Below are 71686 nucleotides of genomic sequence, written 5' to 3' on the forward strand. Positions count from 1 at the left end.
TCTTTGCAAATGTTTCTATAGATGAGCTCCCCAAACTTTGTGGCTATGTGTCCTCTTGTGTCATGGTGTCGTTGTTCCACCAGGTGGTCCAAGAGGCCCTAGACCAGGCCAGCCAGGGAAGGACCTGCATCGTGGTGGCCCACCGCCTGTCCACCATCCAGAACGCTGACCGCATTGTGGTGTTCCAGGACGGCGTGGTGGTGGAACAGGGCACGCATCAGCAGCTGCTGGCCCAGAAGGGCTTCTACCACACACTGGTGACCAAGCAGATGGGTCACAGCCACTGAGGGCTGCACGGGCTTACCTGGGCTGAAGCCCCAGGGCCTACGACGATCAGGGGGCCTATCATGAGCTGCAGTAAATGTTTTGTTTTTCTTAGATTTTTTTAATGCTGGCTCATGATAGGCCCCCCAATCGTTGTAGGCCCAAGACAATGCGATTTTTTTTAAGGCCGTACAAAGATCAGAGGCCTATCACAAGCCAAGAAAAAAGGGGGCCACTATGGCTGAGGTCTCAAGCGGCCAATGGGCCCAGCTACCACTAGGGGGTGCCCTCCCCCTAGTGGTAGCTGGGCCCAGTGGCCACTTGAGGCCTCAGCCACAGTCGTGGCTAATAATTTACGCATCTTCATTGTAAGTTCCCCTCAGGGGGCCTACGAAACCTCTCACCCCCAGGGCCCAATTGCAGGTTAATGCAGGCCTGACTGAGGGGAGAGCAGGAGGAGGACAGAACACAGCTGCTGGATACATGCTCTCCGCAGTGTATTTAATAAGGCATATCAGTCTGGTTCCCTGGACCATCTCGGGGGATAGATACTTATGGGTGCCTTGCCAATGTCAGTTAATAGGGAAGGTAAAATTTAATACCAGTTCATATCTCTCATCAGCACTCAAGATCATACATAGGCGCTATACTGATTGCAGTCGTACATATGGCCTTAGGCCGGTGCAGAAGATAATCACAGCCGATAATCTTATTTTTTTATACAACAGTTCTACGTCAGTTTTTGTATTGAATCCTTTATTTGTCTCCGCCAACACAAATAGCTCCACACTTGGACTGTTGCCAAATAACTTATATATATTTTCCTGCATACTGTGTAACTGAGTGTGGGTCTACATGTTATCATGTGCTTTCCAGTTTATTTCCATTTATTGTGAAACCTATGAAATAACAGCCCGTTGACATCCCTTGGGTGGCCTGTGTAATTGTGTTCAGTTAAAGTTCTGATCAGAAATGATGCTACTCGAAAATTAAAAAGGGCACATTATGAAAACAACACTTTTCCACCACTTCTTTCAGCTGCCCACCCCCTCTTCTCCAGCAAAAAATAATTACAGAAAACGGCCAATAAAACGCTTGAGTTGGCGCTTTTTAAAGAGAAAACTTACATTTTTTTAGTACATGGTATAAAGATAATTATGAGCCTTTGATTGATATCCAGGAATTATTTGCCGAGACACATTCCTTCTCCCAACTTGTATTGGAGTGAACGAGGATATCTACTTCTGGGCCCCTTGAATTGAGGGACCCGTCCACAGCCCTCTAAAACGACTGCAATACCAAGCTTGGCCGCTGAGCACTGGTTGATTGCGGAAGTATGCACTGTTCCTGGGGGCTCATGGGGCTTGGTGCTGCCTAGCGTTTGTAACGTTCGGACTTTAATATATATCTATGGTTGGAACGACTTGCTAGTGTGGAAGCGCTTCCGCCTCCGCTTTTTAATACTGCGTTCCCGCTTGTAAACACATGTGCGCTTATGAATAAAACATGTGAGCAATCAAGCTGATCGATATTTATTTGACTTTTGTCTGTTATGAATGCGGTCATGTCTCCTTCGCATGGAGCCTCTTTGAGGAAGTCACAAAAGCCTTGTTAAGTCTTCATTAAAAAAATTCCATTCATTTTTTATGAAACTAAGTGAGTAATTGTCTGAGAACTTAATTTATGCATCAGATTTACAGTATTGTCGATTACTATTATGCAGGGGAAAAAAGACAAAGAAAGTGTTGATAAACATATATTTATTTGGATATATTATTTAACTGATCTAATTCATTCATTCCTACCATCTACCAGTGTAATGAATATAACCCCCCCCCCCCCCCCCCAAAAAAAAAGAATTGGTTTCTGCCATTTTAACATTTTATTAAAACGCAAAAGTTGAATCTACTTTGTAAACACAGTTCACAGAACAGCCCTTTTAAATTAAATAGTTATCCATAAATACAAACTTAAAACCAGAAGTATACAAGTAAGACCGCTTTACTTTGTAAACAGAGACAGCCTATTTTCTTTTTTTTTGGGGCCGCCCTCAGGACTTGAGGCCCTACGCGCAGCGCGTAGTGCGCGTTATGGGAGCGGCGGCACTGCCAGGCAATCGAATAATGCCTGCATGCACACACACACACACACGCACGCACGCACGCACGCACACACACACACACACACACACACACACACACACACACACACACACACACACACACACACACACACACACACACACACACACACACACACACACACACACACACACACACACACACACACACACACACACACACACACACACACACACACACACACACACACACACACACACACACACACACACACACACACTTTTAAGGAGTTTTTCACCCGCTCCGTATCCAGCTTGTTCCACGGCCGATTCACACCTCCGGATCCGGAAGAAATTCATCCGTCCACCCCAAACGCCTCCTCCGACTACAAGTTACGCCTCCTCCTACTACAAGTTACGCCTCCTCCGACTACAAGTTACGCCTCTTCCTACTACAAGTTACGCCTCCTCCGACTACAAGTTACGCCTCCTCCTACTACAAGTTACGCCTCCTCCGAAAAGCAGGTCAAGGACGAAATAGCACAATACAGATAACGGATCGCTATTTCGCGTCGGGTACAAATTTGCGCCCGGTACAAATTTGGCAGCCGGTACAGATTTAGTGTGACAGCACCTCTGGGACCGGACGAAACGGTCCGGATCCGTATTTACCGTAGGGTGTGAATGGGCCTTTATGCTTCGTAGCCACAAGAGGATTACTATAGGACTATTTCAGTGTTACATTGATATTACAGCCAGATAGTGATTGAAGCCTTTGTTAAAACATTGTGTGTGGGAGAAGAAGTCTGCATTTACAATGATTGTACGATATAAAAATTGGTGTCCGTGTTGCTTTCCAGCTTCAGCTCACTGGATTAGTACTTTTATCTGCAATAAAAAAGCATTCTTTAAGCAGCACGTTAGTTTATTTAAAGAAGGATCAGGTTTACATTAGTAATTTTAGTTCTCTAAACAGTTTAACTATTTCACATAAAATAAAAACATTGCAGATTAGTGACTCATATTTCAATGTTCAATACAGAATTCCTATTTCACATTCAATAATCACTTCATTGGGTAGGTATTCAAACAAAGTCAACCAAAGCCTGAAATTCATTCAACATATAGGATCATTTTTGCTTTGCTTTTTAAAACATTCAGGGTTAGTCTAAAATGACTAGAGTATGAATGGTCACTCATGGACATTATAGTGAACACACATCTCATCAGCAATATACTGTAAGTTTGTTCTTTAATAAAGTTTACTCATTGAACCTCATTGGACGGAGAACAAAATATAAGGGAAACATATTTTGTTTCACTGGCTTCAGACTTTCAGCAGTTCATAACAATTATCAGGCTAGTAAAATAAAAAATCATGAATGAACAAGGACAAGTTAATATACCCCTATACCTTTTTGGCAAAATCTAAAGCCTTTTAATACGGAGAACAGAATATCCAGTTGAAAGTAATCAAAAGTATCAAGATTGAATTATCAATTATTTGTCACAAAATGCATTTCACTATGTTAGGAATATACCTCAAATTAAAAGGTACATAAATGTAATTGTAATGTCCATTAATGTAGACCAGGGGTCGGCAACCCTAGGCACGCGTGCCAACGCTGGCACGGGGCAGCATAATCATTGACACACTTCAAAAATAAATAAAAAGCCCTTTTTTATTTTTTCTTAAATGCACTTTATTCTGTTTTTGGCATTTCCTACCAGTGCAAATATGCTTAAATTAGTAACAGAAAGCAGTGCTCTGAAATGGGATCAATTAATAGTTTTTAATGTTGTGGGTAATAGAGAAGAAAAAATTTAAAACATTGTTGCAAGTGGCCTGTATGCATCGCCTTCACATGGTCATGCAAAGCTGTACATGTCTTAAAGATATTGATGTGGATGGTTCCAACATTCTCATATATTCTCGTTTTTTACATTTCTCACAGTTCAATGTGTTTTTGAATGAGTTTCTGAAAATGGTGTTTTAAGATGGGACATATGTAATTATAATTTGCAAGCCCATGTTGCAAATATAACAACCACAAAAACATTTAAAATGTTGATGCATGATTGTGGATGGACTATATGGAAATAGTACAATTCCAGGTCTTCTGGAAATGTTTTTGGTTGCTGTGTCATAATTCAGCGTAATTTTTAATATATTGTTGCATAAGGCACGCTCATTAACGAAGAATGTCGAAAAGGTTGCTGAACCCTGATGTAGACTACCCAATGCCCACAACTACTTGACTAGCTATTGTTCATTGTCAATAATTATGATTAAACAAGTTAAAAAAATTAACAAAATTGGATATGTGCCTGAATTAAACAGGCCACCATAAGAGGTCGGCAGGAAGCTGAATGGGGAAAAGAGCAAGTGCTTAAGTGTTCATTATGTTATCATTAGGAAGACAAAAATATCATATGAAAAAATATCATATGTATAATATAATGAGCAGGTTTTCTATCTGTGTGAAACGGTCACACCTTGATGAGCTTTGAGCCTCTGTGTTGCCAGTGTATTCCTTTGGAGTGGCGTGTGAAGCCTGTCCTAGGGCTGCTCTGCCCCGGGCGTAGAGGGCAGCTCAGACTCCCTACAGTCACGCTGCACTCAAAGTTCAAACTGTTTCAACTTTAGCCCAGTTCACATTGACCTCACCATGAGGAATCAGATTACAGCTCTGTTTGATGTTTTAAAACCAGCTGCATCTAAGCAACTTTCTTCATTTTTAAACCTAAACCTACATGTCGTATCACTTAGAAGGGTTGACCTAAAGGCAGTCGACAAGTTATGTCAAGCCGGTCGCTTTCCTGTGAGACTGAACCAACGGAAGCAGCGGCCTCTTAACATGGAGCATTCATGACAGTCATCTCACCTTTATTTTCAATGCCGAACCTGGGTTTCCATTTCTTTTCCTAGACGCTCATAGTGTGTGGACTACTTCAGTTATGGGTAGTTAGAGCTGAGATGTTGTGGCTAAGTGGAGAATATCATGCAGAGAGGAACACAGGGTCTTGAAGAGTGACTCTGCGTCTGTCTCTGGGTCAGACTTCCAAGCAGTGATGGACATCACAATCCTGCCGGTAGAGATTATCACATAAGATATACATTCCATGAAGTCAATGCACAAGGTAGCCATGATCAAAATAGATCATAGTTAATGCAACAAACAAAGGTATCCATTACTTATAATGCCGTGCATCACCCAAGTGGGTGCTACACACTGGTGGTGGTGAGTAAGGTCCCCCCCTTCACTGTAAGCGTCTTTGGGTCATTGAAAAGCGCTAAATAAATATAATGAATATTATTATTATTATTATTATTATTATTATTATTATTATTATTATTATTATTATAATAATACAACCAAACTAGCTGTCCATTAACAGATTCAACCATGCTAGCTGTCAACTTGCTAATACAACCAAACTAGTTGTCTGTTGACTTACAACCAAACTAGCTGTCCATTATCTAAAACAGTGGTTCTCAAACTATGGTACGCGTACCACCGGTGGTACACGATTCACTATTTAGTGGTATGTAAAATAATAAAAAATAATAATCATTTAAAAAAATAATAATATCAAAATACTAGTACGAATGGAAATATATTAACCATCATATGATATCATTAAAAATGGGGTTTAAAAAAAGAAGTGCCTTTCCTCTCACATTTCTGTTTCAATATCAGCCTGTTCCGTAGACATCCAAGATTACAAGCTAAACTGACGGCAAGATATAAGTGCTACAATTATGAACACTGCGGGAACTATTTGGAAGTGAAGTGCAGACAGGAAGAGAATATTTTGAGCAGAACTATAAAGAACTGTGACAGGAAACCGAGCCCAGGCGTTAAGTGGTGGTATGTGTTGATGTCCTTAGAAATTAATCCATGAAACCATCGCATCTCAAACGTCATCTCACAACCGAATACGCAGCCTTCTCATTAGTCTTATCATTTTGTAATAATAATTAGGCTTTTACAAAAATGTTGTTGGTTGCCTCCTGCGTGAGCTGTGCGTAGATGAATAGGGCCGCGGCGCAGGCCAACGCAACTGGATTTTGTTTTATTTTATAACAACGGTCATAATGGTGGTACTTGGGGAGACAAATATTTTCTGAGATAGTACACGGTATAAAAAGTTTGAGAAACACTGATCTAAAACAAACCACCGATGTCCAATATAATAGCATTATAATGTGATGGTAGCTTGCATATGACATATCTACAGAATCTATACAGACTAAGCAACATAAATAGTTCTCACCGGTCGTCTCTGATTCGATAAAAGAATCCATAGCCATGCTGCACCATCGGAGCTACAGCACCCAGGACCGTAGTGTACCCGACCAGACTGGACGACAGCGTGAAGTTACCGCCACCACCACTGTAGACACAGAGACACTTTACACAGACACACTCTAACCAGCCGGTATCCGGTGCTTCCAAAAAGCAAATGCACAATGTAACACACCCACGCACGCACTCACGCACGCACGCACGCACGTCGCACGCACACACACACACACACACACACACACACACACACACACACACACACACACACACACACACACACACACACACACACACTTCTTAATGAGTGTTTTCAATTCATCAAGCAGGTTTGAGTTTTCACTGTACCTCTTGGCATAAAGTGGATCCATGAAGAGATGTGGAGTAGGAAGTCCCTCCTCCTTAGAGACCAGATACAGGCCCAGCAGATGCCTGTCAAACCCTGCAAGCAAGAATTGCGAAATATTGTGATACATATAATATTTTTTATAGTTTAATATAGTTTAACACGTATGCAATCAAAAAGTTACTCCAAGATGTCCACAGCTATTTTAGGAATGTCTTCAATACAATACAAAGATGGGGAATACGCACACAAATAAATCTCATGTCACAGAAAGAGGAAACCCACCTTCTCCGTTCTGGGCCAGAGCCATGAGTTTGTTGTGCTTGTTGACCGCCTTCAGCAGAGCTCTCCTCTTCACATCCTCCTGAGAGTTAAGATGGAGAATAATGAAGGACGTATACATATACTCACATCCTTATCCTTCTGTCACACACACACACACACACACACACACACACACACACACACACACACACACACACACACACACACACACACACACACACACACACACACACACCACACACACAAACAGACTCACACACACACACAGACTGACACCCACTCACACCAACACACACACACACACCGACACACACACACACACACACACACACACACACACACTCACAGTGCACGTGGGGTCGGTCATGGCCTGACACCAGAGGACGGCCTCCTGGGTGCAGGGTCTCATGGTCTCCGTCCGGCCGTGGTAGAACCTGCGAGTCATTGCGGTCTCATAACAACTTCCTGGTCTGAAACAAGGAGAGAAGAGTTGAGTCCAACAGGCCAGAGGATGTGTGTTGATGATGATGCAAGAAGGGCCTGTTCTAGGCTCAGTACCTTCCATGCTTTCGGTAGTAGGCTAACTGCATTGCCAGCTGAACAAAGGTATCAGGATGGAGTTTCCTCTGTTTAATGGCTTCTTTTCCAAAGGCGGTGAATGCATAACAAACAAGCTGCAGGTTTTGTGCCTGGGAAATCAAACAGAATATTAGTAAGTGAAAATAACCTTCAGATCTGGATCCAACCCCTAATGTTTGCTCCTTGCTCACCGTGTTCCGGTAGTGATGTTTTGCCCGGTTGATGTCACTTCTGACTTTGGCATCCACTGTGAAAACCAGTTCTTCAGGGAAAGGCATGGCTCTCACAGCATCAGAGCCCTGGTTATAAAGGACAGATTTCGAGGACAGATGAGACTTCTAAATGCAAAAAGCACACAATAGTTGTAGACAATTAACCTATATTAATGTATGCCTACGCTAGAATCCTCTCTAGCAGAGTGAGTCCAGAATACAGTTAGACAGAGCTATTAAAACAGTTTCACATCCTCCCCACAATACAGATGTCAATGATCAAACCCGGTAACGTTTACCCAAGATACATAGTTGCCTGTGTTTTTATCAAGTAGAAGAGTGCTTAAGGGGATGCCTCTCCCTTGTGACCGGTTTACCCCAAGCACAAAGATTGACGTTAAGATGACACTGAGGAAAGGTACTGGCTAGACAATACAAGGAGCAGGAACAAAGCTTTAGATGATTAAAAGGAGACAACATATGGATTTTTACATCACATCCCCTAATCTCTTCAGCCAGCCTGCAGAACGAGAAGCTCTACTCCTACATGCTCCTCAATGTCCAAAACGGCTTGTAACGGCTAATCACACCACACCTGGTGGCATGTTGTGGGACCTCTAACAGACAGCCGGGTCACACGACTTAGCCCCGGTCCTGTGTAATGCTATGACGGGTGTGGAAGTTCCAGACGTTGGGGCGTAAACAAACAGGAACTAGATTTCACTGGCCTCCATGCTGCTTTCTGCTGTTTACTAACCCTATTTTCCAGTGGCTTCATTACTTTGAAAATGACACATCAGATAAATAGAAAGGCATACTTTCCAGCTGGGAATGGGAAATGGGTCAATCACAAATTTGAGCGGGTTTATAACAAAGACCTTGTTATCCATTATGGCCCGCATAATAAAATGAGCTGGAGTCTCTTTGGATCTACAGTAGGCCCACAATTTGAATGTGATGCTTACCGTCCACTCCCCACCTGTGGCTTCAAGTCTCTGGTCTATGTAGTAACACAGAGACACCAGAATCATTGCATCGTAGGGTGCGTGCTGGAACAGACAGTGAAGAGTTCACATTGAAGTTAAGGCAGTAAAAAGGTTGTGTTGTCCTCCTGTGCGAAGGGGTGCAGGAGGAGGATCAGAGATTGGAACTTACATCACAGTTGGATCCAAACGTGCCATCTGCGTATGAAATGGAGTTGTACGATTTGTCTCCCCAGCGAATGGTGGGGTCACCCGTTAGAGTTTCCAACGTCAGCTGGGATGTGGGTAAGAAAAATAAAGGCCAAAAAACGTTTCTTGTTGGAACACTATCAGTCAACATCACAATACACTGGAAGTGTTCTAGTAATCTGGATCTGAAGTTCATACCGGGGTGTAGTCTTCTGCGGTGGCATAGGGTTTAGCTTCGTCCAGAGAGACAACAAACAGACTGCTTTGGATGGTCTCCAGGATGCTGGTGTTGACGGGGTCAAGGCTGATCAGATGCTCTCTGGCCTGGGGAGGTGGACAGAGAGGTGCTGATAACTGAGGTATGGTGGGAGGTTTGTGGCTACACAGTTGGGTTTAACAAACGCCTCTAATGCGGTACATGACAGCCTCACCTTGGCCCAAGTGGTTCTCTCTTCTGAGGTGAGGGCAGCGACACCATCTCCATCTGCCCTCCTTCACAACACTCGGTCACGTACTGCAGCTGCCTAGAAGCATGACATGCATATCAGGGAAAGCCTCAAAATGTAAAAAGATCAAGGGAAAACAATTAATATAACATTTTGACACCAACATTTAAAACTTTAAAAGTGCTCCAAATCCGATGCTGTATGTGCAAAACAACAAGCAGCAGGACTTATTACTGTTGCTATAATTGCAAACAATAGTGATACAGCAAACATAATAGTTTATAATGACCTGTAAGATAAAGGGTGATTCTACAGAGCTCCGTTTGTACGCATGCCCAGAGATTTATAAAACAACAAAACAAGAAGGTTGTTGAACTACCACCCACATAGTGATAACGTCTCACATGACCTCCCCTCCCTCGAACTGAGCAAGCATTCACCTTTGGTACACTGTGTGTGTGTGTGTGTGTGTGTGTGTGTGTGTGTGTGTGTGTGTGTGTGTGTGTGTGTGGTGTGTGTGTGTGTGTGTGTGTGTGTGTGTGTGTGTGTGTGTGTGTGTGTGTGTGTGTGTGCATCAATGATACCTCAGCAGCTCTGGAGGACTTAGAATCTTTCCATCATGAAGAGCATCAAAGGTAAAGATTCTCCCACGACGCATCACCACAACATGGGAGGGACAGGGGCCCTCACTCTCTGGGAGAATCACCAAATAAAATCACACATTTCGTTGCCTCATCTTAATGTCAACGAAGGAGAGGGATGGGGGCAAATACTTTTGTGATGAGGAAAATACAATACCTGTTTTAAAGTAGTTGAGGATGGTATCCTTGGTGACTCCAGGTACCTTACAGGTGCAGAACAGCATGCGGTACTGGTCCATGTCCAGCCCTGATCGGCCAGCCTTATGAGGAGTCATCCTCTCCCTAACCACAAACATGAAGACCATCCATCTCATTCAGCCCCTGCACCATCAGGCACAGAGCAAACACCACTTTGATCCGCGATATCTGTGTTCTTACGTGCGGATCAGGTCCCAGTATTGCAGCATGTGCCACAGGCCAACACTGGTCCTCTTTAGCTGAGTTCCCTCAGCGGGGGGCCAGCAGTGCTCCAGGTAGGGGGGCCGGTCCTCCAAAGTTGATGTTGAGCTGAGAGGGGGGTCCGGACCTCCAGGTAGGCCGTGTTCAACCACCACTCCTCCAGCTGGGGGACAGAAAAACATAGATAAATGATTGCTCAGAACGCAAATCTGAGCTAATCTGCTAAAGCAGAAACTGTAACAAAAAATACTCATAGGAATTTATAGGAAACTTGAGGATAAATCAACACTCCCACGCGACATGTTCTCTGCTGATATACAGTGTATAAATGTATAATCAAGTGGCAATCTTTAACATAATCGGTTCACAACTAAACTCAATGTCCCATTAGTGGGATTTCGTACTAATGAGCCTATAACGATCTACGTCGCAAGCCAAACAACTCTTGAGTATATCAATGCTTGATTTCCTCTCGCTTCTGCATTGGATCATTTGTCTGGGTATTAAAAGGTGCTGAAGGTGAGATTTGAGAGTTGTACAGAGAGAGACGTCAGGAGAGTGGCGCCAGGGGCAAGCCCTCACCCAGTTCCTCCTGGTGCTCGCTCTGTGGAGTAGTTTCTGCTGCAGGACTTGAACCAACGCCCTCTTGGAAGCTCCTGACATTCTCCACTGTAGCCTCGTACTCCTGCTCGGTGCAAATGGACGCACTGAGGAGAAAACAAACCTCCAGAATGAGTGCTCCCGGCGGTTTATTGGTTATGTACCAGGGCCTGGTGTATGACGGCCATCACAACTATTTAAATCACAACTTTGACCAAATACGGGAATACAGTGAAATCTATTTGGTGATCACAAATCTGTTTAGTCATCGTCTACCTGCATCCAGGTACTTGGACAGGCTCCCCTCCAGCGAGGGGACGGGAAGAGGAGGAAGGCTGTCCTGGTACTGAAAGGTCCGCTCTGGCAGAGTCCCTGACATTTGATGTGCCATGATGTTTCGTCTTAAAGCGGAAAACAAAACAACTAGTTCAATCTTAAGGTAAATACTATTTGAATATATTAGAAACTTAATATGTACTTACTTATGTTTACTTAAATATATGTATGATATAGATATATATATATATATATATATATATATATATATATATATATATATATATATATATATATATATATATATATATATATATATATATATATATATATAAATATTAAAAAATACATATATATATACATTTACTATTATGTTATATGAATAATGGTATATTAATCAGATGATAGATTGGGTATTATTTGACGTGCGTCTCTGTCTGTAGTTAATAGTAACGGGCTGCTCTTTTGTGTGTCTAACGATTCACAGTAACGTCCTCCTAGTGGCCCTTAATGACACTTGGACTTCTTTGGACACTTAATAATGTTTGAGTAATCAAATCAAATATGATTTGCAAACTGAAAGTGAATGGTTTAGTGTTAATAAACGGTTATGAACGGGGGGGTTAGGCTACGTTTTGAAAAAAAGAAAGACGATCGTGTTCTATACAATGTTAATATCTAATCATGTTAACGGGGTTTTGGGGATCAGAGAGGCATCGGCGGCTGCATGTCAAACCGATTACATTACGACAACAGCAATAAAGTGAAGACCAAAACTCACCGGTTATTCTGTTTTGGACATTTGTGCTCAGTACGACTTTCGCAGGCAGCTTCTGAACCCCTTCCTCCGGGCGGACTGTGGTGGATGTACGCTCTTCTGTGCTCATTAAAGGAGGAGTAGACGGGTTCATTAAAGGAGCAGTACCCGGGCTTTCACCTTTGCCCCACTGAGCGGCAGCAGACCCGGAAGTCGCCATTGCGCATGCCTGATATTAGGGCATGCTAATGCTGTAATCCGTTTGGTACGTGCAAGTTGTAAATTGCACATCTCCCAGTTTTTTTGCGGCATTTGCGGAGGCACGTCTCCTTTTCGTCATAGTAGCTTTCCCGTTTCTCCTTGGGTAGTGATTGTTATTGTTAGCTACATTAGCCTCTTTAGCAAACCAGCTCGAAAACAAACAACACAACTTTACATTGTATTGCACGCACAGCAAGACCGTGCAATGCATAAATTGGTGACCGGCATAAAGTAGCAATGTAATCAAGTGTGTAAGAGCATTTTAAATCTACATTAAAATGACCATCGTGATACAAATACAAAGAAAATAAATCTGTTTACGGGCACAGCCATTTTTGTTGACGAGAAGTACGGTTGGCCTCACTGAACTCGCTCTACTTTCAAAGCGACGAGATACTACGAAGAAAGCTGGGAGATTTGCAACTTACAACTTGCACGTACCAGCATACCATCCAAATGGATTACAGCATAACCATAATATCCACGCTTTTCTCGGTCATGTCTAAAATGTGGCCTTATTTCGTTACATTACGTATACAATAGTGTTACATTTTGTCGCTAAAGTATAAAGGTCCCGAAAGGTGAAGATAATCTAAATATATGAATCTACCAGCGAATTTAGTTTGCCGTTTGCCTTTTTTTCCTTTGCAAAACACAATAGCGTCTTGAAATGGAGACAGATTCCTTCCAGATTAGTCTTGTGGTAAAGACGGGACATTTGTTGATATCCCACACTCTTATCTGGCCTAGTTTCACAAACTACTTTGATGATATAACAAATAAACTACTTTGAATGTCAAGCTGTGACGTGCTTTTCCTGCTGATTTGTAGGGATTGTCCAAAAAGTGCATACAGCAATATGTAAGACTGCAATGTCATTTAAATTACAGTACTAAATATTGTTTTATTGTGATCAGAAGCGCTCACTCATTTTCACTTCAAAACTAACAGCAATTGGTGCCTATATTTAATCAATCATTAACACACAGTAGGCCTACACACTCCACTTCGATTTTTGATAACTGCCATTTTTTATGCATTGTCATAAAACAAGTTTATATATTTCATATTGGTGTGAATATGTTGCTTATGGTTGCTTGTTTTTTCATAGCTCCCTCAATTTGCATTGGATTGACCTCAAAATACTTTTATATATTCAATAATATCCCCACGTTACTTTTAGTGTATCATATAAAGGAGCAGAAATCTGACACATTGGTAGCAATATCCATCTTTATTCATCTTTATAATCGGCGGCTTACCTGTACTTTTTTCCATCATGGGCCATTTCTATTTACACTGATATAAAGTATAAACATTGAACTACTAATGAAATCTAGGCCTAGTTCTTAAATCAAACTTTTTTACTCTTTCATAAAATAATTTAAATGGAACAATCTTTCCCAGTAAAAGTCATACCGATTTTTGACAACTGAGGAACAAAGTATGACCTCTTCTGATATTTCCACTGCAGTGGTTCCAGACACAACAAACAATTACTCTGGTCCAATAAGTTCTAATAAGTGCTACACTTTCCAAAAAATACAGCTATTTTTTAATTTATTTTTTCAAAGACTGGAAGAGCTCTAATCCCTGATTTGAACTTTACAAAACTTTACAGACATCACATTTTTAAATTGTTATCCTACACAAGGGACTCTTTGGCAGCAGTACAATGTAATACAATATAATTATGCAATATTAAACTAGTTTGACTTGAATTCAACTTGAATTTAACCTAAAGATCTGAAGAGGGCTATTGACAGTTCAGTGCTTTAGGTTAGAGCTGAGAGGTTGTGGCTGCCTGCAGAATATCATGCAGAGAGGAACACAGGTTCTGGAACAATGACTCAGCATCCGTCTGAGGGTCAGCTTTCCAAGCAGTGATGGACATCACAATCCTGAAAGAAGAGCAGAGTTAATATTGAAATTACAATGTTTAAAATGGCAGACATAATCATTGTTTGTCAAAGATCCTACTAAGCCCCAAAGATGCTATGATGCCCAGCCTTTTAAGCAGACTCTTAAAATATGAATGTTTGATAAAAAAAGATCTATATTCATCAGTTGCACAGTAAATGCTACTTAAGGTAACTTATCAAAGTACCTTCCTACCTGTCATCTCTGATATTATAGAAGCAGCCGTATCCATGCAGTACCATTGGAGCCCCAACACCAACAACCGTTTGGTACCCGACCAGACTGGACGATAACACAAAGTTACCACCTCCACCACTGTGGAGACACAGACACACTTACACATACACTCTCACACACTGCCGGGTTCCCCGAGCTTACAATACTAGAGGGAGCAAGGATACACACTGAATTACAAACTGCCTGCCTTAACAATAACTCAAAATAATTCTTCACACTTTAAATAGGCAGTGATAAGATTTAACTCCATGCATTTTCCCTTTTGCTGTGAATGCAGAAATCTAAATGTATATTTCTTAAACATCCGAGGACCAATTGTTTTGAAGAATTCATACATGCCTAATCATAAAAAGAATAGTGAGAAGGACTTCGGAAATGCACGTCAGCATTGCATTTCCTATGACAACTCCATCGAACGCTAGGTAACTGGAATTTAAGTTTAGCAGGTGAAACTTTAGTAGCGTTAACTTCTTTTCACCCTGTCCCTCAACAAATCAGACTCTAGCATGGCAAAAGAAGCCCAGAGTTCACATTGTCAGAGTATACTGTAGAAGGTAACTAGACAAAGAGTTCACATGGTCAGACTATAGAAGGTTACTAGACAGAGAGTTCAAATGGTCAGCCTAGAAAAGAAAAACTTTTCCATCCCAGGTGCTGCCTGTTGAAAGTGGTCATCCCCTTACTACTTAAAGGATGCACTCTGGGTAACCAATGGTTGTATCTTTATATGTATACATTCTGCTTACGTGGGAAACAACTGCATTGTCTGCATATTCAAACCAAATGTAAAATATTATCAATGGATTTCTTATTTCAAGTTGTGTACCATGCGATGCAATGAATAATTGCATAATAAACTATAAATAAATACATAAATGAACATAGGTTAAGCAGGTACTGCAGGCGTAACCACACCTCTTGGCATAAAGTGGATCCCTGAAGAGATGTGGAGTAGGAAGTCCCTCCTCCTTAGCGACCAGATACAGGCCCAGCAGATGCCTGTCAAAACCTGCAAGCATAATCCATTCATATTACCGTAATTTTCGGACTATAAGCCGCGCCTTTTTCCCCATTTGCGGCTTATATAACGGTGCGGCCAGTGCTTAATTTGTCCAGTGGGAGCTCCCGGAGCGCTGAGGACGGGGGGGGCGATTGTTGACGGGGGGGGGGGGGGGGGGGGGGGGGGGTCCGTAGCGATTGTTGACGGGGGGGGGGGGGGGGGGGGGGGTGGGGGGGGGGGGGGGGGGGGGGGGGGGGGTGGGGGGGGGGGGGGGGGGGGGGCGATTGGACGGGGGGGGGGGGGGGGGGGGGGGGGTGGGGGGGGGGGGGGGGGGGGGGTGGGGGGGGTCCGGGGGGGTCCGTTGCGATTGTTGCTTCATTGATTACCGCTACGCAGCGCATTTTTTTTTTATACTGCTCGTGGCGGAGCTGGCGGAGCGCACGTCAGAGCTTCCGGAGCGCGCGTCAGAGGTTCCGGAGCGCACGTCAGAGCTTCCGGAGCGCGCTCCCCTTGCTCCCCCTCAAATTAAGCACTGGGTGCGGCTAATCTATGGATTTTACAGGTTACAGACGAGTCCACCGACTTTAACTCTATGGGCTCTATGACCGGTCCGCCCCCCCAGTGGCGGGCTCCAGCAGGAAACGCTGGAAGTAGTAGTGGGGACAGAAAATGCAGCATCAATAGTTTGCTGACCTGCAATAGGTTTCATCTTTTTCTTTGGTGGCATTTTTGCGTTCTCTCTTCTCTGCCTGTTTCTCGAGAAAAACGGGATCTCGTTGGAAGCGCGATGTATGCGCAGGCGCCGTTTGGGCATAACAATATGGCGGCTGCCGTTCAATGTAGTTTTCATCACCACCACGGATTATGTTTCATTTATTTCATTACAGCACGTCCCCTAAACGTTACAACATAATCGACACGAATGAGCACAGCATCGAGCAGTGGAAAAGTGGGTTTATTTACTATGAAGTTCGTATTTTTAATTGTTGAAATGAAATCAGCGGTGACGAGCTAGTTGTTTTGGTAGCGGCTAAATTAGCATGTCGCGATACTTTGTACAGGGGATCACGTCTGCGCCGAGTAGATGCGCAGAGGGTTGAAACAGCGCTTGTCCGGTCTGCTCACAATAAGGTTTCTTTGGCCAGTTACTGTGATTAAACACGAGTTGTTTAATGTTCACAATGTATCGTTTTTCATGGGGAAAATGAGATGCGTCCCCGGGACCCATGGATAGTGAGTTTAGTGCGTCCTTTCAGATTTTAATGCGTCAGGGACGCAGGACGCGTACCTAGCAACATCACTGCACCCGCGGCTTATAGTCCAGTGCGGCTTATCTATGTTTTTATTTGACCTTTATTTAACCAGGAAAGTCCCATTGAGATTAAAAACCTCTTTTTCGAGGGAGTCCTGGCCAAGAGGCAGCAACAAATAACATATATACACTCACAATATTACACTCACAACATATAGACAGAAATTAAAATGATAAAAAAACAGCTACAAGTAAATTAAAATTCATAAAAAACATCTACAAGTAAAAGAAGTGGTCTGAAATGCTCTCATCGTAGATTTAAAAGCGTTCAAAGAAATCATTTCGGTTAATTTAAAATCTTTTTGCAGCCAGTTCCATGTGGTGGGAGCAGAGTGGACGAAGCACAACAAACTCATGTACACATCATTCAATTTAGCTGCTGCGGCTTATACTCAGGTGCGCCTTATAGTGCGGAAAATACGGTAGTAGTAATAAACTATCGAGATAATAAATATTGTTTAAAGCAAACGCCATAAATCATTTCTCTCCCAACAAAAATTAACAACCACATTAAGATGACTAATAATGTCCGTAAGAAAATTATAATTAAATAATCAGTGCCATTAATTACTGCCATTTTCTCTGGCAGAATAATGACAAAACACATGGATAAACCTCATGACACAGAAAGAGGAAACCAACCTTCTCCGTTCTGGGCCAGAGCCATGAGTTTGTTGCTTGTTGAACGCCTTCAGCAGAGCTTTCCTCTTCACATCCTCCTGAGTGTTAAGATGAAGAATAATGAAGGATGTATACATATACTCAATTCCATATCCTACTGTCACACACACACACACACACACACGCACACACACACGCACACACACACGCACTCACAGTGCACGTGGGGTCGGTCATGGCCTGACACCAGAGGACGGCCTCCTGGGTGCAGGGTCTCATGGTCTCCGTCCGGCCGTGGTAGAACCTGCGAGTCATTGCGGTCTCATAACAACTTCCTGGTCTGAAACAAGGGAGAGAAGAGTTGAGTCCAACAGGCCAGAGGATGTGTGTTGATGATGATGCAAGAAGGGCCTGTTCTAGGCTCAGTACCTTCCATGCTTTCGGTAGTAGGCTAACTGCATTGCCAGCTGAACAAAGGTATCAGGATGGAGTTTCCTCTGTTTAATGGCGTATTTTCCAAAGGAGGTGAATGCACAACACACAACCTGCAGGTTGTTTGCCTGGGAAATCAAACAGATGAGATTTAGTCAGTGTAAATTACATTTAGATGGGTGATTATAACAACCAGGGTTGCGTACTGTCTCACCGTTTCCAGGAAGTGTTGTTTGGCAAGTTGGACATCATGTCGTACTCTGTCATCCAGTCTGAACAGCAGCTCTTCAGGGAGAGATATGTCTCTCACCATATCTGAACCCTGGTAAGAAAAGTATGTGTAATCCCATGTAATTTAGTTCCATTTGGAATTTGAAACAAGCAATGGAATGTTTCAAGCCAAAAAGACTGCATAGCTGAATGGCTTACCTTCCACTTCCCACCAGAGGCTCTAAGTCTGCAGTCTATGTAGTAAGACAAAGACACCATAATCATGCCATCATAGGGTGCATGCTGGAACAGAGTTTCACAGGTTGGGAATTTATGAAGAATGGCGTGCGAGATTACAAGAGGAGATTTTGAGATGAAAACTCACGTCACAGTTGCATCCAAATGTTCCATCTGCATATGAAATGGAGTTGTACGATTTGTCTCCCCAGCGAATGGTGGGGTCACCTGCCAGAGCGGCCAAAGTCAGCTGAAATGCCAGCAAAAAAATAAAAGCTCATACTGTCAAAGGTGTTATCAGTCAACATCACAATACACTGGAAGTGTTCTAGTGATCTCGATCTGAAGTACGTACCGGGGTGTAGTCTTCTGCGGTGGCATAGGGTTTAGCTTCGTCCAGAGACACAACAAACAGACTGCTTTGGATGGTCTCCAGGATGCTGGTGTTGACGGGGTCAAGGCTGATCAGATGCTCTCTGGCCTGGGGAGGTGGACAGAGAGGAGCTGATAACTGAGGTATGGTGAGAGGTTTGTCGTTAGCTACACAGTTGGGTTTAACAAACGCCTCTAATGCGGTACATGACAGCCTCACCTTGGCCCAAGTGGTTCTCTCTTCTGAGGTGAGGGCAGCGACACCATCTCCTTCTGGCCCTCCTTCACAACACTCGGTCACGTACTGCAGCTGCCTAAATACAACAGGACACAAAAACATACAGATACATGCAAAAGTACATTAAAGTACGTTTCTTGTGGTACTGAAGCTTCAAAATATTTATGCGTGTGTGTGAGGGCGTGTGAAACCTGAGCAGCTCTGGAGGACTTAGAATCTTTCCATCATGAAGAGCATCAAAAGTAAAGATTCTTCCACGACGCAGCACCACAACATGGGAGGGACAGGGGCCCTCACTCTCTGGAAGAATATCCCAGAATAAATGCTACAGTCACGGCCCTAATACCCTAAGCAGGGCACATCGCTCAATTACCGCTTCGTCAAATCAAGGCTCCCAAAAAACATAGTTGAAACAACATCCATATTTCCTCCTGCCTGGACTACAGCAACTCATTTCTCAGTGCGTTTACATGACACTCAAGAAAATCGAACTATTGGCTTAGTCCAACTATGATTGGATTATTAAGATGCATACACCTTAGTCAGACTAAAATCGAATCGAATCCGGTTGGTGATAGTCAGATTAAGGCCCCTAGATTGGGTCGGTTTAGCTCAGGAGGTAGAGCAGTTGTCTCGTAACGGAAGGTTGCTAGTTCGATCCCCAGCTCCTCCTAGTGTTGATGTGTCCCTGAGCAAGACACTTAACCCTAACTGCTCCTGATGAGCTGGCTGTCGCCTTGCATGGTTGACTCTGCCGTCGGTGTGTCAATGTGTGTATTAACCGATGTAAGTCGCTTTGGATAAAAGCGTTTGCTACATGGCCTAATTGTAATTGTAGATTATTCGATTGATAGTCTAATTAAGCGTGCATGTATACGGTAAATTCGATTGGAAAAGGATTTTGCGTTCTGCGCATGCTCGAGATCTTTTCCCCGGGCCGTGAGCTGGAAGTATAAGGAGACGATAGTCGTGTTGTTGTCGCCGTCGGAAAACGAGAAACGGCGATTTATTTAAAAAGGTGGCGAAGACGATGGAGGAAGTGTCGCGATTGCTCTATGATTTGCTCCCCAGACATTGGTTCTTAGACAGGTGAGGGGCGTGGCGAGCTGAGCGGGGCACCGCAACGTGGGACACCTGGACTTCATCAACTAATCACACGCCTTCTTAAGCCTGGCGGGGACTTCTCGTCGGCGCCAGATTATTCCGTCTCATTCGGTATTTTGGCTGACGTGTATACATTGATTCCCTAACCTAATCCTTTGATTCCTAACGTCGTGTTATCCTTTCATTCGTTCCTCGCCAGTGGATGATCCCCGGACTGCAACACTCTCCGGTGCCTCCGCCAGCTACGCCCACCCGCTCCTGTCTTCGCCTGGCACGCTGGTTATCTCTTGAGTTATTCTTTACTGACAATAAACCGTGGATTGTCCGTACTGACTCTGTCTCTGCATCCTGGGTCCTAACCAACCTTTCGCCAACCGTAATAGGAAGCTGGTGTCGTGCCAATGAAGTTAGCCCCTATAAGAAGTGTATCATCATCAACATGTATTGAGACACTACACACTACGCTTCTGTTAAGAGAGTACCGATGTGTATGCGCGAGAATGGAAGTGTGTGTGTGAGTGACTTCAGCGAGTGAGTGGATGAGCGAGTAGAGTGAGCGGTTGCGCGTGTCAGTTTAGTGAATGAACGAGTCCGGTTGTGTCTGTGCAAACGAGTACTGTAAAATTAGTGGAATTACGAATAAAGTACCCAGCCTGTCAAGAATCGGTGGCCGCTTCATTCCGACCTATAAGCAGACCCACTGCCGGTCAAAGTGAGGGGTGTTACCCCCGAGAGAACATCGGCCCTGGAGGGAACGTCTCTCCTGTGCTCCCCGACTACAGTCTGGGAGCCGACCGCAGGAAAGGTTTAACACTTCGATTTTTCACCCTAGGCTGAATTAAGAGTACATATTTCTAAATGTTGGTCATCAACTGGGTTTAAAGTAGTAACTTTGGGCAAATCTGTCAAAATAAATGTTTTTTTCTTGTTTATTCTATGTTTATTCATTCATTGCACCGCGGCCGAACTGACGTGGATATTCTCTGATATTATGATTCTTAAGGACTGCGTCGGGTTCTCCGACTCTGATAGTTCAGCAACAAGTAAAGACTCATAGTGGGGCGTAATCTTGGCCATGCTGGAGAAGGAATTGGGGGAAAGGAACTTTGGCTATGACTCTCTGAAGTCCAGATTGAAACGCGACATGGAGGAGAAAGGGATTGTTGCCGTATGCGGACGCCCGGAAGAGTTGCTCCGCCGCTGCCGTAGGAGTCTGCATACGACCGAGAGGTCAGAACAGTGGAGCGTCAGAGAAATTACACTGACCCGAAGTGAACTGACAGCTGTCTACTGAAAACTTCTTTCTCGAATGCCGCCTGAGTTTCTTATTGCTAGTGACGTAAAGAGGTCAACCGGTGGCTGAGGTGCATAGTCAAACTATGGCTTTAATCGGATGAAGCTGTGCATGTAAACGTACTGACTGACTTACCTAACGATGCAGCAGTTGCCTGTTTACAGTCGTTCCGGAACACAGTACGACTCCTCACAGCACTAGATGTAGGGACACAACCCTCTAGCCCTGGCTGATTACACTGGATGTAGGGAACACATCCCTCTAGCTCTGGCTGATTACACTGGATGTAGGGGACACATCCCTCTAGCTCTGGCTGATTACACTGGATGTAGGGAACACATCCCTCTAGTCCTGGCTGATAACACTTGCTCCCCATCCAGTAATAATTAAATTCAAGAGAGTATAACTTTCCGATACCTAAAAGAGTGAGGCTCCACCTAACATTTCAGAACGCCTCGACATTTATTCTAATCAGAGAATCAAAAGTGGTTAACAGTTCCAGGGTCAAGGCTTAAAACAAACATGATCATGCTTTGACGCAGTGGAACAAACTCCCCCTTAGTATCAGATCAGCACAGTCAGTGCAGTATGTATGAGTTTATTTATGAAGATATATAGTCAAATGCTTTAAAGGAGACATATTATGGTGTTTTCCTAACAAGTAAACATAGTATTTGAATTCTAGAAAACATGTTTTTGAAGCTGTTTGCGGGAAATAGCTTTTAGGAAAAAGAATCTCGCCTGCCGCTATTCCCCTTTTTTCAGTCCCTTGTGAATGCGCTGTTGCTGGTGTCTGTAGCTCTGTTGCAAATGAGCTGCTGCCCATTGACCAATGAGCTGTCAGACTGAACCACAGCATGGAGAAGGGATTGTTGCCGTTTGCGAACTCCTGGAGCTCTATATCTAAATCATATATATGATATAATAATAATATTATATGAGTATTTATTTATCTAATATTATATCTAATATCACGGCCAAAAGCTATGTACGCCTCGGATATATTATGAATCATGAAGACTATCATTTATATTTTGGTTTTATTTCTCTATGTATGACAACTTCTGGAAATCCCCGTTTTCATTTTATTTTCTGTGTGTTAATGGTCTGTGGAACAATTTTGCTATGTTTGCACCTACATTGCATCGTATTGTATTTTGTGTAGCACCTTGTAACTTTGGTTTTGAAAGCCACTTTAAAATAAAGTGCACGATTGTACTTATTTATTTCTGCAGGATGGAGCGTTTTACTTGTTTGTAGAGTGAAAGATAGTGATTTGGACCAACACATTGATTAAAATCATTAAGCAGGAATGTTACCCGTTTTAAAGTAGTTGAGGATGGTATCCTTGGTGACTCCAGGTACCTTACAGGTGCAGAACAGCATGCGGTACTGGTCCATGTCCAGCCCTGATCGGCCAGCCTTATGAGGAGTCATCCTCTCCCTAACCACAAACATGAAGACCATCCATCTCATTCAGCCCCTGCACCATCAGGCACAGAGCAAACACCATTGATCTGCGATATCTGTGTTCTTACGTGCGGATCAGGTCCCAGTATTGCAGCGTGTACCACAGGCCAACACTGGTCCTCTGTAGCTGAGTTCCCTCAGCGGGGGGCCAGCAGTGCTCCAGGTAGGGGGCTGGTCCTCCAAAGTTGACGTTGAGCTGAGAGGGGGTCCGGAGCTCCAGGTAGGCCGTGTTCAACCACCACTCCTCCAGCTGGGGGGAAGGGACTCTTGATAAACGCACCACATTAACTAACCCAACCAGTGACCACATGTGGACGAGCCCTCACCCAGTTCCTCCTGGTGCTCGCTCTGTGGAGTAGCTTCTGCTGCAGGACTTGACCAACGCCCTCTTGGAAGCTCCTGACATTCTCCACTGTAGCCTCGTACTCCTGCTCGGTTGCAAATGGACGCACTGAGGAAAAAACAAACCCTACAGAATGAGTGCTCCGGCAGCCATATCATGGTAGTAAGGGCCCTGGTGTTCCAGCTCCTCCAGGTGTAACCACTCAGAAACCTTTGCTTAACACTGAAACCATAAGTTCCGTTAATCCTTTGTGGAGCTGAAGTTCAGCTTAAATCATTCAGAATAGGCAAAAGTTAAATTTACATGCGCTAATAGAAAAACAATAGAAAAGCAACAACAATGTCTACACCCTACCAGGTTATTGACTGTTAGCAATGCTGCCCTCTGGCAGACGCCAGCGGATCATCCAGACTCATAAAGGGTTCGCACCCCCAGGCCATGAAGCTTCTCATTCAGCAGTGAATCATTACCTAAATGACCACACACCTGCTCATTATGTACTTCAACTCAACAGCACATTCACTGGTAATCAAATTACCAATCTGGGTTTCCTTCATTATATATTCATAAATATGTACACAACCACTTGACATGCCAATATTCTATTTTTTATAATGTAACCTAGCCTGTGCTTTACTGGGATTTGATAATACAACTCTTGGATCTAGTACATTAACATCGCTTTCCCCCACCAGGTTTTGTCAATATAAACATTAGAGCACAAACAGGACGATAAAACACGGTCTCTTCCTCCTCACCTGCATCCAGGTACTTGGACAGACTCCCTTCCAGCGAGGGGACCGGGAGTGGAGGAGGCTGTCCTGGTACTGAAAGGTCCGCTCTTGCAGAGGATCTGATAATTCATTCGTCATCTCTCTTTAAAGTGTTGTAGGGACGAGCAAGTTTTGGGTTGAGTTAATTATTTATTTAGTTTTTATTACAAGTATTTAGTAGGCTATATAAAAGAAACGCCACAAATGTAAATGCACAATCCTAATTGTACGGATCAGTTCCATAAAACCTTAAGTTAAACTCGGTCACATTTTTTACATTGGTTTGGTTGAGAGGTTCAACTCACCCCTCTAGATTGCGCATTAACGATGATCTTATCAGTTATTTTAGTTCTGGTTGTTTACATATAGGTTGTTGTGCGCAATATGCCCTCTGCGCAGACTGCAGTACAACGTTTGTTTCCCGGAAGGTTCCCGGATGGCGTTATTGCGCATGTCTGCTATATCCTCTGTTATTTCTATTAGCAGTTTTTTTTGCACTTTCCTTCCCGTGAGGCATTTGAGGATAGGAAGTTATTTTAAATATGCATACATTGCAGAGACTGAGACTGAGATATGGCTTAACAGGCCATATTGTATAACATAAATATTCCCCATTCAAATACGCATAGGGATAGATGAAGAATAAATGCAAATGTTGTTCCAACAATATTGGGTGCACTGTGTAAGATTAAGACAGTTCTACTTAAACCTGCAATATAACCTTTCTACTGCAGCTATTACTCAATGAGAAAAATCTGATCTAAAATTTCTAAAGACACACACACACACACACAACACACACACACACACACACACACACACACACACACACACACACACACACACACACACACACACACACACACACAAACAAGTCAGACAATAACTTCCAATATAATAATGTTTGAACACAAAAGTAAACAAAGAAAATTAGGAAATGTTCAAATGTTTATTTTGTAACATTTGAACAAGTTAGGTCATTTAAATAGCATATTGTTAAATTAGTCATTCTTTGCAAACAAATAAAACCATTAAGAAAACCAAATTGAAAAAAAATTGCATCATATTTGTTTGGGTGAAATGCAGTGATCACACATTTATGTTAACACAACATAGGATAGCGGCTTTGTAGTATGGGTTATGTACCATGTATATAACAGTCGTGGTTTAGCATGTTTTCTTTACTAATCTCACATCCCATGTTTTTGGATTAATTCCTTTGCCAGTGCGATGTAGGCAGACATGGCATCTTCCTTTGACATTCCTGAAAGAGTGTGTATAAATGTAGATAGAAGTCAACAACAAGAACCAACATCATTTATTTCTGTTAAATATCTCCCTCATTTGAATAAACCCTTGGCCATGATTATCATAACTGCAGCAACAATACAGATTCATGGTTTAAGCATAACTTTTTATCCCTTTGCCGGCCAATTTGATGCGTCCGAAATGCAAGCCATTAGAAATGTAAAGCGTTTTAGTATACCTTTCCTTGTGTTCCAATACTCCCACTTTGCTTTTCCTTTCATATCAGTCATCCCAGGTTTATCTTGTAAAAAATATGAGAAATAGATACAGTTTATCAGACAAGTAAATTAGCTTTACAAAATGTTAACATGATAACACTCTAATTTCACATCCAATTAATGTGCCAGCCCCGTCCTGCATATGAAGGCATACCAATGTTGATGTCTCCCACGACAGCTTGTTTATAAAAGCCATACAAGTCCAACAGCTGCAGGTCTGAAGGCCTGGTCTTCATCTTCTTCACATCCTCTGCTATCTTCTCAAATTCAGCCTTATTAAGGGAAGGATTGAGACACGTTGGTGACTGACCCATGGCATATTAAGTAACGTGTGCATAAAGATTTACTTCATGTTTTTGCACATTCCATGTGCTGGAGTGCATATTTTAGAGTACATTGACGTACAATATGCATTAGTAGTCCTTAATCCAATAAAATTGGTATCCTACAATATAATGTATTATATTATGGTAACTTTACTGTGTATTCTGAAGCTTTTTCAAGTATACAATGACTGCAAACAAATCGATACTATGATTCATATTGTAACAAATTCTGCCTGCAAGCAATAATTAATAAATAATTCTCCATCTGCAATTTGAGACAGGTGTATTGCATAATCATCTCATCGCCAGATATTTGTTACTTTGATCCTTTGCTTGTTAGATGCCCATTTTTGTTGATCTCATCGTAACACACCCATTGCAGTGCTTAGCCATCACGTTGGCCAATTGATACTAACGTTACCACAGGTTAATGTCGAAACGAGCCTACAGATAAACTACAGATTGCTACAGTTAAACTCCGCATGAGCTAAATATCATGGACCTAGCCTACCTGTTGAGACATGTTCTTTCCTGATTCTTAATGCTGTTCACCACAAGACCTTACAGCCTCCAGTATCCAGTTCCTGCAGCGGTAACATGACTGGAGCTGTCACTCAGTGTGGTTCGAGGAAAAGGGGGCGGGACAAGAGAGTCCTCTCTCTGATAGAGCCCGTTCATTGGTTGTCATTCATCTTACGGAACAATGCAGCATAGAGAAACATATTGACATATAAGAACTAATAATGTACATGGGAAAAATCGTGTCTGGATTCGGTGTTTTTGGGCAACATAAAACAATTGTACACTTAATAGGGCCAACATAACCACCTGCCCTATCGAGGCTCCATAGCAACGCTGGCCACGTCGTTGTTGTGTTTTCAGATTTAATAAAGTTGGTCATGTTCAAACGCAATGGTGGCGCCCATGAAACGAGTCATGTGTTGTTTACTGTGCTGAGGCGTTATTAAAACGCACTCGCTGGTGGGAGAAAGACGAATTAATATCATTCGCCACCGCTGCGTTCAGTAGGTAAAGTATGATCAATGATATTGAATGGTAAAAACATGTTTGATATTTGGGAGAACCTTAATGGTCTCAGTTTATGTGTAGGCCTCATAACGTTTCGTTTAAAATATATTACGAGATTGTTCATTGTCTGTTGTTTGTGATCATGCTTCGTTGGTTAATGGTGGGATACCGTTACTTGTATTGTGTGCGTAATTGACAATGACCCGATAGTCTAGTCTTGCAATTGTAATAATATGTTTAGTATATGTATATGTTTGTGTTGTTCTAGATCATCATGGCTACTCCGGGCAAGGCGAGCAAGAAGGAAGCGAAAAGGCAAACCCCAGCAAAATCTTCCCTTAACACACCTTTCAAAAACCAATGGCAACCACTTTCCAACAAGAATTGGCATTCCATTAAAAAGAGTATCAGATGTAAACTGGAATCAATGGAGTTTAAGAAAGTAGAAACAAAGGGTTTTTACAAGTTTAAAGAACGGAAAAAACCAGACACCATCTGTATCCCCAGAGTGCGTTGCGCCAGAAAGCAACGACTCGAACGTGCTGAACACTCCCAAGACCGGGTGGACCGACATGTCTGCCAGAAGACAGCTTGCAATTGGCATCAATGAGGTGACAAAGGCCTTGGAAAGGAACCAGCTCAGGTTGGTGCTTGTGTGCAAGTCGGCCACACCAAAACACATGACCGACTACTTGATTCCACTGAGCATATCAAGAGAGGTCCCGGCCTGCCAGGTGGAAGCGCTCAGTCATATTCTTTCTGAGCCGCTGCGATTAAAAAGTGTTCTTGCGCTGGGTTTCCGTCGCTGTAAGATAAAAGAAGAGGACCACTTTTTGGATCTTGTTACCGACATCATCCCCATGGTGCCACCGCTACATGTTGCCTGGCTGCAAGACAAGGGTGACCCTATTGGGACTGATGAACTGTTGGACAGTGACAAGAGGGGCCAAAAGCGTAAACTGGAGGACGAGATCACTGAATGTGACATCACACAAACTGAGGTATCAGAAGCTGTGTCTGGCACACTTCAACCCCTGTGTGTAAAAAAGGTTATTCCTAACCCAAATAAAAAGAGGAAAAAGAAAATCAAAAAGTAGAAATTTCCCTAGATTAGTTAATCAGTAATCTCTTGAACGTTGACTTTTTTTTCTGGGATGGATTGAAATGTTTGGCTTTGACATAATAAAACGGCAGCATATGCAAATCTTTTTAAAGTCAAGTTTATTTAATCGAATATCCATGCTGTTTGAACAGACTAGTCTTTGCCGAAGAGTAAGCTTTCTTTGCATGGGGCCATGTCTAAATTATGCTGGTACAAGCTTTGAGTTTCACAAACCTTAGTGGCTTTGAATAAAAATATTGTTCTTCATTGATAACGCTTTTACCACAAGAAACTTTTCCAAATAAGGCAGTTAGTCAAGTTGTCAGTTCGACTAAAAATAATACAGAATTGTAAAACAGACGTGCTTGTAATTCATACAAACTTCTGTGGGAGTGACATCCATGACCAAATACATGAATATGTTACACTATCTGAATGACTTGCTGTATATACCCATTTGAACCTTTGACCTGTAGTAATTTAATTTTTACCTTTCTTGTTATCCTATAAAGGTATGATGAACAAATATTTCACAAGGAGTAGTGTTATACAAATACCCTAAAACTTAAACTTTGTTACAGAGCCAGATCAATATTTAAAGCATTGAACTTAGGTTGGGTTGAGAAGGAAGTGGAAGAATTTGAGTTCAACGAAACAAAACATTGCTTTGCCTTTTGAAAGTATCACATTAACTGCTACTCACAGTCCGCCACACTGACTGGGGGTGGCTGACTAAGGTTGACAACAGTCTTAAGATTACTGTCTGCTCCTCATTTCTTTAAAATTGTTCAGCTGTCGGGGCCCCTCTGGCTGATGGACAGGGTTGTAGTACTTAACATTAATGATGTATTTTGCTAGAAATGTTTCGGAAATACTGGACGTTAGCACACATTAAGGGAAACTTTAGCCATTAGCTACACAACACACAAAAAAACAACTTAAGATGTTGACATAACCTTTCAAAAGCAAATAGCCTACTGAAACTTTGTCCCATTTTTTACTGGCCTTTTACATCACGTTATTTGACTATTTAAAACAAACTCTTGCAACTTTCAAACGAGCCGATAGGCCACTACCAGCTGGAGCAGTTAGGTTTCAGTGCTTTGCTCTAAAGGGCTGGGTTTTATAAGTGCACCCTTTTCACAAATATAACAGGCTGGTAATCAAAGCAGATGTCACAAGCTTCTATCTCAAGTATAAGGTGAAAAAAAGCATCAAGTAAGTACCACCGAAGTAGGCAGGCATTGCATGGCTTTTTAATCCAGTCCTCGAGACAAAGCGCTAGCCTGTGTACAGGTCATCCTCGTAGCTTTGAGCAGATCCACATGTTGACCACGTTTGCCTGAATAGGACACTCGAGAAAACGCTAAGACTATGGGACTTCGGTGAATGGTCAAATGCATTGAAGATTTTATACAACAAAACAAAGATCGATCCTCAAGACAGGTTGGTAAGGTTAATGACAAATTTATAAAACGAGGGAGGGAAAAAAATGCGCCCTTGAAGAATTGAAGGCCGGGCCTCCACCTTTTCATCAAGGACCCCCTTGCTCAACAAAGAACTGAAAAATTGTGCTTTATTAATGCAATACATTCTTCATCAAACCCCCCGCTGGACCCACAGCATCTAAAATGGCATTACAAACTCGAAATGTCAATAACATCTATACTACTCAAGAGGAAAATGCTTTGGAACAGTCCTTCCAACCCTCACACTCACTACAGGAATAAATATGATCTGGCATCAAATGTACAGATAACTATATATTTAACAAAAAAAAAAACATGTATAAATGCACCAGTTGGATGAGTCTTTCCTTGAAGATGGTCTCTTGCGTGCATGTGTGTATGTAGTGCTGTGTGTGTGTGTCTGTACATGCTCAGATACCTTGCAAATTATTTTCTTAATGCATCTACTAGGTTACTTTGTTTCGATAAAGGGAACAGTTTCTACATTTGTGAGGCTGCTTCCATGGAAACCACTCTATCCTTCCTCGCAAGAGCCCCTGACAACGATTAGCTGCTGAAGGAGGGATTTTCTTGTCCAGCTCACCAAAGCACTGTATGTGGTAAATAAACTTTTTACACACAGTGTAACAAGTACCAGAGGAGGCAAATGAGCTTCATACAATAAATGCTTGCAGTTTCATAACAGGTAACGATAATCTAGCCTTACTGGTCAGAAAGATTAAAACTGCAGGACAGAGATTGTGGGATTAAAAATATTTTCGATATAAATTAAATTTAAAGGGGACCTATTATGCTTTTACGACTTTTATGACACATAAACGTTGTAATAATGATTGATAGTCATGTTTAACCATACTAAAGTGTCAAATAATGACGTACATGCATTTCGACGTATTCCCTGCTGACAGTCAGAGTTTCCCGGAAATCTACAGTTTTTTGTGTATGATTAAACATGACTATCAACCATTATAACAACGTTTATAGGTCATAAAAGTCGAAAAAGCATAATAGGTCCCCTTTAAAGAATGGTTTTGCAGACCCATGTAACAATGCCCTGTAGAGAAACACCACCAGGATTCCCTTTATGGAGGTATATAGGGGTCAAATATTGTTCTGTTTAGCAGATTTGTGTGTGTGTTTGAGGGTGTCATGTTGCATCTCTAGCACTGTAGTGTAGGAATATTTCAGGCATAGCATGACTTCACATTCAGGATTTTGATGATTAAAGAGTTCCCCTCCGGGTGAAAAATAGTGAACATTCTTGATGAGAACCGATTGACGGATGAATGCTTCAAATATCGCACGTCTCCCATTCACCTGTTGGACTTTATTGGAGTCGTTCCCATTGTCTAACTCAGGCTACCAGCGTGTCCGGGGTTAGGTACAGGCTAGGTTCACTGCCAACCCCCTTCAGTGGAGTGTGAGGAACATTTATAGAGACACGCTACTGAAGCACAAGGCCAACCTGAAACACAATAACAAGCCAGTATTTAGAAGCACATTTAAAACTTCAGAAATGTCATTTTAACTCTGACATAATCTAAATATGAGTAGCATAGAAGGCTGCAGAACTATTTGAATGAAATGGAACCATTGTTGGGGAAAATGTTATATAAGGGCTCAGGTAGAGTGCAGCATGTCAACACGCACATTGCTTTACTGACCTTATCTGCATCCATAGAGGGGCATTTCCAGTTGTAAAGGTAATACTGCAGGTTCCCGTCTCCAATACCAAACTTAAGCTTCTCTAGGAACACCTTGTTCTCCATCAGATCCAGAGCATTGAAGACGTCAAATCCTTTCTGTTTGACACAACAAATAGGAAAAATTAATTATTTATTATTATTATTATTATTATTATGACTGTAGGGTCAATCATCGCTAGGGGTGGGAAAGATAATCGTTCTTCGATGCATCGCGATTCTTGCTAGAACGATTCTGTCTCGATGCAGATAAATTAATTAAAAAAAAAAAAAAAAAGAACTAATAATTTTGTCATTTTTAAATTATTGAATTAATCTTCAGTGTGTATTGTTGGCCAATCTAATTCGTCTTGACACGATTGCGATTCAGCCTACGCATAGCATGCGCACAAACTCACAGCCAGACACATAACTCCTTCTAATTCAAGAGCAGCTTTTCCTTAATGACATAGAAAATAAAGATTAAAGAAAATAAAACTGAAACCTATTTTTTGCATACTTCCATATTGTGTTATAATGCAAGCTGCATTGATTATTGCATTGTTCATAGAAAGTCATATTTGTAACAAAAGCTTTCTCTCTTATGAAATATTAGATAAGTTAATTCATCTGTTGTCTTTAATGATCATCACAAAAGTAGGAAGTGATTAGCAAACTCTGAGTAGCAAACCCAGATGTATACATATATTTTTGAAAATCACGCATGGAAATGTACATAAAAAAAAAATTGTTGCCTTGATAATCGCTTCAGAATCGAATCGTTGACCTCATAATCGGAATCGAATCGTGAGGTGCCAAGAGGAATTGTCACGACTGACAATTCCTGTTAATCAGCGATTATCAACTTTAGGTATTTATATTTGCTGCAAAAATCCATTGAGCCACTTTGAAATCCCACTAGCAATATATCTGGCTCACAACTTCCTTTCTCATGCACTTTGAAATCCCAATTGCCATCTCTGTCTCACAACTTCGAGGTTCCTCATGCACAACAAGAAGCCAAAAGGTCATTACCATTTTTGCCAGGATCAGTGAGTCATTCATGAGGTCAAGAAGTGGGGTTTGTGTGTGGACGTTGTAGAAGGAGTAGGCCGCCTTCAGACTCCGGTGCAACGGGTGGTGCATTACAGTAGAAGGCAGCGTGTAGAAACTAGTGAAGTCTGTTAGGACACCACCAGCTCCCTGAGAAGAGACAGCACGTAGAAAGGTTTCTACATCAGTAAGCAAAAATAAAAAAGTATTTACAGACATTTACACTTCAAGTTAACATAATGTTATCCTTGCCGCTAAGGGTCTCTAAATCAAAACAATAACAAAAGATGTAGTTTGATGACATCGAGGAAATTTTGTGGGACCCATGGGAGTGGTTGTTCTCACCACCATTTACGGTGAAAAATGACAAGACAGAAATACTGTTCACGGATGAGGTAATGTATAATAGGTTAATTCAAATCACATTTAGTCACAATAATAGACGTGATGTCATACATTCTAATACATAGCCGCAAGTAATTTAAGCTTGCTGAACGTTAACTTGCTAACGTAGCATTAGATGAGTCAACTACCAATACGGCTGTAGATAACGTTACAGGGCCTATTCAACTGTGGGTAGCCCAGTATTGTTATCCCTGGTCAAAACTGTCACAAATTCTTTCGAATAATTTTCCCAGTACGAAATACATCAATAAATTGGGTCACCACTGCATTACTGTCGCTCCTTTTACCCTGTAAATAAGGGGGAGATGGGATGTGACTCTATTCACAGGCGACCCAAGGAAATACACCGTTATCTTAAATTAAATGGAATAAAATGATGGATTCTGCTTGGTCTGAAGTTTGATTCAAACATTTCGGGAAATGTAAAAACACACTTCAACTAAATATATAACATAAGTCTAGTCAGTTTCGGATATTTTTATGCGGGATTCGTTACAATCCCGCAGTACACCTTTAATGTTGTTGTAGAACGTGTTAGAATTAGCAAATGAGGATTAAATAATAAGCATCGAGGTATAGATGATAAACCATAATGAAGTTGTCTCTCTCCATACCTCCACCACATATGTGTCTATGATGTTCTCCTGGGGCAGGAACCAGTGGGCAACCTCCTCCTCGCCCATAGAGGGCGCCAGCTGGAAGCGGCGCAGGTGTTTCTGCAGCAGCTCTGTGACCTGCCGGACGTCGTGCCTCTCCATTGGCCTCAGGCCGGGGGTCTTGGTGCTCTTCAGGGAGTGAACAGAGAAAGAAGACACATCTCTGATGGCTGCTGCGGTGACAAAGGGACCATGTGAATGTGCGGTGATGCCGGCCGTTACGGCGCTTACATCTGGCAGCCGGTAGAGCTTCATGGTTCTTTGCAGGGTCATGTTTCTGCTCAGGTGGGAGAACTTCACTTCCACAAGCTTTCTGGGGTTCAGGGAACGATGCCAGTACCTGTGTACAGAAACACAAAGCATGTATCAACGCAAAAAGTCTGAGAAGTTCCATCTTGGGGTTGACACTGACAGGTGAGACTTTGACATGCCTATCATGAAGACCACTGTATCCACGGTTTACCTGCATGTGGACACGGGTTTGGGCAGGACCACTCCGGCTGTGTAGACAGCCTGGAATATTCCCTCTAGATTCACCCTCCGTGTGATCTCCCTGATGAGCACCGGAGCCACGCGCTTTGAACGCAGCTTCTTGTGAACGCACAGGAAGTTGATTTCAACCATCCTCTTTAGCCTGTAACAGGGAGGGCAAGATAAAAAGCAAAAGCCGCTGGTCTTTCCGAGCCTGTCTGATGTGTAACCTGTAGTCAAGCAATAGATTATCGTTAACATGGGTTATTATGGGTTTTTATATGTAGGGCGAGCCGCGCCTCTTACGTGTCATAGATATGTATGCTAGCGGGGATGGCGCTGATGAATCCGACCAGCTTCTTGTTGGACGTTACCCTCACTCCACAATGCCACTGGGGGAGCCAGCCGGGGGGACGCAGAGCCCTGGGGGGGCCACAAAGAACCAGTTCAGATAGTATAGGCAGCTTCCTTCAAGATATTTAACTAAAGGCTGGGACTAACTGGCAATAGCCAAAATATATATGGTTCATTCAGCAATTCTTACCATTTGAGAAAGTTTGGCGAATAATCAAATCTAAACATGTTGTCATCATCTTCCACGTAGTTTTCATTTAACAGCGTGTACAACTCCTTCAGCTAACAGAAAGACAGAGAGAGAGCACAGGGTAGTTTTGGGTCTGTTCATTGCTACAAAAGTGGTGTGACTGTGGCCTGGTGAAGGCACAAGCAGCAGACGGCACTCACCACGTCTGCGTTGCTGAGATCTAGGGTGTCCCACATGAAGCCTTGCGGTAAGGAGTAGGGCTCTTGTCTGATGTTCTCCTTGTCAGCCTCGATGGGTCCATGGCTTGTTACTATCTCGTCTGTGTGGTTAAATAAGGCATGAAGTATTTAAATCTATTTGAAGATAAAAAATACCTACCTACATTACTCTTCCGCACTGTGTATACTATATATATTGTTTATATGTTTTGGTATTAAACAAGATTTCAAGTAAGAATTCAACTTTTTTTTCCATTATTAAATTAAGCCTTTTCTCACCTAAATGGATCCAACTCTAAAGAATGTTTATTCCACAAATCTTCCCGATTACACCAAAAACATCTCATCTAACCCGAGTTGCCATGGAAACCGTTCAATGCAACGTCAACGCCAAATGTGTAATAAAGCAAACCTACTTTTACAATGCAATGTATCTTAGTCCGATGGCAATTTAAAGCCATAAATTGGGTTAAATTTGTGTAGGATATAAAAATGCACACAATGCTAAGGACTTTAACAAAACTCATCTTGACAAGTATGAGAAAAGTATTAATTTTGTTATTAATCCATCGAATCAGGTGGAAAATGGAAAGTCTCCAAAACATCTTGGCTAAGTAAAATATACATACTTAGCTTGGGCACAGGCTGCGTGTCCCAGAACTGGTACTTGTGCTTGGCTGCTTCATCGATGCTTTTGGCAGGACCCTGACACGACAGAAGCTCCATCGCTCTCTGGATGTCCTGTAGCTTCTGCATGGGCAAACCAGGGTTCTAGAGGCCAGGACACAGAAAACAGATGGACACATCCACCAAACAATACACACTCAGTGAAACAGCATGAAGAACAGGGCGGACACCACGGCGTCACATGGTGCTTTATTATGGCTCCCATCACACCTTCATCTCCTGAGAATCAGACGCAGAGTCCGATTTTGTTCCCCCGGAGCTCGTCTTTTCTTTCTTTCTTTTTTGCTTCTTTTTCTTCCTCTTAGCCCCCAAATCTCCGCCTGGGCTCCTAAATAAACACATAGACGAACTCCATTAAAAAAAAACGATTTCCAGTCTAGACGCTAAAACAAGCGTAGCCCAATCACACCACAGGCTAACGTTAGCCGTCGACTGGGTGTCATTCCCATGCAGCAGCAGCAGCATGCTGGCTAGGAACCGTGCTAACCCTTTCATTTACACGTGTGGCCATTGAGAACACGTCCTTCTACCCGTGTTTCCCCAGCCGTGTATCCACCTTAGTCGACCCTGAGTAACACATGAGGGCTATGGGGATGTCCACTAGCACTAGCCGACCACTGCGGACCGCTGCGTTAGCCGCTGCCTCCACAACATCCATGAGCGGCGTAGCGTACAAAGAGGCTGTCTGGAGAGCCGCAGCGGTTCTGAATCACAGGAACAGGCCATCCTCACCCTTGCATGTGTTCATTTTCCTCTTCGTTGTCCCCGTCTATACCACAGGTATCCTGGTCGTCCAGCTCCAAGCTCTGCTGGCTGGCAGCAGACTCACTGTCCTCCGCCATCATGAAAATGTAAAAAAAATGGTCTGCTACCGTATGATACAGGGCAGGAAAAACAAAGAGGATGACAATGGAAACAGCGCCGCCTAGCGGATGTTATGGGAAACATGGATGCGCCCACATAAACTCTTTATGACCGAATACATTGAACAAAAGAGTACGTTCTATAACCAGAACTGTTTATTAATCTAATCGTACATATTCCACATTTTGTTCAATAACACACACGACAGGTTTTTTGCTGTTTATTTCGGATAAAAGGCTTTCAATATAACAAGCAACCAATAACCACACACAGGGTGTTGTCAGTCAAATATAGTGCAACACAACCCTTGGCTTAATGGTTGCTCTCGGATACAAAAAGAGCGCAGAGTCATTTGTAGCCCAGCACTAGATCACAGATTACTAGACCGGGCAGTGAAAGGAAATTGACAAGAATAAAAAACACCCGCAAACAAACTATTCCTGTAATCAGTTCTATGACTACACAAACCTGGATTCTTTGCCATCGTAGTTATTTCGACTCAAAGAAAATTCTTAGTCTGGAGCAATGCATGAATGAAAATATACATCACATCATTTAGTCCCACAAATATTCAAGTTATCATTGACACAACTGAAAAAAATAACATCTGCAATTTATTATTGTCACATTGCATCTTTGCTTGATTCCATGCTACATTGGAATTGCATAAGCTATACATGTACAATATCTCAGAGGCCTTGGTTTAGCAGAAAGGCCTTTCAGAGTAGGAGTGTAGTTTGTGTGAAATAGTGGTTAGGTGCATAATTTCATTCATCATAGAAAGGGGTGTGAAAGGAGGGGCGGGGGGACTTGTCGATGGGGTGGGGTGAGGTAGCAGAGAAAAGCTGAAGGCAAAGGAAGGTGAGAAATAAATAACGGTATAACACTAAACAGATGCGGAGAGTCAACTTGTTTAAAAGGCACTTGGAAGACAAGGGAGAAAAAAAAAGCAAAGACGCAGTAAGCTCAAGCAAAAGCAGTTTTTGGGATCTATCGTTTGTAATGATTTTAATTCCGACTATAAGGCAAGTCAAAAGAATGTGTAACATATATGGATAAAACCCCAAAAAGCCTATCTTAATGTAAAAAATACTTCATGTTGGCCATTCAAAATAAAAGGGTAATAATAATTACAAAAGAGGCATCTCAAGCAACTGTATAAAAGTGATGCATAGCCTTCAGAGCATAATATGCCAGAGTCAGTGGTTCAACAACAATAATAATAATACAAAAAAATAAGAATATAAAATGTATTTAGAGCCTAGCCATAGTGGTTGGTCATACTTAGCATAGCAGTGTGCATCACAACATGTCGCAGTATGTGATTCAGCTTTGGTGAGCCTAAAGTGATGATTGTACACGTCCTTAATCTCACTGCAGAAATCCAACATTCACAACTAACAAACAAACGCCGGGGCAACAAACCCTTTTCCTGTGAAAACGTACAGGGGACCTCTCTCGGATTGGCTTAATTAACTTGGCTTAAGTATTTTGTATCCATTTTGTTGCAATGCTTTGTATGGATGAAACATGAGTCGATGGTCCTGACAGCTTGCCCTCCATCATCATAGTGTTCTCCCTCAGACAGCATTTAGGAATGGAGGACGATATGGCTCAATAGAAAAGTTCCTACACACACACACACACACACACACAAACTAACCTCCGTTCATTTTTCTTCATGGTTTAGTAATCAGCCCCGCAAGACAAGCAACAAAAAAGGCATAAATTCTGTTGTGCATAAAATAAAAGGAGTATTTCTTGGTAAGGCTGTGCCTGATGATGGGTTGGGCCATGTGTCTCTGTGGCATGGTGATAACTCCGTGACATGGGGGCATTGAGAACCGGGGGGGGGGGGAGAGTAAACTTCTACAGTGGTCCTTTTGAAACAACAGTGACCAGGAAGTTAACACTGTTTGAAATTGTCCCATCGGAGAGAGTTCAGAGTGCCTTATGTTTTCTCAGTGCTTATGTAAAACGGGAGGGCCGGGGATTCATAATCAAACGCTCAATCCTTCATGTGATGGAGGCTTTTTGGAGAGAGGCCGCTCTTTCTCATTGGTCAAGCAGTTTGGCATTGGTCACTTCAGGTTGAAGGACAGCAGGGGGCGCTCTTCTCTCTTCTGCCAGGGGCTCTTCTTGTCTCCGTCGTCATCGGGAGAGGCTGCCAGCAGGTCCTTGGGACTCCTCAGGGTCTCTCCTTCTGGGAGGGGCGAGGGAGGAGGAGGGGACACTGAGGAGGAGGAGGTGGGAGATGGGGACTCGGACCGGGCTATGACCTCCTCTAAGATATCTGCATGGCCCTTGACCTCGTCCGACCTCAGGTCTCCCGCTGTGCTGTCCTGAGGGCTGGACTGGGGCGACTCCCCCTCGCTCCCTCCCCGCTCCATGTCGTCCACGTACACCAGCTGGGTGTAGGTGGCCATGGCTGGGGGCGGGCTCTTCGACGTGTCTTTATTGCTCTCCCCGATGTCCTCCATCTCCTCCTCCCGGCCCTTGCGGCCCAGTCTGGGCTCGTTCAGATCCACCCCAGAGTCCAGGCTGGTGTAGTTGGCGTTGCGCCGTCTGCCACCACCAACACACCCCCCTCCCCCACCTCGTACACCTCTGTCTCCGTGCCTCGGACCCGTCCCTGGCATGTTGCCCTGGCAGCCGGCCCGCTGGAGGTCGATGTAGGAGTGCCGGATGTGGGCGTTGGAGTCGCCTTCCAGGGAGACGAACCAGGCGCGCGGGTGTGGCAGGGGCTTCCCTCCCCGCAGCGCCATCAGAGTCTTCTCAGCCAGGAGCGTGTCCTCGCTGTTGATCTCCACCAGTCCCCCCGCCTCCCCCAGCCCCGTGGGGATGGAGAGGGACTCTGAGAGGCCCAGCTCCTCCCGCTCGCCCCGCCCGGCGGGCCCGGGCCCACAGCCCCCGTTGGCCTGTCCTGGGGGCTGCTGGGAGTGGGAGGCGTTGAGCTCGGCCTGGAGGTCCTCCAGGTCGCTCTGCTGGTCCGTCTGCAGCAGCAGGGCCTGGCCGCACAGCGGGTGCTCCCCTGGGAGCCGCATGTAGTGGGCCGGGATCACCAGGGTGGGTCGCACCCGTGGGTAGCCGTCCCCGCCGCTCAGGAGGTCCAGGGAGCCGCAGCACAGCAGCTGGCCCGGCCGCGGGAGCAGGGGCGGGACGGGCCGCTCCAGGTGGTCCACCGAGCGGGACAAGAGGTAGTCGGGGGGGGCGGCCCTCCACCACATCGGCCCTGCTGGGCGTGAGGGGAGGGGAGGACGGTGACAGGCAGGCCCCTTCTCTGCCGCTGCCCATCTGGCCGGCCAGCGCCTTCACCTGATGGGCCGACAGGCCGTCTGAGACGTGGTGGGCCGAGGAGGAGACGGAGGTGTACGACTGGCGGTAGCCCCTGTCTGCCGGGGCGCAGACGGCCGCCTTCTGGGGGAAGGAGTCCACAGACTGCCGGTAGTCGCGGCTCCGCGGCGTCAGGTTGCCGAGCGACGAGCCGTGTCGACTGTTGTCGGCCAGGGAGGAGCGGCTGAGTTTGCCCCTGGAGACGAAGTCGTGCTGCTGGTGGTTGTTCTGCTGCTCGTAGGAAGAGGGCTTCAGCATTGGCGTGGTCAGATCGGGTTCAGTCGCCGTAGACACCAGCTCCACCTACAAAATACATTATGAAGAATATTGGTATTCATTCAAATGCGATATACGGGCTAGGGGGGGGGGGGGGGGGGATTCAGAAAATATTCGGTTCGGTTTATATCACGGTTTTGGGGTCATGGGTTTCGGTTTAGTACGGTACTTTTTGAAGAAACAAGGGAGTGTCTATACTTTTATATAGATGAGAGATAGAGATATAAAGATATATATGTAGATACATATATTCTGTTTCCGTCTTCTGTTTGATATAACGAGTCGTAATGAGTGGTGCTGCGAGGCCTACCAAGGCTTTGAGCAGTGCTGGAAGTTATAGCGCGGCTGCAGCGCGGCGCTGGTGTTGGAGCAAGACCCATGTACGTTCAATGAAGAAACACTGCTTTGATTGTATGGGGGAGCTTCAAATGATCATAAAACTAAAAAGTTGGTTTAAGAGCATGCGCAGAAATGCACATGGAGTAAATAACCTTAGCAGCCTGTGATTATTAGTAGGTAGGGCTTTTTGGTATAGGAGCAGAAGCGCGAATAGTTGGTTTGTGAGGAAAGAGACGTCTGCTGAATGACATGAACGACCGTGAGTGAACTGATGGATAAGTGTTCGGGACGGCTACCCTCCCTGGAGTCTTAGAGATGCGTCAGTGGCGCTCACCTCGCTGCTGATGTGGTTAAGGTGGGACATGGAGGTGGCCTGGTCCCTCTTGCTGCTGTCCAGAGCAGAGGAGAGGGTCAGCTTCCGTTGGGACCCCCGTGGCTTCACACAGCGCCGCCTGACCACCGGCAGAGATAAAGGTTTGTGTCACTAAGAGCCCCACAGCTAGGCTGGGGACATGTTGGCTCTTGTTTTCCATTTATCAGAACACATTGAATACGTTGAATACGTTCTATTGCAGGATGTGAAAATGGATTAGGAATTGGGTCCAAGTTGATGATAATTCAAGGGAGGGCAGTGTTTCCCCTATATGCACCTAGCAGCGGCAGTACGCCGCTGCTGAAATACGACCGCCGCTGCTGCATTTTTTTTTTAACAAGAGGAGACGAGAGCTTCAGCTTATCTCTTTCAATTACGAATGTTCTAGTGTTTTGCACTACGCAAAGTAATATAACATTCCGTGCGCTACCGAGGTAAATTCACACACATATAAACGGAGAGGAACTTCCGTAAAGTTGCAAATAAATTGGCAGATTCTGTATTTGCGGTTCAATAGATCATCAGTGAAACATCGTTGTGACACAATTGATTGTAGTTACCTAAAGAACCAGCTACAGCATTGTTTTCTTCCAAACGAGCCGTCTTTAGCGAACGGTGAATTGCATTGGCTTCTATGAGCTGTCGGTTTTCAGCCGCGAGCTTAGGGACCGTCTGCAAAGCGCAAAACTGAAAACGACCACAATGGTCAACTTTCAATAGCGTCGCCATTATTGACTCTAGGGCCTAAAAACTCATTCCATAGAGGCATGGCCTCTTAATGGTCCTACTACAACCTTTAGTTTTGGAAAATATAATAGAAAAATATCAATATTTTTTATTTAGGAACAATTTCAATAGCGTTGCCATTATTGACTCTAGATCACCAAAACGTTTTCCATATAGGCATGGGCTCTTTATGGTCTTAGTTTTGAAAAATATATCTACTTATTTTTAAGGAATTTTCTTTTAAGCAAAAATGTCGATATACATTTTTTTTAGCAACAATTTCAGTAGCGTCGCCATTATTGACTCTAGGGCCTAAAAACTCATTCCATAGAGGCATGGCCTCTTAATGGTCCTACTACAACCTTTAGTTTTGGAAAATATAAAAAAAATATCAATATTTTTTATTTAGGAACAATTTCAATAGCGTTGCCATTATTGACTCTAGATCACCAAAAGTTATCCATATAGGCATGGGCTCTTTATGGTCTTAGTTTTGAAAAATATATCTACTTATTTTTAAGGAATTTATTTTAAGCAAAAATGTCGATATACATTTTTTTTAGCAACAATTTCAGTAGTTTCTCCATTATTGACTCTAGAGCCCCAAAACTTGTTCAATAGAGGCATGGCCTCTTTATGGTCCTACTATAACCTTTGTGATGGGAAGAGGGGAAGGGGCGGGAAGATGCATTGGTTTGAGGCACAGACCTTTTCGATTGATGTAGTATTTGTGTTATGTGATTTTACTGTATAGGGTGGTTGTTGATATCATGTATTTTTTGTTAAATAAATGTAAATAATTGTTTTAAAGATTATACTTCTAATATGTTTAATCTCTCCATATTTCTCCGGCTCATTACTGTGCACAAATGTACTGTATGTACACCCTTCTGTTGCCGGCAGACACATAGAAACCTCCCGGCAGGGTGCGCTATGTGTGCACAAAAAATTAATTGCGAGCAGAAAATAAAATGTTCACCTCCGCTGCTGCAACTCCATCCTAGGGGAAACACTGGATGGGCATGTGTTCATATACATATACTGTATTTCTATAGAAACTTAAAATAAATATAACTTGTATCAAATTAAATCCATCGCTTTAGAGGAATATTGTTTCTATTTAACTATTGGAAGATTTGTCAGCAGGCTAGCAACTTTGAATAAACAAAAAAAGTCTAGACCACGATATAATGTTTTGTTTCCATGCTGCACATAACGCGGCTCTGAGGCCAAATGATTTCACTGTGTGAAGCTGCATTCAGCACTAGCTGTGTACCATGGTTTTAAAATTCATGATTTTGTCTGTCCACACATGACATCATCATTCTGCTCTTCCATTTGGGAATGATGTGAAAATGCAGATGTGATACGCTTCTGGGTAAACTCCTACACACCAGAGCCTGATCGTAAGACAAATTGGCAATTACCAAATGACAATGCTGAACTATAAGTGCACAAATGATTCTCTCCAGTTTGTGAATTTACGACCTCCACATCACATTTACCATTTTATGAGATCACACACACACACACACACACACACACACACACACACACACACACACACACACACACACACACACACACACACACACACACACACACACACACACACACACACACACCTGCAGTAATAGAGCAGCAGGCAGAGCAGGCAGAGCAGGATGAGTGCCATCCCGCCCAGGATGGCCAGCAGGAACACAGTGTGGTATGTACTGATGTCTTTGGCAACCAGCAGACCTGGGGGAGAGGAGAGACACCAGAGGGAATCAGAGGTGAGCCGATGGAGACACTGAACTGCTGGTGTCAAATGCACAAGGTCACCCTCTTACTGTATTTATTGCTTCCAAGTTCCAAGTACTTATGAAAAACAAAATGTTGGAAAATTAGCTGACATGCCTCGGCTTAAATTACAATGATTCGCCACTCCTCATATCAAGTAGAAGTGTAAATATATCTCTTGAACACTTAAAATACAGTCGTGATTAAAACCATGATTCAGGGCGAGTGTTTGGAGAGTGAGGATCGATGGCGTAACTGGGACAGTGTGGGAAGAGCTGCTCACCGGAGTGCAGTGGGGACATAGCCGCCACCCAGTATCCCAGCTGAGGAGCGATGTAGGTCATGCTGAGCTGCTGACCCTCCCTCTGCACGTAGCCCAGACTGCTCTTTAACCAGGCCCCTGTGCACACGCACACAAACATACACTTAGTCATTTCGCAGAAGTTTTAACCAAAGGAACTTCCAAGTGAGGCCAAAACCACATTAGAGAAACAAGTTTAAAGAGATGCATGACCAACCAAAGACCCAGAACACGCAGGCATGATGGCACACTTTGAGAATCAGGCAGCATGTTTCCGGCAGACACATTCTCAGTCAGTTCTTAAAAGGCTTGTTTGAATAGCAACCTTGCAATGGGCAGCTGGCTCTTATCAACCAAGAATAGATTTGACATCACCGTGCTTAACTACACTGCAGTTGTTCATTTCAAGATATTTAGGCACCAACAACTAGACTCCGCCCCTAAAATTCTTGGAGCGCTCATAATATCCGAGTAGTAACATCTTGGAAGCGTTCAAATACTAAGGCCAAATGTTTTTGCAGTTCCACATTTCACCACAGGGGGGCAGTATTCACAAAGAGTCGATGGGTTGGATCGCGTGTTGAAAGCCAGTCGGCGTCAGAGCGTTAATAACAGCACCGGGGTCCGCGTCACAAAATAACCAGCGGGATTGATTGATTGTTTAACACTAAAAGATTAGAAGGAAACAAAACACACCCTCAGATCTGTGACCCTCGTCTAGCGAACGTGAGAGCCAGGTGCCTCGGTTATTTATAGCAACGTCAAGCAAAGAGCTGTGTGTTTATGCATCTGCATCAGAGAAAGAAAAGGGAAAAGGGAAGGAAAGAGAAAAGTCTGAGGAATAAAGAAGAGGGAAAAATATTATCAGGAGGAAACGATGGGGGAAAAAGAGTAGCGATGGAAACAAGATAAAGCAACAATACTGGACAAGATGGGAATGTGGTAGAGAAGGAACAACTGAGTGACTCAGCACCCTCCTCCAATACTCTATCCCTCTTGGTCATCAGACACACAAACATACACCTTCACACACACACACGAAGAACTAAATACGGTGCTAGTCTACCTATTTGGAATGGGGCCAGGTGTGTGTGTGTGGTGTGGTGTATGGTGTGGTGTATGGTGTGGTGTGGTATGTGTGTGTGTGTGTGTGTGTGTGAGAGAGAGATTTAAACACGCTGCGACTCAACCCAGGAGAACTTGGCAGCAGCTGTTTGCCAGCCCAAAAGCCCATACATGCAACCAAAAGTCCATATCATCCAACTTCTGCCTTGTTATTTACAGAAAACAATCTAAGCTAGGGGAGTTGTGGACATCTGTGCTCTCCCCTGCTCTCTGGGCCGTGTGTTTTCTAAACTAAATCCCCTTGCAGACACAGCATGGGGAAGAGAACTTGATATGTTCAAGTGTGACCTCATCCTTCCTTGTCATACAAAACATTCAACGATGCCAATACGACTGACAGTTGCACAAGTAGAACAGGTTTCCACAATAAACATTGGAGGTTTTCCTGCATCCTCTAAGAAACTGGTTGACTCGAGTGTCTCGTTCAGAAGACTGTTTTATACTTTGTGTCTGAAGCACTGTACGCAGTTGTTCGAATCTCTACTCAGATCATGCGCACATTGGCGTGCAAAAAAAACTCAGACACACCACACAGTGACTTCCTCACTGGAGAAAATCCACTTGGAAGCTTGCCATTTTGCTGCGCTATTTATTTGACTGGTTGCTAGGAAACAAAGGCCTATTCGAATGAAGGGGCTAGCGATTGTGTCTGTTGTGGAAATCCAGCTAGAGGCTCTGTGTGTGCTGCCATGCTATATATGTGTGGCCGTGGTCTATTAAAGCCTGTTTCACTGGGTTACTAGTGTTTGTGCTTGGATTTAGGATTGAAATCCTGAAAGGCCATCAGAAACTTGAGATTATATGTTTCTGATTGGCCTGTGATATAATATTAATAAATCATTTAATGCACTGAAGTATATATAACATTCAGATTCAAAAGAAAACTGTCTGTAAGTATACAATTGGTAGACTTCATGCAATGACTTAAAAGACCATTTGTTCCCAATAAAAATATCAACTCCCTTTCCTCTTGAGAACATATATATATATATATATATATATATATATATACACATATATATGTAGAGTTATAGTTACTCTTCCAAATTGGAGGTAATGAACCTTTTGTCAAATTCAAAACCAATCCCAGATTCTTTAATATAGTAAACACAAGTCTTATTTCTAATGGTCACGCAGGCCCACGGTTCCATTATTGATCTCCAACATCGATCCCAAATTACCCTCCATCGACAAAGCCAAGGAGAAAGGCCGCATCGCATTTGGCTTCCGTCCATCAGCAAATCACTGCCGGGCAGTGGGAGGGCCGGAGGAGCCGGGTGTCGGAAGGCCGGAAGGCTGACCCCCAGGGCCGGGAGACCCTCAGGGCCGCAAGACCCCGGAGGAGGGCCCCGGCTCAGGGCTTGATGCTCTGCATGGGCCCGGTGCCATGGAGTCTCTTTAGTGTGACCGGGCGCTAGCCAGGAGATTACACATCAAGGTTCCGACCCCGAGCTGCCTAACACCATCCACACTCAGCTCTGTGCACATTTCTGATAGATTAATCGGGAACCTAATGTGCTGTTGCGAGTTTGTTTTTTGGGGAAATTTTAATAAGCGTATTAATAATTATATTCTTCAAACGGCTACAGCGCTGCAAGCTCTGCATGGACTGTGAGCCGTTTGTGTTGGCCGACCGTATTACTGGTTGATTTCACAACAACAAGTCGGTGGAAGTCTAGGCATCTTATCTACCCCAGACCTTCATGTGATGAATGGTACACAATGGACACAGAGACTAAGAAACACACAAACAACGGTGAGTCAATAGGAAGCCCTCAAAATATCGCTGCTTAGGAAATTGAGCCAAGACAGTGTGATTGTGTGATAGTGTGTGTGTGTACTCAATCATGCGTGTGTGAATGTGTGTGCGTTTACCCAAATGGGGGTCAAATCTCCACGCTGGGATGTGATCATTCTCCTTCAGGCCGCAATCAGCTGGCAGAGGCACGGAGATGGTGATAGGCTCATGGACCTGCAGCTCCACTCCGTCGCTGGCCAATAGGTGAACAGAGATGGCCGCCACAGGGGTCAACTCTAATTTCTTCTCAATCTCTGTGCGACCCACAGGAAAAGCAGCAGCAGAATAAATGGTGTTAGAACAACACACACACACACACACACACACACACACACACACACACACACACACACACACACACACACACACACACACACACACACACACACACACACACACACACACACACACACACACACACACACAGATCGATGGACTGAGGCTTAAGGGGGGTGGGCTAGAGCGTCTGATGGTGGGCAGGGTGGGGGGGTGTGTGCGGGGGGCATTAAATGGTGCAGAAGAAAGAGTTGTCAAGGAAAGGATGGACAGGAAGGGAAACAAAGCAGCAGTGGCAGGACAAGGAAACGGGGGAGGGAGTGGGGAGTTGGAGACAAGAGCTGTCACAAAGGAGGAGGTGGGAGCGGGGACATGGCAAGGGAGGGTTGGGAGCTTTAAGGCGTATTCGATCATGAGGAGATGGAACAGCCTACTATCACACACACAGAAGTGTGCAGACCTGAACATGCACACACTCATACATGTCACACTGTGCCCTGAAGAAGGACTCGGGAGACTCATGGAGGAACAGGGAGAGCACACACACGTTATTGTATTTCAGGAGGTCAGATAGAGGGGCCTCTCCAGGTTTTTGGTTTTCGATCTCTCCCCCTCCCATCCCTTCCAGCATTATCCACTGTCATCCTCTCTCTCTCTCTCTCTCTCTGTCTCCCCCTCCCTCTCTCTCCCTCTCCCTCCGCCCCAGTCATCCTCAGCCTCATTCTCTCCTGCTTTATTTATTCCTTACTCAGCGTTGCCTGCTGCAGAAAACAGGATCACACCTTAAGCTCAGCACTAGTCTGGGTGGGGGGGTCTCACCTGTGGCATTGGTCCCCAGGCCGAGGCCCTGCAGATAGGGGAAGTGCTGGAGCTGTGTGGGCGAGCTGGCCACTGTGAGCAGGGCGGTGAGGTTGGCGTAGGACACGTTTGGAGGGAGAGTCAGGGCCCTGCGCGGGAACTGCACCCACGGCCCGGTGCCTGGAGCACACACAGACACACACACACAGACAGACAGGGTGAGGCCAAAATAATACAACAGACTTTTTCAAAGTAGCACAGGGAACACACACACACACACACACACACACACACACACACACACACACACACACACACACACACACACACACACACACACACACGGTTTTACCAGATATGGGGAGGTGGCCATCTTTCTTCCTAATGCCTTTGTAAAGGAAAGCCTTGTGAGCTGGCTTAATGGAGGCGTTTAAGGATCGATCCCCTTAAAGACAATGATACAAGGCTAATTATATCCCGAGCTAGGAATTCCCCTTTCACTGTGGTTTAGGAATGACTTTTCTCCCACCATTATCTTGTGCCACCTCACCTTGTGTAGCATAAAGCATATAGCCCTCTGTCTGCTTTACGCTGGACTCACTATGGTGATGTCATGGCGGTTCCAGTGGAGCCCGAGAGCACATTCTTGGGCAATGAGACACAAAGCCAGCTAGTGTGTGTGTGTGTGTGTGTGTGTGTGTGTGTGTGTGTGTGTGTGTGTGTGTGTGTGTGTGTGTGTGTGTGTGTGTTCATGCAATCATATAATGAAAATAGAAATGCAAATATTCAATGATTTTTGTGTCAGCTCATATGCCCTTCTTTAACTTAAGTTCTCTCCGTGTAAAAACATTGATTGAAGACTGATGTTGCCAAGAGCCATCCAGTCTGGTCTACAAAAATAACCCCTCATTCACTCTCTTTCCCCCCCCACTCCTCTGTCCTTCTCCATCCCCCCCCCCCGGCCGGCCTCCTCTCCTCGTCTGTTCCTCCTTCTGTCAGACAGTGTCCCGCCCCTCCCCCACTCCCCCATTCTCTATGGCTCCACCCTGCCCACCGACCACACTCTCCACCTCCTCCGCCCCTGTTCTCCCCGTTCAGTCTCCTCCCTCTGTCGCTGGCTTTATCTCTCCCCAGGGCGCCCCTGGTTTAAAACACGGGGACAAACGCCCAGGCGCGTGTGCTCTACGCTCGGCCCCCCCCGGCCCGGTTCATATGCATTGTGTTTGTGCACCGCTGGCCGGTGTGGATCACTAATCATGGAGTGCACTCGCACTCCCCTCCGCTACATCCAATGACCGCCATCACTATCAGTCATAGAGAGACAACAACAGACCCCATGGACAAAAGAGACACTTTTTACTCAAAGTAATTGGGGAGGGGGGCTTATCCAATGTAATTACACGCTCCTAAACAAAAGAGCTGAGCGAGGCCAGCCAGGAAAACGATCCCTAGACGGATGTCTCCGTTTAGGAGCTCAGACTAAAAAAAGGGGCGGGCCCTTTTATTTATTTTTTCATTTTGTTGAATGTGGGGGGGGTCACTTGGGTCAAGGACAAGCAGGCATATGCACACTTTGGGGAATTTGCACACACACACACACACACACACACACACACACACACACACACACACACACACACACACACACACACACACACACACACACACACACACACACACACACACACACACACACACCTTGAAAGCCAGAGACGATCTGGACGACGTCATCGTACACCATCAGGGTGGCGGTTCTCTCGGGCAGGAGCTCCAGGCTGAGAGAGGAGAAGACTGCAACACAGCACACATTACCACACTGCACACGACCATGCAGGAGTCCACACCAAGCAACCCAATAGAGCCTGGCACTCGGAAACCACTTGGGCCCAACCGAGAACAACAGACACAGGTCTCAATCAGTATTATATATCATTTAGTAAATCCTCAGCCCTCATTGGTGTGTGAGGCCAATGAGTGAAGTCATGGGACAGGGCGGAGCATAAACAACACTTCATGACCTTTTGACCTTCTGCCCCAGATATTGTCCACCGAGCAGGGGAACTCTAAAGTACATGTAGACTTGTTTGTTCCAAGCTGATGTTTATTTTGTGCTTGGAGGTTTTAGGAGTAGTTTCTTTGTCCCAGAGCGCGGTGCAGGACACGAGGCCGACCTGACATACTTCATTTCACTCCTCTTCCTTCCTTCTTTCCATCCCTCTATTGTTCAGAGTTGCTAGCGTGCTAATCCAATTGGCCGCCGTTCCGTTGGCTTATGATAACACCCCCAGCCCCCTGGCACACCTCGCCTCAGCACACACACAAAACTTATGCGGAGCCCTTGGATCAATGTGTGTGTGTGTGTGTGTGTGTGTGTGTGTGTGTGTGTGTGTGTGTGTGTGTGTGTGTGTGTGTGTGTGTGTGTGTGTGTGTGTGTGTGTGTGTGTGTGTGTGTGTGTGTGAGAAAAGAGGCTTAGTCCCCCTTGCTGGGTTTTGGCATCCATTGTAATAAATTAGTAATGGCACAATCCACTCATCATTAGCTCGCACACCTGGTGCAACTCACTCATTTTCTCTCCCTCTCCCCCCCCTCACAAACCCACCTCTCTATAATCACACTTTTTTGATTCACATACAGCCGGTAAGATGGAAAAAACAGACCTGCAAGCACTTCCTAAATTCAATAGCCCTTCAGCCTCAATGTGCAGATTAAGTTCAGCGCTGGCCATCAATGGAACATACTCATACTAAAGAGAAGGGACAGAGAACACGACACACACTCACCAGGGAGTCTGGAAGGGGTCCAGGGGGCGGACCTTGGCACATAGCCCTGCTTGGTTGCGGTGACGACCAGCAATGTCCCAAGGCGGTACGGGAAGCGCAGGTAGGCATTGCCCTCGGCTGCCGATGTTTCCACAGCGACAGAGGTGTGGTTGCTAAAGAGCTCTATGGTGGCCCCTCCCAGGGGCCGCCGGGTGCTGGCATCGCTCAGGTGAACTTTCAGCGTCACCTCTGGGGACAGAAACACAAAACAAATCAAATAATCGACCAATGTGTGTTTGTTGTTGTGAGGACCGTCTTTGTGAAGTCGGATGATACAATGTGTGCGCGCTGCTGAAGGAGCGAGACGACATTGAGATAACAACGCATTTCCTTTTGTTGCTGCGAGTTTAAACCCCGGCAACACTTTAAAGGACCATTCCACAGTCCAACCAATCACAATAAGGATGGCCCTCTCACTGCTCCCCGGTCTGTGGTCAGCAGCTCTCGCTTCTGAAACAATGGACTGCTTCCCTCTCTCAAAGAAGCCGTTGGAAAGAACTGTTAGGTAAACAACTGCAATAAAACACCTTGTATGATGGAGTTTGCAGGTATGAACAAGTCAACCGGAACTTTCTTTTGATTTCACAAACAACATAAAAGCAGCAAGGGAGGGTTATATATTACTGTTATGCATGTGGAACAGGCAATTCGGGTGAATGAGGGTCTTTCATGGATATTGAATACCTTTTTTTATCTCAAGTAATCTACTCCTCTACTTAATACAAGACCAACCACCCCCCCCCCTTCTCTCTCTCTGACTGCAGTGCAGTACTTTCTAAACTAGCACCGCTTAAATGCCAAGTGTGCAGAATTCAGAATACTCTTTTCTCATATAGAAAACGTTTGAGAGCACACAAACACCTAACAATAGAGGTGACACAGCACACCACACACTCCTGATTCTCAAAACCCAACACTCCCCAATCGCAACATCATAAACGTGTCTTTGGTGTCAAGAAACATGGCTGACATCCTAAAGAACAAAGACCGAGTCATGGAGATAACGGTTAATATAGTAAATGGACTGCACTTATACAGCGCTTTTCTAACCAGTGGCCACTCAAAGCGCTGTACAATATTGCCTAATATTCACCCATTCATGCACACTTTCACACACCCACGGCGGTGTCAGCCATGCAAGGCGACAGCCAGCTCGTCTGGAGCAGTAAGGGTGAGGTGTCTTGCTCAGGGACACGTCGACACTCGGATAGGAGGAGCCGGGGATCGAACTGAAAACTTTCCAGTTACCAGCCAACCCGCTCGAACTCCTGAGTCACATGCCGCCCCAATGGGAGATGGTGGGAACTTAAAGATGGGCTGTACATGTTGCCTCGTGAGTTGGACTCTATAGTGCACAGCCGTAACCCTCTCGCCTTGTCCACCATGGCTTCTGTCAAGAGTACCACTCAGCGTGGCTCCCTATTGGCCACGTGATTCTAGCTTTCCCACGAGACAATCCACTCACTGCGTTCAAGGCTGTCCTCGGGATTCCCCCACACTCAATATTGAACACGTTTAATGTTCGCGTTTTCGAAGTATTGGGAAGTAAAATCCAATATTAACACAGGATATTGCAAATTTGCTAAATAATCGTTGGAACCATAAAAAAATCTGGGGGAACCTGGGCATGAAATCGGGCAGATCATCATTGAGCGAGCATGTACCCAGCAATTCTGACCCACACTGACCCGTCATGTACTGGTCACTGGTAGAGTTGCCTTTTCCATTCCCAAATGCTTGCCCTTCACCACCCCACCTCACTGCCACCAAACGATGTCTCATCAATCCTCTCCGTCTCACTCGCCTCTTGTGTCCTCCTGCCCCGTCTGTATGGAGCCCAACCCCCCAGCAGCAACATGCTCAGAGTCCCAGCCACCCTCTTATGTATTGGACCATGTAGAGGAGTTCAACATGAGTGCAGGCTCCACCAAAGAGCGCCACACAAGATTATAGCGCAGAGCCATAGTTATAGAGGGCCTTGGATGCGGCAGAGGTTTGGCTGGATAAAGTGTCAATCTTGAACTCAACACATTATTACCCTGAAAGCCACAGTGTGAAATGCTTTTCTGAATGGGGCTCTGGCCATAATTTCTCCATAACATACAATGCTACTGCCGCAGCAAAGGATCATAATAACAGAATGATGGAGCCTCCAATTTAGATTGTTTTCAAAGCAGTGTCGTGAAGGGGGGGTAGGTGAGGTTTAGAGGGGGGGCAGTGGGTTGGAGAGGGGGTAGGTAAGGTTTAAAGCAGGGGGCCAGTAGGGTGGAGTCTGGGTTTATAAACGCACAACCTCACTTCCTTTGCGATCCATAATCAGGGATACCAGCTGTGCTCACTTTAAGGAACTCCTTTGGGAGAGCCCCGACACACACACACCACAAAATGCAAAAGGTCCCTCTCAATCCTCATCCAATAAATCACAGAGTGATGGAATCATTTTTTAACCAGCATGAAGACTCCCTTCAGTGTGTGCGTGTGTGTGTGCGTGCGTGCGTGCGTGCGTGCGAAAGAGACGTGAGCGAGTGTTTGCGTGAGGGAGTGTAGAATATGGTCATTATAGTTGTCTGACCAGTGGTACTCAGATCATTCATCCGAGGCCACGACAGCCCACCCAGCAGGGTGCCACGTTTAAATGTGTCTACCACCATTAGTAATGTATGGCATGCAGGCAGACAATGACATTTTTTTAATGTTTGTATGATTGGTTCTGCCAATGTTAGGCCATGTGGTGGTTATTTAGTTATCCCACTGATGAAATACTGAAGGTGAGCTGAATAGATGAAGACTAGTGGTATGACAGGCTAGTGGTATAACAGGCTAGTGGTATGACAGATGACAGAGGGGTTGATGAGGTGAATAGGGCTTCCAATGTGTCTTAAACAGGCTTTCAGTGTCAACAAAGCAGCAGGCTTCACCCAGGACATTAACTGCTCAGGGCAGATGGTAACTTGACTTAAAGGAATCATGATCCTAAACACTATTATTATAACTTCTCCAAGTTCTAATACTCAACAATACCGGCTACATTTACATCACAAGTGCCATCGTGTATGCCCCCTGGTCCAGTCATAGTATACAGCTTTGGGCGTAAGTTCATTTAGACAGGAGTCGCTTGTCTGTGACGGTAGATTTGTGTGTTCATATCAAACTCCACTCTGGTCTAGATTCAATACAAGTAAAACTAGTCCTCCATTGAATGTGTGTTCAGGCAAGCAGCTCACAGACCCGTTCATATCACTACCATATACGAACCAAGACGCAAGGCAACACCAAACTATAGCCCAGAACGACAAGCCAATGATCGGCCAAGACATTGGTTGAACCTCCAACTTAAAACAAATCGGCTGTTTTTAACTAGACACACAATGATGTATAAACGTGGCATCATTATCCATCCCTCCTTTCTCCTGTCTGGCTGGAAGGATTATAGAGCAGTGGGTTGCTCGCTCCATTAACTCAGTAGGGGGCAGAGCTATTAGCCGACGTCATTATCTCCACCAGTACGAAACCCAAGACCCCACATCCCTAAGTCTTGCATTAGAGAACGCATTACCCTGTATGAACACACATCAGCTTCTCAGCTCCTTCCCCATCGTGAGATCAATGGTGGTGATACCTGAATACTATATATAAATGATATAAGCAGTCGACCACAAAGGCTTACTAATGTGATGTTTCCTAACTGTGAACACTGGCAGTAAACACTCAGGACTCAGCTTACATGGCTAGCTGATGACAGCCCCATGCCTGGCTACGAGGGTTTCCATGGTGCAGATGCAAAGCTATCCCTATTATGGGCAGGGGTAATGCGAGTGAGATCTATATCTGTGGGTAGAGTCTCTCTGCTCAACACAGCTGTGCTCTCTGCTGGACCAGGACAGCCCCACCCGGGGGACAATGGAAGGTCGGTCTCACCTCCCCGAGAGTGACACAGGAAATATTAATATCAAAAGATTTTCTTTTTATTCATCATAGCTTTATTGGCTTTCTCATTACAGCCGACACACAGCAGTGGCACAGTCTGGCGATGCACCAGAGAAGAGCAGAAGCATTACAGGTCGTTAGGGAGGGTCATGTGGGTAAGAAGTTGACCAGCTTACCTGGAGGAGAAGGGGTGAAGTCGTAGAGCGATAACAGCCCTTCAGTGACATGCTGAGGCGCGGGGCCAGTGTTAACCTGGCGTTAATGCATTAAGGTACTCCTGAATCATTAACCTGAGCCTAATATTATGGACACGTGGACGGACACGTGAAGCAACTATAACTGTGGTAAATGGTTGTGTTAAAATTACACAAACAACAGAACTTTCATAATACTACATCTTCATTCCTATAACGTTACTTCGTGTTGATCTGATAGAGCTGTGCGTCGGATCTCATTGGGAGATCATGTGGTGACCAAGACCCCGTGGCGGCATGCCTCCATCAAAGATTAACACAATGAAGAGGAACACTTGATGGAATGATTTAAGTTTAAAAACGTCTACACATTCATAGACTGTCGTCTTCCAGATTACAATAATGTCACCATTGCTGCATTGTTTAATAACTTGTTGCCAGTTAAAATCTGCATAGGGATCAATCCCTACCATCACTAGAAGAGACAAAGGATGCTCTCGGGTGAGTGTTTTGTTATAAACGGTGGACTCGGACGGATGGATTAAATGGTCCTCGATGCAGGACGCGTTGGGAAAATACGCAACATGAAGTTGGGGATGCTCGCCTACCTCGGCTAACCCGCTAACACAAGCTAAGGGGCTAGCAGTACCATTAGCCAGCAAGTTAGCAGGCTGCTGGGTTAGGATGTAAAAGGTAAATGTTCAGGAGTTCTGGTTCGGAAAACATAACATTTTACTTGACTTTTACCTTCGGCGCCATTGTCCTCCTGTAGTGTTTTGGAGACGACCGTGGAGATAAGGTATCCCAGGAGGGAGAGCACAACCACACTGGTCCCCTCCACAGCCCGCATCACTGCAGATGTGTTTCAATAGAAAGGATTATGAAAAGTAACAGCAGCCAAATAGGCTCTTCTCAAACTCGGCGTCTATATCAGCAGATTACTCCATGTTTCAGAGCCAGCGGTGCTTCGGGTTTGGCTGTGATGTATGTCCCTCTGCCCGCTTCGCCACCGCCAGTCCTCTCGCTGCTCCGCTGGTTTTAGGTTCAGGGAAGACACAGCCCCGTTCCCATACCTATGGCCAGGCAGCGCAGCACCAACAGGCGGCTACTCGGCTCCTGCCCTAGTCCGACCCACGTCCTGCATGGAGCTTTGCTGCCCCCTGCAGGACATAGTGTATATTGGTGTAAGAAGCTCTGCAGCCTCTGAGCAACGCATCAGCAATCACTGGCGCCACTAGGCTTTTTTATTCGGGCTAAAGCCCCGGATATTATTTAATTAGCCCCGAATATTTTTTTTTGCTTAAAATATAAATACATATATACTTTCTTTAATATTTATTAGTATATTTAATGGTAACTATGTAATGCATTAATTCAATTCAGTGTAGAAGTGATAATATATAGATAATATAATATACACACATATATATATATATGTAAGGTCTGTTTCACTTGTATTCATTTTACTCTGAAATAACTTGAATGGAACTTTAGATGTTTGGGGATAAGCAGAGGCGGGCCGTACTATTAAGCCCAGTTCAGACCAAAGATTCGCCTCGCAACTGCTTGCAACTCGCAACTCCTTGCGACTCCTTGCGACTTATTTTGCTTGAGAGTCGGCTAGAGTTACTGTGTTGTCATTCTCCACTACTTCTGCATTGGAGTAAATAGTCGGAGCTTACAGTTTGTTAAGATTAACCGCTAATCGGATACATTGCATTTTCCGTTAGTTTAATTTGTTTGATCTGTTTTTGTTTACCATCGGCTCAACTACTACCTTAAGATGGATAACTTAATTATAAACAGGCCTAGTAGTAATGTTAGTTAGAGTGAAATGGTCGCAGTTTTTGCAGTTGCTTTGATCATGAAAAGGAGAAGATGACGAGTTAGAAAGCCGAGAATATGGAGCCGCAGTTGGGTACTTCAGCGGCAGAAACAGGGTGCCTACGCCAATCTCTGTAGAGAGCTGGAAGTCGGGGATATGTCAGCTTTCTCAAATTTTACACGCCTGTCCCCGGTCCAATTCCATCATCTGGAGGATTTGGTGAGGCCTTTAATACAAAAGGCGAACACAAATTTCCGGGACTGCATTTCAGCTGGCGAGAGACTGACGATAACTCTCAGCTTCTTCCCGGGACCGGGATGGAGTAAAGCCGTGACGTACAAGTTGTTCTGTGCTGTGATTGGCTGAAGAGAAAAAGCTACATCGTCGCGTTCTAAAACTGGACCTGGCGATTTGACATGTTCAATCTCTGGCAACTCCTTGCGACGGCATCAGCCACGTTGCAACGACCAGTTCACACTGCTGCGACTTTTCCCCTGCGACGTTCTAAAACAGTCTTGTTGCAAGCAGTTGCGAGGCGAATCTTTGGTCTGAACTGGCCTTTAGACAAACCCTGGAGCCCCGGGCCCCATAGAAGGCCTTTTGGGGCCCCCAAGATGACCTCTTTATATTTTGTATATTATTGTTTTTATAAAAATCCCTTCACAATAGAAGCATCGGGATGTCTTTCCGTGTGCACCCCCCTTCAGGCTGCACTACATGGACTATTCCATGTTACGCTCATCTCGTGTATGCGGAAATGATGTAACATTCAAAACAGTAAATAGCGGTAAGATAGAAAGAAGAGATAAATCAAGGTTAGGGTTAGGGTTAGGGTTAGAGAGAGAAGCTCACAGATGAGGACAAACTGAGAGAGGGGAGGCAAATAAACATTGAGACGGAAGAGGTAAATTATGACATCTTAGGTTAACAGTCAGTGTAATATGTGTCCCCATTATTGTTCTTATTGTTTGGTATGCTTTTTTTTATTTTTGCAGGGGACACCAAATTGACCACAATGCCCTGTCCAACCCTCTGCTGTGACCTACTGGAAACCCTCAGGTAAATGATGACATATTAGGTTAACAGTCAGTGTAATATGTGTCACCATAACTAATCTTTTTGTTTTGTATAGCATTCTCACTTTGCAGGTGACACAAAATAGACCACAATGCCCTGTCCAACCCCCTACTGGAAACCGGAGGTAAAAAAATCATTAACATTTGCATGAAAGAAGGATAGTGACTTTTGTTCATCCCTTGTTTGGAGTATCTCATCATGCGATATAAGGTACATTAGCCCAGTAGATGCAGGGGCCCCCAAATTACTGTTCGCCTGGAGCCCCCAAAGGGCTAAGATCGCCACTGGGGATAAGCAGCACAGCAGTCAGGTAGCTATTTAAAGCTATAATAAACAGCGTATTTTGTTTATTTAGTTAAAGCATTATGAAAAAATGTGCATGCACAATAATGCATAAAAAAAAAATATATATATATATTTTCCCTCTGGGCTATACGGAAGAGGATTAGGGCCACACATGTAAAAAAAAAAAAAATTCTGACTTTAATCTCAGAATTCTGAGAATAAAGTCAGAATTCTGACATTAATCTCAGAATTCTGACATTAATCTCAGAATTCTGAGATAAAAAGTCAGAATTCTGACTTTAATCTCAGAATTCTGACTTTATCTCTCAGAATTCTGAGAGATAAAGTCTGAATTTTGACATTAATCTCAGAATTCTGAGAAAAAAGTCAGAATTCTGACTTTAAAGTCAGAACTACGGGTATCTGTAAGGACCAACCTCCGTGGGAGAGACACTTTGCTTTATGCAGTAGGAGGAAACCTATGGAAAGCAGAGGCGGACAGAGTACACAGATTCCTTACTTGAGTAAAAGTACAGATACCCCTTGCTAAATTTTACTCAAGTACAAGTAAAAGTACTACAGTCAGATGTCTACTTAAGTAAAAGTACTAAAGTAATTGTTTTTAAAAGTACTTGAGTATCATGAGTACAAGAGTAAATTTTCTAAATATTGCATTACTACTGCCACGGTGCTTACAGTACATTTATGTATAGAAGTGTCCTACATGGAGTTATGAAAAATGTTTATGTTAATACCTTGGAGAATGTAAAAGGAATTGAAAGTAAAATCAAGTCATTTTCATCTTTTTACGCTTTATTGAGCATCTCACTTGCCTAACAAGTGCGTAACACAAGGCTGCACATGTTGTGACAAAGGATAATGCGTGGTGTCTACTCGCACTATATCTCATCGGACACAATAATTGGCTCACCACATGGGAAAGACACTCATTTCAAACACAGCAACTCATGACTCAATGACTACTCATGCTACAGTGTCAACATATCAAAGATATACAGCACAGTACTGCATTCAACATACCTCTCAAGTACTGCTCACTGAAAAATAACTATGTTACATACCCAAGAAACAATTCCAAAACAATGTAATTAAGTAAATGATTTCAGTTATGAGAACAGTATGGGCATAGTTTTATAACACTGTACACTGATATATGAAAAGTAATATATAAATGATTGGTATGAAAACTAATTAGGCTGAAAATTAGGCAAACTGCTGTCATTCAAATCAAATAATGTACAACACTAGTATAATTCACAATGACATAGTTTGCTTTAAAAGTGGAAAGGCTAGCATCCACACCTCCAAATTATTTGTATTATTATTATTTGTGGTGTGTGTGTGTGTGTGTGTGTGTGTGTGTGTGTGTGTGTGTGTGTGTGTGTGTGTGTGTGTGTGTGTGTGTGTGTGTGTGTGTGTGTGTGTGTGTGTGTGTGTGTGTGTGTGTAAGTAGCACAGGACTTTGGGTATGTGGGTGTGTGTGTGTGTGTAAGTAGCACAGGACATTTGGTGTGTGTGTATGTGTGTGTGTGTGTATGTGTGGAAGTAGCACAGGACTTTGGGTGTGTGTGTGTGTGTGTGTGTGTGTGTGTGTGTGTGTACTGTACTTTAGTTCAATCAAATTTCATGAACTCCTTGTTCAACTTGAGGAGAAGTTGGTTCTCAAAATTCTGTGAATGAATTGATCCCCTTCTTGGGGTGAAAAGCAAACCGGCAATGCTAAAAAGCCTTTCACACGCTGCTGAAGCTGGCAGGGCTGTGTTGAGCTTTAGTGAGAGGTTACGCACAGCTGGATAGGGGGCCAGTGTATTCACTCCATCAGCTGTAGCGGCTAGGTATCCATCAAGTTGCTGACTTATCTCATTGGAATGTGTCGGCTTGACATTGGAGAAGAAGTCATCATCTTCAGAAGAGGATGCTGTGGTATCAGGAGACCGAAGACCTTCATCATGTTCTGGCAGATGTGTCTTGATGTAACTAAGGCCTTGATTAGAAACAGCAGAATCACACCAACAAACACACATTTTTTGTTCCATCTCGCGCATGCGAAGGTCGAGTAATTATACCAACAAAGTCACCTGTGACACCTGGGTGACCCGAGAATGTCTATATATTCCGGAAGTCACCGGAGGATCTGTTCCAACTGGAACTTCTCGCAGAATCGGAGAAGTCTGAGACAGAGAACTCTGGCGGTCATCCGGAATTCATAGAACTGTAGTTACATACGTAACTATCGTTCTATTTCATTCCTACTGACCGCCTGTGCTTTAGCACTGGATGACTAATACCAAAAAGGTCACGAAGAGTGCTCAACAATTAAGGGCTCGAAGCCGTCGACAATACAGCCGTCGCCACAGGATGAGCAGCGACATTAACCCTGTAGAATCGGGCAAACGTACACAATGAGGACCATGTAGCCGCGTAGCAAATGTCCTGAAGTGGAACCCCCTTCAAGGCAGCCCATGATGTAGCCATACTCCTGGTATAGTGGCACTTAACGGCCAGGGCACAGGGAGCCCCTGTGCTCTATACGCATTCAAGACCACATCCACCATCCAGGGGGATAGTCCCTGTTTTGACAGGGCAGCCCCCTTCCTTCAGCCCCTGTAACAGAAAAAGAGGTTATCCGTCTTACGCAAGCTGGTTGTCGCTTCAACATATGCCCTAAGCGCCCGCACCGGGCACAACAGTTCTGACCCTCTTTCTGCACCCCCTGGAGAGCCTGGGGGATTGAAAGCAGCCAACTCGATTGATTGGTTTACATGATGGTGAGACAATCGTTTGGGTATGAAGGATGGATTTGGCCAGAGCATCACTCCTGATCCATTTGCGTGCCGGCGCAAACACGCCTGGCTCACTGACAAAGGATGGAGTTCACCCACCCGTTTTGCAGTTGCACTGGCAAGGAGGAATGCCGTCTTCATGGACAGCCGCGTCAGGTCTGCCTGACTTAGCAGCTCAAATGGGGGTAGACATAAGGACCTCAGAGCTACTTGCAAGTCCCATGATGGTGCCCTCAGGGATTGTGGCGGTTGAAGCCTCTGGGCTCCCTTCCGAAACTGCCTGACTAGGTAGTGGGACCCCCCCGTGTGGTTATCCACCCTTGCATGTTTGGCCGAGATCGTGGCCATATAAACGCGCAGGGTAGAAGCAGTTCTCCTGTTGTCCAACACACACTGCAGAAAGTGTAGTATCACTACCGCTGAGCAAATCTCTGGGACTTCGCCCCGTGCCACGCACCACTGTGAAAACAACTTCCACCTGTTTTGCATAGAGCAAACTAGTGGAGGGGTTCCCTTGAACTAAAAATGGTACCACTGGTCGCAAGACGTCAGCAGCGGGTCCTGGCTTTCAGGGGCCACATGCACAGCCGCAGGCGTCCTGGATTCGTGTGCCATATGGGTCCGCCTACCTGAGACAGAAGGTCCTGTCTCTTTGAGGCACCAAGGCTCTCCGTTGAGGAGTTTCAGTAATAGTGGGAACCATGGCCTTCCTGGCCAATGTGGAGCAACCAGAAGTAAGCTGTGACTGTCATGCTGGACCCTGTCCGGCGTTGCCAGTAAAAGTGGAATTGGAGGAAATGCATAACGCGGTAAACTGCAACAGCAGTTTACCTGTCAACCACCCACATGGGCAGTGGCGCCCTTACCATACACACCTGCTGTCCCCCCGCAGACAGTGTATCAGCCTCCGCCAGTCATCCCAACTCAGCCAGCCTATCAGCTGGTGCCTCTAGCACCATACCAGCTGAGCCATCATCCACAACCGGTGTACCACCCCCAGCCTGCTCCAACAACTCAGCCAGCCTATCAGCTGGTGCCTCCAGCACCGGTCCAGTATGCCCTTCAGCCCAAGTATACACCAACACAGATGCCATCCGCTCTCGAGCCTCCCAGGCAGCCAGTCCCAGTACCAAAACTGCCTAAGTTGGTCAACGACAATGAGAGAGACTTCACTGACCTGAAGATGGCACTGGACCACCTACTCAGTCCCCACACTGAACTCTCTGAGCATTACAAGTACCGTGTACTTAACGCAGGCTGTCTGGCCAAGCATGAGCCAGAGCGTCCTGTCCTAGGGGACTGGTCCTCTCCGTCAGGGATAACCAAAGGAGACAGTGGGTCGTCTCTTCGAAAGCAAAGAGATCTGCAACTGCCCTGCCATACCTGTCCCAAATCATGCCCACCACCTCCGGATGGAGTCTCCACTCTCCAAGGGTGGCCCTTGGCGAGAGAGGTCTGCCGCGGAACATGTGTACGTCGGTTCCTCAGAACTGGAAGGAAGTGCCTGAGAGCTAAGAACACCGCAAGGACTTCCAGCAAATGTATATGCTCCAGTCTCTGCTGGGCATCCCACTGGCCTCTGACAGTCCTGCACTGCCATACTGCACCCCAGCCGGAAAGGGAGGCGTCTATCTCTACAACCTCCCGCCGGGAAGCTATCCTCCCTAAGGGCGACCCCGCAATCAGGTATGCCCTCTCTCGCCAGTGGCTGAGGGCCCGAAGGCACAGCCCAGACACCCAGGTCCAAGTGGAGACCATTCGCCCAGATCTGAAGAGGCCGCAACTTCAGAAGGCCTACTGGGACCACCATGAATGCTGAGGTCAGCATACCTATCAGTCAAAGGAAGAGGCTGTATCCAGCAACCTCCCCCGCCTGGAGCGCTGTAGCAGCTGCAGAATGGTAGCTACGCGCTCTGCAGAGAGGCAGGCTCACATGGCCACTGAGTCGAGCACAAGCCCCAGATTGCTCACAACCCGACATGGTGTTAGGGCAGCGTGCATCGGCTCTCAGAGCCTCGTCTTGGGAGACAACCAGAGATGCTATAGCAGGCTCAATCTGAGCTAACCGGTCCAAGCCATAAGTATCAGCGTTGGCCATAGTTGCCAGAACTCTGCTATCACTAGTGTGATGGGAGAGAGCCCTTGAATCTGGCCAGCATCTATGAAGCTCTGCGATGTACGGCTCAGAGGGGGGCAAAGAGAAAACGGAAGGTTGAGCGTCCTGTGGAAAAAAGGCCTTCACAGATGAAACAGCTTTATCTAACCCCAGTCTTGCCAGGGCCATTCGCCGGCCTGGTCTAATAGTGTCGCGGCCGGACACTTACCCTCTAGCCAAGCTTGTTCTTCCTCCTCTGTAAAGAGACTACAGGACGCAGCTGTAGACAGTATGTCATCCTCTGGATAAGTAGGTTGCGCCGCCGCAGGGGCCGCGGCTGGTACACCCTGAGCTGGTTGGAGGTTCTGTAGGAGGGCTTTAAACTGAGCAACCTCATCAGAATGCGTATCCACTTGGTTTGCCAAGTTGTCGACCTTACGGGACTTCCCGGGGGGTCCCCCAGCTGCCGAGGCACGGCGCGTGGTGCCACTAGGACCAAGACCCGAAGGGGGCAACCCCGGTCCGCCCTCCACCTCAGCCAACCTAGCTAGCCTCAGTGTATGTGTTGTAAATTCCCTATTAGTTTGTAATATCGTATCGTATATAGATATATAATGTATATAGCGTTATTTCTTTTCAGGCACTTTGGGCAGCCCAGGTAGCGCCGTAGGGTCCTAGAGTTACGAGTTGTACGGGGCTGCGCCAGAGTTCGTTGCGCGCGACTGTTTAACCCGCCATGACAGAGAATGCGTTCGTGAAGAGTGAGTAATATTGAACCACGTGTATCTACGTAATATAAATGTTATATATATTCCGTAACTCAGTTCCTTATAGTGGCCGTGATTTGTGTGGTTCTGCTACTGTGCTTATTGTTTCACTCACGAATTGGGTAGCTAGTGTATTAGCCTGCACCTCGTGTAGCATGTGTGCGTCACTCTGCCGCACCATGTCGGCCGTTATATTGCACTATTGCATTATTGTTTTAACGTGTGCATGTGGCAGCTATTTATGCCAGTTATGTTTGTATAGCATTTATGGGATGTTGTTAGTACTAGAGCCCGGTGTTTTTAGTAGGTAAATCTAGTAATAACTATTTGTCTATTTCTTATTCTGTCTTACAGAAAAAACATTCCTACATCATTCCTACATCATTCCTACATCATTCATACATCTGTTCATCCATTCCGTCATTCATTTGGTTACTTATTGAAGCCATCATTGATGTCATTCGTCTGCAAGAGATGTAAACACCCTGAACTGTTCCCTGTGTATGCGTCTACTCTCTGACCGGAGTTACCGTCCTGGATAAAGTGATCCCAGCAAACACACACATACATTCTACAATATTGGTCCTTCAAACCGGAATACTTCACCCACGACGGAGCCATGGACGCACAGAGAACAGCAGCAGCCGAAAGCGGAACACAAGGACGAGGAAGGCCGCGACAACTTCCAGCACACATGCAGGGCTATCAGGTCAGCTTACCACAGTCCCTCATGCCTTATACTGCCTCCTTCAAAGACGACATCGAGAGCGCCAGTGCACAGCAGCTGCGGTCACTCAGCCTGCGGACCGAGTCCACCGTTACAGGTGACCAGCTATATACCGCACTCGGGGCCCCCTCCCTGTCCCTTTTCGCCAGGAGCAGTCGACGATAAGGCGAGTCAATGGGACTTAGCATCGGATGCTAGCAGTCTGCCCAGCCACCAGCACGTGTCTGTGGGGCTCCAATCGCCAACCCCCTCCGAACAGAGCTGCTACAGTCGGCGCTTAACAGAGTACAGCTTTGATGCAAGCGGACCAGGTCCTCCTACGCAACAGCACACGCCATATACTGGTCTAGGTGTCCCGTTGAACCACTTACCTTGGTTGGAGCCCAAACCAGACAGCCGTGTCATTCAGGAGCAGCCGTTATCCCCCCAGCCGGGACCATCTACCCAGCCTCAAGATAAGCTGCCGCTAACACCATCGCTGTGCACAACAACCACAGTATTGCGGTCTCAAACAGGTTGTACACTAGGCCAAAGGCAGCAGAGCTACACGTTGACTCAGTCCCTTCCATCAACAATAACTTCTGCACCGCTATTCGGAGCAGTTCCTAGGCCGCCAGTTCCCACTGCGACGAGTATGATCATGACACAGACTAACTCCCAGGCGATGCAAGCAGTGGGCCAACAACTGTCAACAGCAGCGGGGTACCAGCCTGCCTTCCATCCAAACCAGCCTGTGTCATCGCCTGTGCAGATCATGTACGCCAATATGCCAACGGCCGTACAGGCCCAATATCAGCCTACGCCAATGACACTTGCCTATCCAGCGTATCAATATGCTCCAGCTACACTTGCACAGCCTACATATCAACCCCAGACCGCATATCAATATGTTCAAGCTACGCCTGCACAGCCTACATATCAACCCCAGACAGTGTATCAATATGCTCCAGCTACGCCCGAACAGCCTACATATCAACCCCAGACTGCAACAGCGCAGTACCCCGCACACCAGTTACCAGCTGCAGCTGCTCTCCAGCCAGTGTGCCAGCACCCAGGAGGCATGCCTCAGCAGTTTACCTGTCAACCACCCACATGGGCAGTGGCGCCCTTACCATACACACCTGCTGTCCCCCCGCAGACAGCGTATCAGCCTCCCCCAGCCTGCTCCAACAACTCAGCCAGCCTATCAGCTGGTGTCTCCAGCACCGGTCCAGTTTGCCCTTCAGCCCCTGTATACACCAACACAGATGCCATCCGCTCTCCAGCCTCCCAGGCAGCCAGTCCCAGTACCAAAACTGCCTAAGTTGGTCTACGACAATGAGAGAGACTTCACTGACCTGAAGATGGCACTGGACCACCTACTCAGTGGTCCAGTGCCAAAAAAATTAAAAAGAAATTAGCAAGTATGCTCCGGGATTGTAGCTTTGTGCACCTCCTGTGTGCTCCATAAGTACTGTGTACTTATGGAGCACCTGGTTCTGGATGTAGCCAGGTTGATAGCACAGTCCTGCAGGCATTATGCGCAGCCCTACACCGCCGCCATGCAGGCCTTACAGCGGCAATACGGACAGCCACATCAACTCGCGCAAAGTGAGATTGCCACGATCCTGAACTCTCCTGACCTCAAAGCAGGAGATTCCAAAGCCTTCCAGAGCTTCGCCCTTAGCGTCGACCTGCTAGTGGGAATGCTTACATCGCTGGAAGGGCCCAACGGAATAGAAGTGATGTCGACCGGCCATGTCGATCGGCTCCTGAGTAAGCTCCCTAAGCAATCGAGGGACGGCTTCGTGGAGCATCTACAGGCTCAAGGTCGCCTCAATACAAACAGCCTTAACCCGTACAACCTTCGAGACCTCTCCGACTGGCTCAGGGTGAAGGCTGAAGCTCAAAGACTGTCCGCAAGAATGGCACAGCGCCATCGGACTGAAGGGCCACAGGCCCCCAACAGAGATAGGCAAGTTCCTGTGCCCAGGCCTCGCAACCTCTCAGTTTATCATGGCTCCGACAAGCCTAAATCTGACAGCCGTCAGCTCTCAGACACGTCTAGGTCGGAGGCCAAGCAGCAGAAGTTCGAGAGGATATGTCTCTTCTGTAAGAGTGCCGATCACTACCTATCCCAGTGTCCAGACATCGTCCGGCACTCACCGGAAGAGATTGAGAAGTGGATAGCAGACGGCAAGCGTTGTCGTAAGTGTGGTCGCACCAACCATAAGCAAGACGCCTGCACCCTGAAGAAAGCGTGCAGTGAATGTCAGGAGGTTCACCTCAGAGTTCTCCATACCATTACCAAGCCAGGTCCCCGTGTCTACCTCATCACGCCAGAGGATCGCGCCTCACTAGCCAACTCCAAGCAAGGAGGAAAGGTGTACCTCAAGGTGGTGCCAATCATCATTAGCCATGGAAGCAAGTCGCTGCACACCTACGCGATCCTTGACGATGGGGCCGAATGCACAATAATACTGCCAGCTGATGTTCGTCACCTGGAACTCAAAGGTGAAGCCGAATCTCACGCTCTGCGGACGATCCGCCAAGATGTGGCTCGCCTCACTGGTGCGTCGGTGAACTTTCATGTGGCCTCCCTGGCACGGCCTTCAGAACAGCACCTAAGGGGTGCCTTCACAGCGGGACGGCTAGCCCTGTCAGAGCAATTTTACCCCGTAACTGCACTTCAGAAGCGCTATCGCCACTTGAGTGGCCTCCAGCTGCATGACTTCAGTAAGGTGCGTCCGCTACTGCTAATCGGTGCAGATTGCACCCACCTGATCACAGCCAAAGAGCCCGTCAGGTTCGGCCCCAGAGGTGGACCCGCAGCTGTTCACACAGCGCTCGGCTGGGTGCTCCAGGGTCCAGATGGTCTCGGGTCTCATGCTGCTTTATGCTACTTCACATCTCTCAAGCCAGCGCTAGACGACTACTACCAACATGTTGAACGTCTCTGGCAGCTTGACGTCATCCCGATTCGAAGCGAGAAGCTAGCAGTACGGTCCCGTCTGGACCAAGAGGCCGTGAGCATCCTGGAAGCACGCACTGAGAGGGTGAATGTCATTGACACATTCCGGTACGCCACACCTCTGCTCCGGGCCAAGGACGCGCCACTGCTGAAAGCCGCTGCTGAAGCAGTCATGCCAATGCTCCGCAGCACAGAACGCCGACTGGAAAAAGACCCAGCTAAGGCTAAAGTCTACGAAGCAGAGATCCAAAAGCTCATCGATGGAGGGTGCGTTACCAAGCTCAGCAAAGAAGAGACGGATAAGTCCAGTGAGTCATGGTTTATTCCCCATCACCTCGTCCATCACAACGGCAAGGATCGCCTAGTCTTTGATTGCTCCTTCACTTACTGCGGCCTCTCCCTTAACGAGCAACTCCTCCCGGGTCCAACCCTTGGACCATCGCTCATCGGGGTCCTCCTGCGATTCCGGCAGTATGCTCTCGCCATCAGTGGAGATATCCGGGCAATGTTCCATCAGGTTTGGCTCCTACCAGAGGACCGGCCATTGCTGAGGTTCGCCTGGAGGAACCTGCGACGAGAAGAGCAACCTAACATCTACCAGTGGCAGGTCTTGCCGTTTGGTACAACAAGCAGCCCATGCTGTGCCACGTTTGCGCTGCAGAAGCACGTCAAAGACCACGCAGAGGGAAACGAAGACATCCTGCAGTCCATAGAGCAGTCGTTCTACGTGGACAACTGTCTCCAGAGCCTTTCAACACCCGAGTCTGCCAAGCTCCTCGTGGACAAGATGCGGCAGTGTCTGGCCTCGGGAGGATTCGAGATCCGGCAGTGGGCAAGTAACTTCCCATCTGTCGTCTCCCACCTGCCTTCCACTGCCAGATCAGAGAGCACAGAGCTATGGTTAGCTGAGAAGAGCCCCGACCCTCAGGAGCCGGCTCTGGGCCTACGGTGGCATTGTCCGACCGATGAACTTGGCTACAAGCCCAAGCCGATGGAGAGCGAGATTCCCACCATGCGCCACGTGTACAAGGTGCTGGCCAGACAATATGATCCTCTGGGATTCATCATTCCCTACACAACGCGGGCCAAGGTTCTCGTCCAGAAACTGTGGGCGAAGAAGAGGAGCTGGGACGACCCAAACCTTCCTCCTTACATCCTTGAGGCCTGGTCCAGCTGGGAGAGGGAACTCCCCGACCTGGCAAATATCTCCCTACCGCGAACCTACGCACCACAGGACATCGCCAATGATGCCACAGAGTATACAATGCATGTCTTCTGTGATGCCTCTGAACAGGCATACGGTTCGGTAGTTTACCTCACCACGAAGAGTGACGACACCGTTCATGTCTCATTCGTTATGGCAAGGTCTAGGGTGGCACCGAAGCGCCAGCAGTCAATGCCACGTCTAGAGCTCTGTGCAGCATTGACAGGCGCCCGGCTTTCCTCCCTCGTTCATCGAGAGCTCACCCTAAGCATCACCCAGACCTTCCTTTGGACTGACTCCACCACCGTCTTAACCTGGTTGACATCCGAGCCCTGCAGGTTCAAGGTCTTCGTTGGAACCAGAGACTCAGAGATTCATGACCTGACGTCCTTGCACACCTGGCGGTATGTGGACACGGCCAACAATCCAGCCGACGATCTCACCCGTGGCAAGACTTTGGTTGAGCTGGCGGCGCCAAATCGGTGGATTCAAGGGCCATCGTTCCTCCGTGGTCCACCTAAACATTGGCCATCGCTTCCCACCTCCACAGAGCCAGAAGATGCTGCTGAGCTCAAGCAAAGTATCTTCTGCGGCCTCACACAGATGAGTCTGGCACCTCAAACACCAGACGTCACACAGTTCGACAGCTGGACTGGAATTAAGTTTCTCAGGGCTGGTAAACCAGTACTGCCCAGCAGTAAGCTCAGTACGCTTACACTGGAGATGGATCCAGCAATGGGTCTTATCCGAGTCGGTGGACGCTTTCGTCGTATGGACACTTCCTGTTCTACCGACATCCACCCCATAGTTCTCGATCCCTGCCATGCGGTAACAAGACTCCTTATCAAGGACGTGGATGCATGACTACTCCACCCAGGACCCGATAGGGTCTTCGCCGAGATCAGGCGCAAGTACTGGGTCCTGCGTGGGAGACAGGCTATCAAGCACCATCAGAGGACTTGTGCGGAATGCAGAAAATGGAGAGGGCAGCCAGTGGTTCCAATAATGGCAGACCTACCTCCTGCCCGCCTGCGGATCTTCAAGCCTCCGTTCTTCTCGACGGGAGTGGACTGGTTTGGACCATACGTCATTAAGGTCGGGCGGCGCAGTGAGAAACGATGGGGTGTCATATTCAAATGTCTCACCACTCGATGTGTCCACATGGATCTGCTAAATAGTATCGACGCCGACGCCTTCCTCCTAGCATTGAGGCGATTCATCGCACGAAGAGGCACCCCTTTCGAGGTTCTCTCTGATCAGGGAACAAAATTCCGAGGTGCAGCTGTTCCGGACGACGACGCCGATCCAGGGACTTCTGTAGCACCTTAGGGAATTTATTTTTTTTACATAATAGCCATGCTATTCAGGGGGCGGCTGTTGTAAATTCCCTATTAGTTTGTAATATCGTATCGTATATAGATATATAATGTGTATAGCGTTATTTTACGAGTTAAGAGTTGTACGGGGCTGTGACTGTTTAACCCGCCATGACAGAGAATGCGTTCGTGAAGAGTGAGTAATATTGAACCACGTGTATCTACGTAATATAAATGTTATATATATTCCGTAACTCAGTTCCTTATAGTGGCCGTGATTTGTGTGGTTCTGCTACTGTGTTTATTGTTTCACTCACGAATTGGGTAGCTAGTGTATTAGCCTGCACCTCGTGTAGCGTGTGTGCGTCACTCTGCCGCACCATGTCGGCCGTTATATTGCACTATTGCATTATTGTTTTAACGTGTGCATGTGGCAGCTATTTATGCCAGTTATGTTTATATAGCATTTATGGGATGTTGTTAGTACTAGAGCCCGGTGTTTTTAGTAGGTAAATCTAGTAATAACTATTTGTCTATTTCTTATTGTCTTACAGAAAAACCATTCCTACATCATTCCTAAATCATTCCTACATCATTCATACATCTGTTCATCCATTCCGTCATTCATTTGGTTACTTATTGAAGCCATCATTGATGTCATTCGTCTGCAAGAGATGTAAACACTCTGAACTGTTCCCTGTGTATGCGTCTACTCTCTGACCGGAGTTACCGTCCTGGATAAAGTGATCCCAGCAAACACACACATACATTCTACAATAGTATGAGGCATGAAACTACAGTTCATGCATGGGTTATCTGACATTGCTTCCCTCAGGAGTTCAACCCCGAGACATGCAGGGCAATGGTCATGGCCAGCCTGCAGGGAGGCCATGCAGGCGACACAATTATGGGCGCTTAACATGTCAACAAATATGAATTGCAAGTAAATTAATTAGTAGGCTAGGCAGTCGAGCTTTAGGCGAGAGCCCCCGAGCAACGGTGCGACACCCCGACAATAACACAGTGACGGCGAGCCTTGGAAACCCAAGCAGCCCACTGGAGAGCAAATTAACGCAGGCTAGGCAATCAAGCTATAGGCGAGAGCACCCGAGCAACGACGCGACACCCCGACAATAACACAGTGACGGCGAGCCTTGGAAACCCAAGCAGCCCATCGGAGAGCAATTAGCGCAGGCTAGGCCATCAGGCTTTGGGCGAGAGCACCCGAGCAACGATGCGGCCGAAAAACAGTGCGCTAGGAAAATACAGTGACAGCGACTTTTGAAACCCAAAGCCACTCACTGGCGATCAAATCAAAGAACGCTACTGGCTAAATAAATACAGTGACAGCGGCTTGGACCCCAAGCCGCTCACTGGCGAGCAGACAAATGAGCAACCGGGCTTAGGCGAAAGCAGCCGAGAAACGGTGCGAGGCCGAAAGAATAACACAGCGACTGAAAACTAGCCGCCGACTAATGCTCTAAGCAAATTAAAGCAAAGGTGGAAAGGTGAAATGAGGTGCCGCGCAAGCCGACGGCTACGTGTAGCCTAAACACTTTACTCACCCCTGGCCACAGCCGAAATCGAACAGATTGCAAGTCGCAGCCTTTGGTGGACGAAGTTGAATCAAGGCACCAACCCTTGGGTTACAAGGGCTAGCGAGCCCACAGGGGAGCGTGTCTATGTTCCCCGGATCCTATGTTCCCCGGGTCCTATGTTCCAGTGGCGGCGCCAGGGGGGGGCTAGGGGGTGCTAGAGCACCCCCTAGATTGGCCATAGCACCCCCATAGCACCCCCAAGAAAATAATGGTTTATTTATTATTGTTATTTAATTTCATTCTGAGTTCTTAATAAAATGTATTGTGTGATAATAATATTTTAATCACAAAAGAAAATAACAGATTGAAATAAACAGATTGTTCACGTAGCACCACACAGACACGTTGCGTGCGTGAACGTGATTGTTCAATGAGTGTGACCTTGCACTTCTGGCGATTAACCCTCTGCGAGCACGGGCCTTGGACATCGACAGGATCATAGATGCCTTCGCTCTCAACCACAACAACAGGCGCATTGTCCTGTTATGAAGACGTAGGTAAGTGAAAGATTTTCCCGTGTTGTCTGTTGCATTCTGCTGGGTTTTTGCAATTGGGTTTACAATGTGTTTTTCTGTCACATTGTTCTTGTTTAGGTGGAAACTGACACCTGATCTGCTGGCTTGGCTGGATTTTGGTTTTTCTTATTGATTTTTAAGCATAGTTTTGTGTGCACTTTTTGATACACTTTTTGATCTCTTATTATTGTGGTTTTGAGTGCCTACTGTTTGGTTTCATTCATGTTTTGATTGT

The 71686-nt window shown here is 45.5% G+C and overlaps 7 protein-coding genes across 7 annotated transcripts in view; 2 read left to right on the top strand and 5 right to left on the bottom strand.

Moving 5' to 3' along the window:
- Positions 1–1279, top strand: part of abcb4 (ATP-binding cassette, sub-family B (MDR/TAP), member 4) — a 19173-nt gene extending 17894 nt beyond the window's left edge. Inside the window, exon 28 of the mRNA XM_030370931.1 lies at positions 84–1279. Within this exon, the coding sequence (XP_030226791.1) occupies positions 84–287 (204 nt within the window). The 3' untranslated portion in view covers positions 288–1279. The remainder of the gene's footprint in view (positions 1–83) is intronic.
- Positions 1280–3251: 1972 nt separating this feature from the next.
- crot (carnitine O-octanoyltransferase) lies at positions 3252–12545 on the bottom strand. Its single transcript, XM_030370932.1, is given in 22 exon segments — positions 3252–5431; positions 6623–6742; positions 7000–7093; positions 7283–7361; positions 7629–7752; positions 7841–7971; positions 8053–8160; positions 9039–9122; positions 9229–9330; positions 9444–9569; positions 9677–9735; positions 9738–9769; positions 10276–10384; positions 10490–10614; positions 10711–10811; positions 10813–10848; positions 10850–10894; positions 11314–11364; positions 11366–11424; positions 11427–11438; positions 11608–11732; positions 12389–12545. Coding segments are annotated over 21 exon segments (1833 nt in total). The 5' UTR covers positions 11723–11732; positions 12389–12545; the 3' UTR covers positions 3252–5310.
- Positions 12546–13844: 1299 nt separating this feature from the next.
- Positions 13845–24599, bottom strand: LOC115554275 (peroxisomal carnitine O-octanoyltransferase-like). The gene is given in 18 exon segments (XM_030370933.1): positions 13845–14526; positions 14741–14860; positions 15698–15791; positions 17737–17771; positions 17773–17813; positions 17932–18055; positions 18145–18275; positions 18362–18469; positions 18577–18660; positions 18743–18844; positions 18950–19075; positions 19187–19280; positions 19396–19504; positions 22922–23046; positions 23141–23322; positions 23399–23523; positions 24174–24230; positions 24233–24599. Coding segments are annotated over 18 exon segments (1833 nt in total). The 5' UTR covers positions 24288–24599; the 3' UTR covers positions 13845–14405.
- Positions 24600–25368: 769 nt separating this feature from the next.
- Positions 25369–26702, bottom strand: acbd7 (acyl-CoA binding domain containing 7). Its single transcript, XM_030370937.1, has 4 exons — positions 26552–26702; positions 25869–25986; positions 25675–25737; positions 25369–25452 (listed from the first exon to the last, which is right to left on the bottom strand). Exons 1-4 carry the CDS (start codon positions 26561–26563, stop codon positions 25379–25381), a joined length of 267 nt encoding a protein of 88 aa, XP_030226797.1. The 5' UTR covers positions 26564–26702; the 3' UTR covers positions 25369–25378.
- Positions 26703–26808: 106 nt separating this feature from the next.
- rpp38 (ribonuclease P/MRP 38 subunit) lies at positions 26809–28278 on the top strand. The gene is made up of 2 exons (XM_030370936.1): positions 26809–27069; positions 27338–28278. The coding sequence occupies exon 2, from the start codon at positions 27642–27644 to the stop codon at positions 28164–28166; it is 525 nt and encodes a 174-aa protein (XP_030226796.1). The 5' UTR covers positions 26809–27069; positions 27338–27641; the 3' UTR covers positions 28167–28278.
- Positions 28279–29405: 1127 nt separating this feature from the next.
- nmt2 (N-myristoyltransferase 2) lies at positions 29406–36237 on the bottom strand. Its single transcript, XM_030370934.1, has 12 exons — positions 36089–36237; positions 35567–35684; positions 35299–35440; positions 34652–34770; positions 34452–34543; positions 34214–34330; positions 33900–34070; positions 33668–33776; positions 33395–33565; positions 32358–32525; positions 31305–31442; positions 29406–31105 (listed from the first exon to the last, which is right to left on the bottom strand). Exons 1-12 carry the CDS (start codon positions 36199–36201, stop codon positions 31085–31087), a joined length of 1479 nt encoding a protein of 492 aa, XP_030226794.1. The 5' UTR covers positions 36202–36237; the 3' UTR covers positions 29406–31084.
- A 189-nt stretch (positions 36238–36426) lies between these two features.
- Positions 36427–55492, bottom strand: fam171a1 (family with sequence similarity 171 member A1). The gene is given in 10 exon segments (XM_030370901.1): positions 36427–39429; positions 39431–39856; positions 40503–40620; positions 42893–43007; positions 43333–43449; positions 46351–46527; positions 47369–47527; positions 49046–49138; positions 50129–50356; positions 55036–55492. Coding segments are annotated over 10 exon segments (2664 nt in total). The 5' UTR covers positions 55139–55492; the 3' UTR covers positions 36427–38301.
- Between the last annotated feature and the right edge of the window lie 16194 nt (positions 55493–71686).

This window comes from Gadus morhua, chromosome 11 (assembly GCF_902167405.1).
Source record: "Gadus morhua chromosome 11, gadMor3.0, whole genome shotgun sequence".
NCBI lineage: Eukaryota > Metazoa > Chordata > Actinopteri > Gadiformes > Gadidae > Gadus > Gadus morhua.

Coding starts and splice junctions, on each gene's coding strand:
- acbd7 (XM_030370937.1), bottom strand. Junction 25,738..25,868: donor CGTGGGAGACATCAACATTG/GTATGCCTTCAT, acceptor ATTTTTTACAAG/ATAAACCTGGGATGACTGAT. Junction 25,453..25,674: donor GTATTGGAACACAAGGAAAG/GTATACTAAAAC, acceptor ACACTCTTTCAG/GAATGTCAAAGGAAGATGCC.
- nmt2 (XM_030370934.1), bottom strand. CDS start 36,201: ATGATGGCGGAGGACAGTGAGTCTGCTGCCAGCCAGCAGAGCTTGGAG. Junction 35,441..35,566: donor CTGATTCTCAGGAGATGAAG/GTGTGATGGGAG, acceptor CCTGGCCTCTAG/AACCCTGGTTTGCCCATGCA. Junction 33,566..33,667: donor AGCTCTACCGGCTGCCAGAT/GTAAGCGCCGTA, acceptor CACTCCCTGAAG/AGCACCAAGACCCCCGGCCT.
- rpp38 (XM_030370936.1), top strand. CDS start 27,642: ATGTCTGCCAGAAGACAGCTTGCAATTGGCATCAATGAGGTGACAAAG.